This window comes from Cnephaeus nilssonii (assembly GCF_951640355.1).
Source record: "Cnephaeus nilssonii genome assembly, chromosome: 13".
NCBI lineage: Eukaryota > Metazoa > Chordata > Mammalia > Chiroptera > Vespertilionidae > Cnephaeus > Cnephaeus nilssonii.
Window position 1 is genome coordinate 2,622,186 of NC_137084.1, and position 68,436 is coordinate 2,690,621.

The following is a 68,436-nucleotide window of genomic DNA, read 5'->3' on the forward strand; positions in this document are numbered from 1 at the left end:
GTGGGTGGAAGGAGGCGCTAGCCATCAGACTTCTCACTCCTGGGGCCACTTCCTTTCCTGAACTTGACATCAGGACACCTGAACAGGGAGGACATTCAATCTGGGAGTAAATCTCAGGAGTCTTGGTAAAGGATGACCTGGACTTCTTTACCAGACTGTTTAGGTGGCTAAGGAAAAAGGCCTGCATAGAGGCCTCCTGGGTGTACCACAGGCAACTACACGCCCTGCATGCGCGTCCAGCGAACTGGGCTTCACTACCATCCGCAGCCTCTACATCAGCCCACGCCCACGCCCGACACCTCAACAAATCTATTCAATGCAGAATCCATAAAACAGCTCACACCCCATTTATTATTTAAAAATACTTTGTTACAAAAGGAAAAAAATACAATGCAGTATAAAAGATTGACAGCGTCATCAAGTTTATTACACAATTTTCAACCTATCAGAAAGACAAACAAATCACCGACAACAGGGGGACGGGGCCTTGGCCTTCTGGAGGACGGGGTTGTTTTCCTCTTGCTATCAGGAAACAGAACTAAAAATGGTGTCACCGAATAAAAACAAAACAAACGGGGAGAAGCTCCCGGCGTCCTCTCCTCCCTGCCACCTGCTGGGTCTCTACGCTGCGACACCGGGGCCGCTCTCGAGGGTACGCCCAGTACCCAGCACTCGCCGGCGGGCAGGGTGCCACGTTCTGAGGTGGAGGTGGGGCTGGGACTTGGGACAGGAAAAAAGGGGCTACAAACCTGTCGCCTGTCCCAAGGGCATGTGCCTCTCCAGCCCCGGGGGCCGCCCTGGGGGACGGGAGGGCCAGGTCAGAAACGTGCAGGGAAGAGAGGGTTCAGTCCAACTCAGTCTCTCCCTGAGCCACAAGGGTCTCCAATGACCCTAACCTCACACGCCACGTCTCACGTCACGTCTCTTCTCGTGTTAGATGCCACGTGCCCTCTAGATGCGCAAACAGCGCCCCTCGCCCCCTGGGCACGGCAGGGCCCTGCTGCCTCCTCCCTCAGCAACAAGAACATCACAATTTAGATGTGACGGCAAAGCAATTCCATACGCCAATTCCATGCCGGTGCGGAAAGTGGCCCGAGCAGTGGTCCTCAGAACACGGAGCTCGTTCAAGTCAGGCTCCACTTGTCCCTGCTCCTCATCAGAGGCAGAGCCCGGGGAGACAGGAAGTCAATGGTCAAAAGGTGGAGACACCCCACCTGTGACTTTCCCTGGCTGCTAGCGTCAGGTTACCCCACGAGGAGTGAAACTGGTACCTGGGGGATGCAAGCCCACGCCTACACCAAACCCGCACAAAAAGGCAGGCCCACGGGAGCAGGCCCTGCGCTGCCCGCCGTGCCTCCCCCATCCGGGCACTGCACCAGGGCTTCGCTGCTGGGCCCGCCGTCCCACCTCCAACGGCGATACCTCCTCTAAAACAAGGAAGCAGCCCTGGGGGAGGCCTCCCGTGCGACATGGTGGAGCCCCGGGAAACGAACACCCGGTGGAGCTGGTTATTGCGAGAGGCAGCCGCGCCCGAAGCAGGGTGGGAACCGGCTCCGAGGCTCAGCCACAGCCTCACGGGCCTGCTCTGCACAGGAGGGCCGGTCCCCGAGGAGGCTGGGCAGCAGGAGCGGGAGGCTGCCCCGGCTGGGAGGCCAGGGAAACAAACCGTCAATACGTGAGAAGGAAAAGCAAGAGCAAGAGCAGCTTTCCATAAATTTCTGTTCTCATGGTCCCTCCTCCAAGGGCTGGAAGGAAAGGAGTTGAACGAAGTGGTGTTAGCAAGGGGTCTGGACCCTCGTGGCCCCATCAAACCTAGTGCTGAGGGCAGGACCCTGGGCATATCCTGGCACCCCCGTCGCTCTCCTAGATCCCACTCGAAGGATTCCTTTTCTTTGAGAAGGAAGTCTTCCCATCAACCTCACTACTGAACTGCTCCTGGAGAATCAGAAACTCACGTTTCCTTGAACAAAGCACCATTCTCTATGGAGACCAGGGGCTGGACCTGTTTCTTCCTGTCTGCCTCCCCTCCCAACCACAGTCTTTAGGTTCCTTCCCCCGCAAACAGGTGTGGGACTGGGAGCGGCAGTCTTCAATCCTGGAGGGCAGAGGGCATTCCCTGGGTTTCTGGAGGGGAGGGGCTTGGAGGGGAGGGAAGGGGTGGAGCGGCCTCCGTCCTTTAGTCCTGATCGAGGTGAGGAGATGCAAGTCCATTAAAAAACATTTGCTTCCGACCGACTCCTGCAACAAGAACATCCGAAGAGAACACACGTCAGAGTTACTCTCAGATTAGTGGGGGCTTAAGTGACTTACCAGGGCATTTCCTAAAGTTCCAACATGTGCAGCAGGGGGTGCAGACAGAGAATGCAAGCCTGGGAAAGCGAAAGAAAGAAGGGATGTCTGCGGCGTCTGGCACTGTGGATGGTGCGGGACTGGTTGGAGGAGAAGCTACGGGGTAGAGAGAAAAAAGTAGTGACATCTTACTTTAAGGTGTGTGGGGGGAAGGACAATGAAATGAAGTCTCAAAAAGACTTGGGCTGGAAAAATATGGAAATTACATTTCAAGCAAAGTTGTTACAAGGGAACATGGTGAATTTAAATTGTTTCAGGAAATCTAGTCTGAGCAAGTCACAGCTTACCTTAAGGGGAGGGGGGAATCTGGAAATGGGAGGGACATCGTGAGAACACACGTGTGCTTAACCAAACACATACGAGGCCCTGGCAGGGAGCATGTACTTACACAGGAAACTCAAACGCAAACTTTTTCTTCTCTTAAAGAAGCCCTGGTTCAAACAGCATTCTATGAGTGTGTGCGCACGCATACCCCCACTGCCAGAGGTGCTGTACATTGTACTAAAACTCAAGAAATGTTTAAGTCTTTTCCCAGATGACAGCTGCGGGGGAGGGGCCCAGAGCACAGGAGCACCCGGTGCAGGGACCCGGCCAGGCCGGACACGAGCGCAGAAGTTAAAGAAACAACCAGCGGTCGCCATCCAGGAAACGGGAGCGCAGTGACGAGCGTCGGCCGCACGTAAGACACTGTCTAGCCAGCGGCCACATCTCCACCTGCCTGCAGCTCCCTCGTCCACTCAGCCCTTGTTCTCACGGCACAAAGCTCATCTGCAGGGAGCTTGGTGAACCTGACCATCCAATATAATAAAATGCTAATACGCAAACTGACTGAACAGCGGAACCAGTCGCTATGACACGCAATGACCACCAGGGAGCAGACGCTCAACGCAGGGGGAGCGCCGCTCAGCCAGAAGCAGGGCTCATGGCTGGCAAGTGCAGCGGCAGTGGCGGGAGCCACTCTTGCCTCTGCGGCAGTGCTAAGGATGTCCACCTGCCGGCTTAGGCCCGTGGGAAGTGGGCCTAAGCCATCAGTTGGACATCCCCCGAGGGCTCCTGGACTGCAAGAGGGTGCAGGCCAAGGCTGAGGGACGACGCCCCCCACCAAGTGCATGAATTCCATGCACCGGGCCTCTAGTATATAAAATAGAAACAATAGCCAAACAAAAGAGGGGGGATTAAAGTCAGGCTTAGGATTTCACTAGTACACCAACGCCCACCCTTTCTGTATGCACTTCTGTATGCTGAGGAGCTACACAGAAAACAGACACCCACAAGCTGTGGATCCTTCTACTCTGAGGCCGCAGTGTCAGCCTCAGAGGCAGGTGTGGCCTCTCCCTCTGGCTTCTCTCAACACCCATGAGGCAGCTCTGTCCCCTTCTCTGTGGGGAAACTGAAGCCCTCAACGCTTCCTCAGTGTCACACCATTTGGGCTTCTGGATGTTTGCACTGGATCAAAAGTGAACAGAAAGCTCCGTTTTCACTGGACCAGGAGGACAGCAATGAAGTGAGAGTGACTATACATCAAACAGGAGAAGGTTCTAAGATAATGAGGCGAGAGCCAGGAACTACAACAGGTAAAAACCACTGACTGAAGAATACCCTCAAATCCCAAAGCGCACACACACACACACCCTGAAGGCAATGTGCTCTGGGAACTGTCCCTACAAAACGAGACGCAGAGGGTAACGAGTGCATCCACTGAAGTAACCCACAGCAGCCAGTTCTTAAGAGCCCGGCTACATGTTGGTGCTAATGTCTGAAGCAGACAGCAGCCAGAGCCCCGCAGCGGAGCCATCAGACGTCAGGCCCCAGGGCGGTGCCTGCCTGAGGAAGAAGGGTTGCTGATCTATTGCTGATGCTCGATGTAACACACTTTTTTGCTCTCAGAGAACACCTGTTTGCACAATATAAATACTATTATTTTCTTAAAAATAATAATAGCTACCATTATTAGGCACTTTTTTTTTTAATTGACTTCAGAGAGGGGAACGGGGAGGGAGAGAGGAATAGAAACTTCAATGATGAGAGAGAATCATTTATTGGCTGTCTCCTGCATGCCCCCTACTGGGGATCTGAACCCACAATCTGAAAATGTACCCCAACCAGGAATCGAACCCTAACCTCCTGGTTCATGGGTCAATGCTCAACCACTGAGCCATCCTGGCCGAGCACTATTATTTTCTAACTAAAATATACGTACGTAGAGTTTGCAAAGTTCTTGAGATAAATGAGGCCCATGCACCATGTCCCCAACGAGAAATCTCCTAAGTCACAACTTGGTAACTGCAGATGGAACTGAGCCATTAGGATGAGAATGTGAGAAACTGACACTGTGAGGGTGTCTGATTCAGTTCTCTTGGATTAAATTATTGTTTGGATGGAGTAACCAACATAAGAGAAATTGGGGGATTGGAAACCCGCCTCAGAGTTCACTTTCCTCATCTTGTCCAACAGGCCTGCACCAGCCAAATGACTGTTTTCTGGGACCCAGTGGGTCACAGGATTTTCCAGTTATTCCAATTGAATCATCCACGTACTGGGGAAAAACAGTCCAATTTTACAGGTGGAAGAAATGAAGCAAAATGACAGTTAAAGTCTCAGGTTCAGCCCTGGCCGGTTTGGCTCAGTGGATAGAGCATCAGCCTGCAGACTGAAGGGTCCCAGGTTTGATTCTGGTCAAGGGCACATGCCCGGGTTGCAGGCTCGATCCTCAGTGTGGGGCGTGCAGGAGGCAGCTGATCAAGGATTCTCTCTCATCACTGATGTTTCTCTCTCTCTCTCTCTCTCCCTCTCCCTTCCGCTCTGAAATCAGTAAGAATACATTTTAAAACATTAGCCTGCTATACGTGGTCATGTAATTAACTCCCCCTGATGCATGGCAGGGCCAGACCAAGTGATTTCGCAGGCCTGTGTGGTCTACAGGCTGGACGGTCCCCCTTGCCTTTAGACCAGCATGTCCAACTCGCAGCCCATCTCAAGATGAACACAGAGCTGAAGCCTAACTCAATTTTTCAATTACCCGAGTTCACGTGGTTCCCCCACCCCGACTCTCCTGCTTTTGTTTTGCTTTAAAAAAAAGAAAAAGTATTTGCTGTCAATAGGTCTTTCCCTAAACGAATATATCCTTCCATTGAAGTATCCTCCACAGTCTCCAAAGCTATTAACCTTTCTTCCAGGTCAGCTTTCTTCTCTTTGAAAAAAGTATCTTGATTTTCAAAATCTTTTTACTAGACATTGATTTTTAAAATCATTAATGTTGCACCTTGTAAACAATAAGTATTCTGTATTGGTCAACTTTCCCCATTATGCATAGCAATGCTGATAACATGGCTGTCACTCATTGAGAGCTTACTATGTAACAGGTATGGGGATTACCTCACTGAATACTCAGCAATCTAATGAGACAACTGTTTTTCTTACCTTCCTTCAAAAAGTGAGAAACTGTGGACCAGAAAGCACTGCGGCTGGAGGAGTGGGATTCACACTCTGGCACTGCCCGCAGACACTGCTCTGAGCCATTAGGCCTGCTGTGTCAGATACCGGCAAGGCAGCCAAGAAACAAACACAAAGTGTCTCAATCTCAGGCCCGTCTCAGAGTGAGACTCCTAACAAGCGGGAAATCCGCCCTCCTGAATGTTCACTTACTAAATCCAAAGTCCGCCCATTTCCTGTATTTGCTCTAAAAAAGAGAGCCCTGGCTGGGTATCAGGGCATCATCCCCACAGGCCACAATTGTAGGTTAGAGCCCTGGTCAGGGCACACACAAGAATCAATCAATGAATGCATAAGTAAGTGGAACAACAAACGATGTTTCTCTCTCCCCCTTCCTCTCTCTCAAATCAGTAAATATAAAAATAAAAGACAGAAAAATCTTTAGTTAGTAATTTACTCTCATAAAAGACCGCCCACCAGCCAGGAACGGGGCTTCGTCCCACCTTTCTCAGTGGTGCCGGTCCCGTTCTCTGTCCCGGTGTCTCTCGTGCTCTCGGTTCCTTTCTTGGAAGTAATCGTCATGCCGATCTTCATTGTGAAGCAGGTCCCGGTGCCTCCTGCTGCTCTCCCGGGACCGGCTAGGTGACCTCTCCCGGGACCGATGTCGTTTCCTATTAGAAAGATCCTTGAGCCTCGCGCAGAGGGCCTACCACATTCCTCCCCAAGTGCTGTGCTCTGGCGTCTTCCAGCCTTTATCTGCCCTGTCTTCCCCCGCCCTCTCATGGACCCACTGTCTGATGGTGTTGGTCCTTGGAGGACGAGTCTTTTGTTGGAAAATAACAACAGTTAAATTTGTTGAGATCTTACTAATGTATCAGGCACAGTGCTAAGAGCTGTACATGCACTCTCTCACCTGATCTTTACAAGTCTATAAGATTCGTACTAATGCCCCCCCCCTTTTTTTTATGAGAAAAATGAGACTTGGAAAGTTGAGTAATTCCATTCTCAGGGTCACACAGGTAGTTAGGAGCATAACTGGGATTCAAATCCAAGCACGGGCGGCTCCGAAGCCCGTGTTCTTGGCTATACCAGTCTCTTTTCCCCGAAATAAACCCACTGCCTCACCTAACCCGATAACATTGATTACTGTAAATGTGAGGTTAATTTCTTCCCCTGGAGATAAGAGGGCGTGGTCTGCTCTTTCAGCCAGGGCCTTGCCAGATCCCCTGGGCTCCTTCCCGCCCCGCCCATCCCTGGAAGAGTGCTGCGCAGGGCTGGCCGGCCACGGAGCAACCTTCAGCTCACCTGGACGAGCTCCCGCTGGCACCCACACTGTAGGACTTGGCTTCGATGCCGTGAAGACAGTCCTTGAGAGAGGAGATGAGGACACGGCAGCGCTCATCGTTGGCGACCCGGGACTGTTTGATGACAGCAATGGCTGTGAGCAGCGTCTCAATCGCGTCGCTGTAATCCCCTGACGGGATGGATGGGAAAGGCCAGGGTGAGCAGAGGCAGTAAACCAACTGGACCAAAAAGAGAACTCAGGAGGACACAAACCAAGAGTAACGAGCTGTCCCACAGAACCACAGTGAGAGAGAAGCGGCAGAGGTGGCAGGTATAAAACTACACGGTACCTATATTCCAATGGTCTGCAATCACAGATGTTCTCAGATACTGTTAGTGGATGGGCAAACTGGCGCATCACTGTCTGGGGGCTGTTTGACAACATCCATTGACATAAACAATGTACATACCTTTGACCCAGGAATTCTAAACATTTTCTACTTCTATTCACATTGTGTACTAGTGTAAGTTTAATCATGTTTGTTTCAGTGTTGTTTGCTCTGTTAAAGAATTAGAAACTTGAGAAGTTCCTTCAACAGGGTCTAGCCACATAATTATACATCATTGGTTCCACAGACTACTACATGGTTGTTAAAAAGCATGAGGTCAACTTGTATGTAAACAAAGGAAGCAATGTAAAGCGCTTAGCACAGTGCCAGGCACACAGTAAGGGCTTAGTAAATACTATTATTTCACATGATGTAACAGATGTGCAGAATATATTAACTTGAAGTTACAAGACAATATTTCATTTTTGTAAAAACAATAAAATTACATATATGTTGTTATATGCACAAAAAACATCTGGAGGATAGACATAAAACTGTAAGAGGTAGACTTGTAGGGGGCCTGTGCAGAGGACTTCATTAACACTGCATATTTTTTACTAAATTGTCTTAAATTTATAATCAGATGTGTGTAGATATACATACATGTAATGTATACATAAAACATGTATATAGCACATACACATGCATACATACACACATGCATATTTAACATTTTTCTTTGTTTATTTAAATTATGCTACCATTAAGAATTAGTCCCTTCATTCCCCAAATCTGAGCAATGCCTGGCAGGGACAGTGGTCACAGGGTGGGTACTTGCACAAAGCCTTTTTTTTAAAATGAGACTTTATTTTAGTTATTTATCCTATATAATAAGAGTAATATGCAAATTGACCGTCACTCAAGATGGCTGCCCCCATCTGGTCAAGGATGGCTGCCACAAGATCGCCAGCAGGGAAGAGCAGTTGGGAGGGACCAGGCCTGCAAGGGAGGGCAGTTGGGGCGATCAAGCCTGCAGGGGAGGGCAGTAGGGAGGGACCAGGCCTGCAGAGGAGGGAAGTTGGGGGTGACTGGGCCTGCAGGGAAGGGCAGTTGGGGGGGACCCAGGCCTGCAGGGGACAGCAGTTAGGGGCAATCAGGCTGGCAGGGGAGGGCAGTTAGGCATCAATCAGGCTGGCAGGGGAGTGGTTAGGAGGTGATCAGGCTGGCAGGCAGAAGTGGTTAGGGGCAATCAGGAAGGCAGGCAGGCGAGCTGTTGGGAGCCAGCAGTCCTGGATTGTGAGAGGGATGTCCGACTGCCCGTTTAGGCCCGATCCTAACGGGCAGTCGGACATCCCTTGAGGGGTCCCAGATTGGAGAGGGTGCAGACTGGTTGAGTGATACCGCCCCCCACCCCATGCATGAATTTCGTGCACCGGGCCTCTAGTTTTTAAATACTTTTTAAAATTGATTTCAGAGAGGAAGGGAGAGGGAGAGAGAGAGAGAGAAACATCAATGATGAGAGAGAATCATTGATCGGCTGCCTCCTGCACGCCTCCTACTGGGGATCAAGCCTACAACCTGGGCATGTGGCCTTGACTGGAATCGAACCTGGGACCTTTCAGTCTGCAGGCTGATGCCCTATCCACTGAGCCAAACCAGCTAGGGCCACAAAGCTTTTTTGAGCTACATTAGGAGCAGTAAGGACAGAAGATAATGCAAGGAAAGCAGGAGACCAGACAAGGTCCAGGGATAATGAGGCCTGGCAGCTCCTCCATACGAGGCGGTAAGAATAAAATAAAAGCTGGAGGAGTCCAGGACTCCAGGAGGTCAGCTCCACCAGGGAAGGGCATTTCTGCCATTTTACAGGCTTTCAGTAAGTATATGTGGTTTGAATGACTGGAATGAGAACAGAAATAGAGGGAGACAGAGCTTTGGTTTTTGATCATCTTGGTATGAAGGAACTGGTGGGGAACAATGACTTTCATTATAGTCCTCTGTATATCTGACTTGTCCCACTGAGCAGGTTACTTTTAATTTAAAAAGGTTTATTCAGATGCCAATGAAGATTGTCTGGAGGGAAAAATAAAAAGATAATATGTACACTTCCTGTCTTTAACCTACTCTGTGGATTTAAATTTTGCAGCCAAAGCGGAGAAATTATGGGAAATAGATGATAGAACTTAGGGTTAACTTGGAGACTGGATAGTCTACATTTACATTCACATGGCAAACTCACAGGAAGTTAAGTGAATATGGCTAATGTCATAGAGTGAAACTTGGACCAGAACCTTGAAACTTCCTGTATCATCTTCTTTTAGAAACCAAAGATGCTCATGAGTCACGGCTTCTGGTTATGCCCACTCAATACTGACATGGTTCCTGGGTCGGCGCTCAACCACTCAGCCATCCGGGCCACTCCTGAGACCCTAACAGTGCTCCACCTGGATCTGGCTGAATTCCTTGCCGATGGAAATGACAAGGCCTGGCAATGTGTGAAACGGAAGGCAGGGAGAAGGCCGCAAAGGGAAGCGTTCCTACCTGCACTGGCTCCAGCGACTGCTTTGGAGATGGCGCTGCTGGAAATTGCTCTGTTTCGCTTCATGATCTCTTCAAATTCTGCTTCACTCACTGCAGAGGGCGGAGGGCCCGAATCCCGGCTGCACAGAAGTGATACCAGCGTGACTGCCACACCCCTGCTCACCTTCACTACCCTCTGTAATACCACGCTAGGAATGATGCTCTCCTGTGACTTCTTATACGGTTTCTGCCTGGTCACGTGCTTTGTGTGCTCATGTTCTCCTCAACGACAAGGTTTATGTCATATACTTGGATAATTCTGGCATGACCCAACAACAGTGCTAGACATTCATAGCCTCCCTAACAGCCACCTACGTCCCTCTTTTTTTTTTTTTATAATATATTTTATTGATTTTTTACAGAGAGGAAGGGAGAGGGATAGAGTTAGAAACATCGATGGGAGAGAAACATCGATCAGCTGCCTCCTGCACACCTCCTACTGGGGATGTGCCCGCAACCAAGGTACATGCCCTTGACCGGAATGGAACCTGGGACCCTTGAGTCTGCAGGCTGACGCTCTATACACTGAGCCAAACCAGACAGGGCCTACGTCCCTCTTTTTAATCAAGCCCCTTAAAAAGGGGTACAAAGGACATGGTTTGGGTCAAGAGGTTAAGTAAGATGCAAACAAAACACCAAATAAAAACATTAGCTAATAGATAAGTATTTCCCAGGACTCAACACTATGACTACAGTTTCCCTCAAGGGAAAACACAGAATTCAGTGCTCACTTCCTTCCTCGGAGAGAGAAGATGCTTCCCTGTCTACCCCATTACACCTGGCTCAGCTGTGGAAGGAACAAGGTAGTTCTTACCTGCCGTGGTGGTTATAGGGGGCCGAGGCCTTCATGTATGTATCTGGTGGAGGCCCCACTGTAGCATTTGGTGGGGGGAAGAAGGCTGGGTTGAGGTGAAGGGCAGGTGGGATGGCCCCAGGGGGAGGTACAGCCAGATGAGGAGGTAATCGAGGAGGAGGGGGCATGAGATGCTGGTAGTGGATGCCAGGAGGAGGAGGAGGGACCCCAAAGCTTGAGGAGAGAGGTGGTGGGGGCGGAATCGAAGGTGGGGGCAGACCCATCAGGGGGAGGGCTGACGGAGGGCGGCTGAAGTAGGGCAGCACACTGGGGGGCTTATCCACGCGGGCAGATGAGGGCACAAGGTTCTCAGAGGGCGTGGCCCGTCCATCAGCAGAATCGCTCGAATCTCGGGAGTGAGCCCGTGGAGGGATTCCTATGAAGCAAAACAACGACTGTTACTGCCCAGGCTTTAGACACCCACAGGACCAGTTCCTCCTCCAGCAGGTCATCGGACACCTCCTGAGGAAGGACAGGTGGCTGAAAAGAAGGTAGAATCAGCTACTGCCTTTTCTTGGGCGTCAGAGAAAAAGCTGAGGCGACTTAGTTAAGACATAAACCCAGAAGGCAAAATACCACCTTAAATTCTTATGTCAAAAATATTCTTTATCTAGAACCATCCGTGCTTCACATTATTTATCCTTAGATCTGTTTTGTATTTTTAAGTGCAGAAGGATCCTAATACCCGTGAGAAAATGACAGTGTTGAGTATGTTCATCACTGTTCAGCTGGAGTCAATCGGATTTGAAATTCCACGTCCCCTGGTAAGAATGCAGGGCCCTCTCCTTAGACTGGCGCTGGTCAACCTTCTCTATCCTGCTGCACACTTGGGATTTCCTCCTTGCCCAGGCACTTGAACTAGGGGAATCTGGGGAAAGAGAAGGAAGGGCTGGGATGGGTGACACTTCATCCATATACCGGAAGTGGAAACTGGGATGAAAAAGAGACACACAGCCAGGAGAAGACTGGAGACAGGGAGGTAGAGAGACAATGGGAGGTAAGCCAAGAAGAGATCTACCCACAGAAGGAGCAGACGGCACACAGCTGAGAACAGAGACTCCTAGCAAACGCCTGGAATAAAACATGCCTCAAATGCGGGAACTCCCACTACATTTCAATGACCCCATGTTCTCCCCACAGGGCAGCATGCCAGGAACACATCAGAGCACGCTGTGTGGTGTGAAGCACAGCGGGCTCGGAGCATGTTGGCCCGCAGCTGACAGCATGGCCCTGGCACTGTCAAGCCCCTGCCTCCATCTGTTCCCTCACGCTAGCAGCCACGTTAGGCCTGGCCAACGCGGACTCCAACAGGAGAACGTGATCGCTTGGCCGTGGGAGTCTCCGAGGCAGAAAGACGCCGTCAGCAGACAGTGCGGAAGGAAGAGCGCTCCTTAGACTGGAACCTGTCAGTACACCCCACTCCGGTTCCGGCAGAAGGGGGTTCACCACCCTGCAGCATATCCCAGTGCCTATCAGAGCACCTCCTTTCTGTCTCAAACACCCGACACCTTGCTTATTCCCCAAGCTCTCCAAACTGAAGGAAGAACAAGTGTGAGTGAGTGTGAGCTCTGACAGTTAGCTACCTTCCCATCTCCTGTCCCCTCATCCACAAGGTTGTTTTGTATCTTTGACTACAAATCCCAACAGTAACAACCATTTTTCAGCAAAGGAAGTCCACCAACTGTACTCAGCGAATGAACAGAGGCCAAGTCCACAACAGAGAAAAACACCGCTCAGTCACCACCAACATTTCAGCAAAGAAAGGCAGCACCAAGGAACAAACAGCCACGTGAGGTAGGAATGTTACCCCTGACGCAGCTGGAAAGCAATGCACCTGAGGGAAGTCTGGAGAAGGCTGTTTTACAGGAAGACTAAAACAGAAGGGACTGGAAAACACACGTTGTCAAGGAGGAAGAGTGTGTGCCTTCTAGACCAGAGCAATGGACGCTCAGACCACATCCATCATACTCTCCACCTAGTAAAAGACCAGCTGTTCCTACGCAAGGAGAAGGGGCCAGGGCTCCACCTTCCATCAGTCAATCCACGGTCCCCGAGGACCACCCGATCAATGCAAGGCACCGTTTGGAGAGGACTCTGGCGCCACCCCCAGGCCTCCCCTGGAGGAGAAGAAGAGTGAAGGCAGCTGGCCGTTTCAGACAGGGCCTTGCAGGCGGCTGCACCGCGTGAGGTCAGGCCAATGCAAGGTCTGGTCCTCAGGTTTCCCAGTTCACCAGGGGTGACCAAACCCTAGGAGACTGATTCATACTAACCGAACTCACCAGAGACCGATTCATACACCAGAATGCCACTTTATTCATTTACAATGAGAAACAGAGCTGCCAAGCAGACCGAAGACTTGCAGCAGCTGTCAGTGCATTCCCTTCCCAGGGAGAGCCTCGCTGGGAAACCGAATCAGGATCAGAAGGTGCGCGGTGAGCAGTCGGAATAAAGGAGTAAGATGCACTTAAGAGAGGCTAGCGTGGAGCTAAGGTAGTATGACGCAACTTCCTTTTCTAATAAGAAACACTTGCCAAGCAGACTAAAATATCCGGCAACTGAAAGGGCGCCCCTAGAAAATGCTGGAGAAACACTGGTAAATGCACCTTCCCCAGCACATCTTTAGGTCAAGTCCTTACAGAGCACCCTTCCAATCTTGGTTTATGACAAACTAGAGGCCCGGTGTACGGATTCGTGCACTGGTGGGGTCCCTCGGCCTGGCCTGCGAGGATCAGGCTGAAACCAGCTCCCCGACATCCCCCGAGGGGTCCCGGACGTGAGAGGGCGGTTCTCAGGTGACGCACCCCGGAATCAGGCTCCCTCCTCTCTTCTCCCAATATTATGTCTCTTTCTCTCTGTATCTGTCTCGCTTCTTTCACCTCACTTTACCCTAAGTTTGGCAGGAACTGAAGCCTTGGGGGCATTTAGCTGCAATGCCATTATTTACTAGCAAACAGGATTTGCTTGGCCTGGAATCTAGTCGGCCTAGGGCAGGGCCCTGCTCAGTGTCAGGCTCCCGCCCAGGCTCCTCCTCCAGACGGAGTCCTGAGGCGGCGGGACCCTCCTTCTTCCCACCTGAGCTGCGCCTTTGCTGCCTTCCCTCCCTGGAGGTTGCCCACTGGCGCTACTGTCCGCCCAGAAGGAGGGAAGCCTCGGCCGGTTTCCCAGCCGAGAGTGGTCGCGGGAAAACTCGCTGCCTCCACTGGAAATCGGTGTTAAGCAGATGGGCTGGTGCGGGCGCCACACGTTGGGGCCGCAGCCAGTAGGTCCTGCACGTCTCACCATTTAGCTAACCGAGTCGAAAAGTTTCTGTAAGGGCCAGACCCACGACCTCTGCAAAGGGCTAGAGGCCTGGTGGGGAGCCAGACCCGAAGCGGGGAGCCAATGGGCTAGAGACCCGGTGCATGGATTCATGCACCAGTGGGGTCCCTCAGCCTGGCCTGCAGGGATGGGGCTGAAACCGGCTCTCCGACATCCCCCAAGGGGTCCTGGATTGCGCGAGGGCGGTTCTCGGGTGACGCACCTCAGAATCGGGCTCCCTCCTCTCTGGTTCTGGGTGCATCACCCAAGAACTGCAGCTCGGCAGCTCCTGTGTTGAGCATCTGCCCCCTGGTGGTCAGTGCGCATCATAGCTACTGGTCGGATGGTCGGCTGGTTGCTTAGGCTTTTATATATATAGATTACAGCCATCTTTATATACCTCACTTATATCTTAGGGTGGTTCCTTCTTAAAAATTTATAAAGATATGTCTTAAAATTAAGCCCATTCACTCACTATACACTGAGTTGGTTTTTTTAGACAGAAACACACAATTTAGAGTTGACAGAAACTTTATAAACATCATGTATCTAGTTCAGATGGGGAAATAAGCCCACAGTCACATGACTTAGTGGCAGAACCAAAGTAAAACCTGAACCTGACTCCCACACAGGCCTCATTTTGGGCCGACCTGACCATGCTGCCACCCACAACCACCGCCATCCCTCCCCCAAATCCCTTCACACTGTAGGCTGAGCCTACACCACAGAAAACAAATCCACAGCCTTCCCCCATTCGTACAGATGGTCTCCACGTACCCCCTCTTGGGACTCGGACGCACTCACGTTTCCGAGCCTGTGCCTCAAACTGTGACAGGTTCTGCCTGGTGGCTGGCCTCACGTCTACTTTCTCTCCATTAAGAACTTTTCCTGGCAGGAGTTCCAACAATTTGTGGACAGAGTTTTCAGAGGCTACCACCACCTCAGCATACCTGAGGAAGAAACATTAAAAATGAGTGAGATCTATAGACAACAGAAGAACAAAGACATTTTCTTCCACTTTTAGTGAAAACTGGCCAAGCAAAAGATACCTTGCTATTACTGAACACACACACACACACACACACACACACACACACACACACACTACCAACAACAAAAAGGTGTCAGTCTATAATCTTCCTACTTATTTGAAATTAGAAGTCATCTTTCTTTGCCTCTCAAGGGATAGATGTTCTACTACATTGCAGCCAGGTCCCCATTCTAAGGCAATTTGCCAAAACCAAGGCGGTGAACTGGGCCAGGGGTGGGAGGGGTTAAAATCCAGGGCCAAGATAGAGTGCAGACCTGTTATCCCAACGGTTACAAACTAGAAGGGGCTTCTCAAACCCAGACCTCACCCTTTGGACTGGCCATTTGCTCGATTCTCTGCAAATTTCAACTCCACCACGTCATAGACTCCGATAGAGCGAATAACCTGGATTAGCTGCTGGTCTGTGGTCCACTGGGCCGGCAAAATGGAAAAGGAAGAAATGTCAGGAGCTACACTGCCCCCCACCCCCAACCCAGAATGTCCCCAACCCTTTCCCCAAACCTAGGATTCTATTCACAGCCATGACCTCCCACAGGAAAACCCAAAGCCCATCAATACTTCAATTAGTGCAGGCTTTTCTTACTGTCCTCCCCCTACAGAATTCCAAACACCCACCCCCTCCAGAATCCCCACCTTTAGAGAGTAAGAGTCAAACTAGTTTAACTTTGACTGCCAGTTGGGCTCGCTGGTCATCAGCTCAAACGCTGATACTAGCAGCTTTTGATTACAGGTCTGATATGCAGAGTTGACCACGGAGGAGCTTCCCCCCCAGCATATACATTTCCTAATTTGGAAGAACAATCCCGCCCACCAGCCCAAAAACATGTCACACAGTAACTCGCAGAGTAACAATCACCACCTACCCCGAGTGTACTAGAGCTATCAAGGTCTTTGATCCCTGTCACCCATCATTATCACAGGACCATCTAATGACCACCAAGAGTTCAAGGTATTCACTCTGAAATCTCATCCCACAGATGACCCTGCTAGACATAAAGCCCCAGGGTCAGGGGTGGTAACAAGATGACAGAAAAAGCAACTACCCACTTAATCATTGCGTTCTTCGGCATCAGAACGTCCTCAGGATAGCTCTCTTTCAGAGATCAATCCAACCTGATCCCAGGAAAAAGAAATCCAACCCCATCAGAGCACAAAGCAGTGCAACATTGGTTTTTGAAAATGCCATCACCTCCCAGCGCTCTCCCTCCAGCCCCCCAGAGCCTTTTAGGTTACCCACGCTCACCCAGGAGAAGCTGCCCACATAAACAGCAGCCCGCCTGTTACGCAGGCCGCTGTAGGTGTACAGAATTGCAGGGGTCTTGTTATTGGGCTTGGGAGACGGCTCCTGGCGAACAGGAGGAGGTGGCTCAGTGCTGCTGCTTCTGTCATCTGAGGGCTGTGAGGTGGCTGTCAACACGTCATCATACAGATCAATCTGATCTGTATTGTTGAACTCTGGGTCCTAAGAGATGAGGGGTCGGCAAAGGTGGGTTTGCAAACCTTTCATTTTGTCCATTCTATTTCACTCTAGTTTACTTAGAATCCACAAATACTTTATAAAATGTACAAAACTTCCTTGTCCTATTCTAGGAAACTTCCTCATTTAAAACTATTTCACTTAATTATGCTCATGTAGGTTTTTCTTCTAAGACCCTGTGAGTTGTCTGCAATGTTTCTAGCTCCAGGCACTTGTGAGAATTAAAAGGTAAATGACGATTAAATAAGAATGCAAGGACACACTGACTATTGATATCAATGAGGTTAGCTTCTAAACACCGCGTCTAAGACACACTAATGAAATTTCAGTTTCTTATGCATTTTCAAAATCAAGAGTTACACAAACATTATTCTATTTAATAGGAAATAGAGAATATTATTTAGAAATAGAAAGCAGGAGAAAGGCATGTTAAAATGGGAACCAAAACAAAAAATAATGGAAATTACTGGTTTAAATTATTTGATTTACACAAATGATTTAGGGAAGCTCTAAAACTCAAGAGTACACAATCCCATTTTTCTAATAACCGTCAAAAAAACATTAAAAAATAAAGTAAAAAGCAAGTTAATAACTCTGGGGGAATTTTCCCTCACTAAGTTCTATTTCTCAAGTGACATGCAGATCCAATATATTTCCATGACGCCCACAGAAGAGATATCTTTGAACAATACCAGAGATGTTTAACGATACAGTGACAAGTTCTCTAAAACATAAGGCTCAGAAAAGAGATGTATCCATACCATGAGCTACGTCACAGTGAACATTACAATGTAAGTGTCTATTCTGGACGACAGCAGTCGCCAACCGGTGGTGTGAGGACCACTGGTGATCCGAGGTCCGCCAGGCTGGCGAGCGCTGCTGTAGATGCTTTTTGCCTGTGTGCCCCGCCCCCATGCATACGCTGAAACCCCACTCCCCAGTGGGATGGTATTCGGAGGGGGCCTTTGGGAGGTGATTAGGATGAGACGAGGGCGTGAGGGGGAAGCCCTCATGGATGAGATTAGGGCCCTTATAAGAGTCAAGTGAGAGACTGTTTGCTCTGCTCTCCGCAGGGTGAGAATGTCAGACACCTGCAGTCCACAGCCCGAGGCGGGGCCTCGCCAGAACCCAAACCTGATTCTGGCCTTCTAGCCCCCAGAACAGTGAGAAATAAATTTCACCCCGAAATAAACAGCACCCCGTTTTCATTATTTTGTTATGGAAGCCCAAGCTGGCTAACACTATACACCAAAAACCCTAAAACCACAAGAACGACTATCAAAGTATCTTAATTTCAGATTTTGCAATGTCATTATCTCAGATCTTTTTTTAAGGATCAGAGAAGTATTTTTCCAGCTAACACTCTAACATTCAAACAATGCTAAAGAGTAAGCTGCCAAAATGACAGAGACAGAAGTTCAAAGTGTTTTACGGAAGCCACAGCCCATTCATGCCATTGCTGCCTTTTAAAAAGGGAATAAAGGAAAAACCTCCATTAGGTAACTTGTCTAGTTCCGTGAAGCGTCATTTCCTGTCTGAAGGACTCAGGACAGGAAGCTCCACTGTCTCCCTTCAGTATTAACACAGGAACTGCTGATTCTCAAATGAGACCAGAGAGGTGAGACTCACCACAAAAATCATTGTTTAAAAAGTATGTTTTCATTGATTTAGATCGAGAGGAAGGGAGAGGTAAAGATGAAAGAAACGTCAATGAGAAATCATCGATTGGCTGCCTCCTGCATGCTCCCCACTAGGGATCGAGCCCACAACCCAGGCACTGACCAGGAACCCAACCGGTGACCTGCTGACACGCAGCCTGAGCCACACTGGCCTTGCGAATTCACTGAGGCCTGCACACCGTCACACCCTTTTGGCAGCGTCTTTTACTTCCTCAACTTATCTCAGGTACAATGGGAACACGCACACCAACGTCACAGTGTTCTGCTAAGGATGGGGAAAGGCTTCTTCTTCCCGAGGCATGTACATAATTTCAAAGGTCACAAACACTCTGAGACAGCGGTCGCCAACCTTTTGGACCTCACGGACCACCGGTTGGCGACCACAGGTTAAGAAACCCCACAGGGGAGGAGTTTAAACCTTGTAAAAATGTCAGAAAGAGAATGGCAAGAGAAACTTTTTAGGGGCGGCTTAAAAGCAAGAGAAGGAATCAGTCAGACAAGCACTGGAAGACTGTTCTAGGCAAACCAGGAAATAAGGATCTTGCATAAAAATGGGGGTGTGTGGAAAACAGAGAAGCTAACACTGCAGAGTGCAGGGTGGATAACAGGCTGAATGAGGTAGACAAAGCTAGGGCTAAGGTGACAAATACTCTGTGTGTAAATATTTTACAGACCTCATGTTTCGAACTATCCCAACTCTATATACATCACTTATTTGTTCATGTACCAGCTATGGCAATTTACCCTTGTGGTTAAAGACAGAGAAAGCACTTGATCCTCTCCAATGCTCTAATCCTTGGAGAGCACTACTTCATACTAGGTTGCTTTCTTTTTTGTAATCGAGAATTTTGAAATGGAACTTAAAACACACCATCTTGGAGAGTCAGTGGAATCAAGTTGGAATTCCTTCCATGTAAGGAAGGAATGTGTGTCTAAAAGCGGAAAGACAAAAATTACCACTGGTAATTGGGTAACAAACCAACATTCAGACTTGGGTAGCTCAGAGGGCAAACGTATGGCCAGGGTGTCCCCATATGATAAGCCTCGGCAAATCAGCTACGCGCTCAGGGTCCCTCAGAGAACCAGGCTCCGTCCCGGAGGCCCTGCTGCCCGGGTCACCTCACCACCGCACGAAACACAAAGGCTTCGGCAAGTGCAAAGCGGTCACGAGATGCACACGGTTCTCTGAGCCATAGAGCCTCCGCCCAGAGAGGGTGACGGGGGCTGTTCCCGGCACAGGAAGGCCTCCTGCGGGGTGTGCTGGGGTAAAATTTTACTGAAGAAACAAGGTATCAATTTGTATTTGGATTTAAATCTGCTAGTGACATCAATTCATTTTACTTCTGGTTGGTAAAACACAGAACAGATAATGACCTGAAGTTTTTTCTGGTTACCAAATAAGTGAATGATTTATGCAGTGATGCATTAGGTTAAGGCAAAACCTAACTCTACAAATTAACAATAAAATTTTTACTTAAAAAAACAAAAAAAAAAGATAAACAAGCCAGCCTGGCCAGTGTGCCTCAGTGGTTGAGCTATGAACCAGGAGGTTACGGTTTGATTCCCGGTCAGGGCACATGCCCAGGTTGTGGGCTCAATCTCCAGTGTGGGGCGTGCAGGAGGCAGCCGATCAATGATTCTTATCATTGATGTTTCTCTCTCTCTCTCTCCCTTCCTCTATGAAATCAATTAAAATATATATATATAAAAAAACACCAAAAATTTTTACTTAAAATGGCAGCATTTAATACTGAATGACTAGCTCACAAAGAACTTTGTGTTTGACAGCACAGAACTGTGATTGTCTCATGAAGCTTCTTGGTTACAAGAGAACTAGCAGAATTTTAAATGTAAATAACAATTCCTCATCTGCATGCTCACCTCCAGCCCCCTTTCCTTGATATCTGAGGGAAGTAATAAAGCCCAGGATTTATTTTTCTCAAAGCGATCTACTTGGTAGCATTGCTTCTTTTCATTGTAACCAAAGCTAAGAAATTCCGGTTTTATAGTCACCATCTCCACAGTCCTCACCTCACAGCCTCCGTCCTGTCACTCCCCATTACCCCCAACCACCAGAGACACCTCTTCTGAGCGCATGGACGCTCCTTCCCCTTTACCTCTCTAGTCCCAACACCGGCCTCGCAAACAGAAGGAGCTCAATAAACACCTGCTGGCGGAGTGAAGGAGGGAACCGGCCCGCCTGTCTTGCACAGGGACGGAGACAAAACACTCAGGAGAGGCTGCTCCGGAGCGCCGCTCCCCGGCCCCTGCTCCCCTGCCCCTGCCCCGGGAGGAGCTGTGGGTCGCAAGCCTCCCAGTGGACAGGAGGAAAGCGCTCTGTAAGAGGCTTTGGCAGCACACGGGAGATCAGGGAGTCAGCGCCGCAGGGTTCGTCTAGGAGATGCATTCCTTTTCCCTGGCGAACTAAGTCCATGTGATGGAGTGTTTGAGCCTGGGTCAGTTTGGGGTGAATCAAGAACATTCTTAAAACACTCTAAAGCACTATCTGTCCTAACTGCCTTCACTCTAAGCCTGCTTCTAACAATTCCAGCCAGACAGAGCTTTTCATTATTTCTTTAGCAGCCTCCAAATAACACTAAAACCATTTCTGCCAAAAATTAACTCCCTGATGGGGGCATAAGCACTCCTCCCCCAACCTTCCACAAAGCATTAAGAATCTACACTTTCTCCGACTTGCTGAGCATCAAACATTGTCTGTTTGGTATAAATGTCTACTAGATCCCACACACCATCTTTGGCTTATCTTAGACTCATAAAAAATCCCTTTTCGTAAGAGGTCAGAGGACACAAATTGTTGAGGCCAAGGACTTCTCCTCTGACAAAGCAGTGACCTGTGGACAAGGCCGGTGTCTTGTCTCTGACCTACAACTTACACTGTTCAGGAAATAATGAAATCTCGCCTTCTTAGGCCAACTGTGGCTAGGCCTACGGTCAGGACACCTTCCTGCCCCTTCCCCAAGCAGCGCTGTTCCCCACCCACAGAGGGAGCCAGCTCCACGCAGGGAGTCGTCTTCTTTTCCTCCTATCATGTGTTTAAAAACAAACCGTACCTTGTTAAAAGGTAGTAAAAGTCTGCCTCAAAGTAGCATGGAAAACTCAGGAAAGCAATGGTTTGTAACCTACTTATTATATTAAACCTTTCTTTCTATCTATAGTATTTGATTTGTTTGAAATTAACAAATTTTTTTTCATGTATTTAAGTCAATCAACACCCACATGTAGACGCATCCAGTTTACCTGAGGAGACACCAGAAAACGACTATTAAAAAAAAAAAAAAAGTATAAGTGGTGCCCGGCTGGCGTGGCTCAGTGGTTGAGCATCGACCTATGAACCAGGAGGTCATGGTCTGATTCCGTCAAGGCACATTCCCCGGGTTGGAGGCTTGATCTCCCATGGGGGTGTGCAGGAGGCAGCCAGTCAATGATTCTCTCTCTTCATTGATGTTTCTCTCTCTCTCCCTCTCTGAAATGAAATTATATTAAAAAAAAAAAGTGTAACTGGTGCCTGGCTTGTGTGGCTCAGTTGGTTGAACATCACCCCATGTACCAAAAGGTCAGTGGTTCAATTCCCGGTGAGGGCACATCTGGGTTGCGGCTCAATCACACGCGTGTGCACGTATGCGTGTGTGTGCGCGCGCGCGTACGTGTGTTGCAGGAGGCAGCTGATTGATGTTTCTCTCTCTCCCCCTCTCCCTTCCTTTTTCTCTAAAATCAATAAAAAACATTAAAAAAATGTATAACTGGTGAAGCTGTATAATGGGTACAAGGTCATTACATTCTTATTTTGTGTTTTAAAATCTCTATGTTAAAAAGGCATAATACTTTAAAAAGTTTTTTAAATGTAAAGTTATGCCAAGTGGAAAAAAAACCAGCATGTATTTCAACCTCTTCTGTGGCCTCATATCCAAGCCAGAGTCCAAGCAGCATACTTTCCTTCCTAGTTTGTTCTTTTACCCTTTCCCAAGCCCTAATGTGCACCCATTAAGCGATGCCAACGGGAAGAACCAGCTTACTCAAGTAGAATGGTGCTGAAAACAATCCAGGCAACATATGAAGTTTTAAATAGAGACTTTGCAACATTCTTGAGATGTGACTTCAAGAGCTCGGAATCAAATTTTAAATATGAGATGATTGTTTCGAGGAAAATCACTGTACAATGTTCTTTGAGGTAACATAAAAGCACCAACAAATCCAACTTAGGTATGTAAGTGGGCCTATACTTGCTTTTTAACTGTTTGTCCCAAGCCTTCGCCTCTCCCCTAATCTCCCAAACAATTACATTCATCAGTAAAAGGGACTCCACCAAAATGCCTTCTTAAGACTGAAGTCAAGCTAGTTAGAGGAGATCAAAGCAATCAGAATGGAGCTGAAATTAAATGTTCGGGTATCTTTATATTGTGCCTTTGCACTGCCTTATGGGAGAGAGGGGGACTAACAACTACTTCCCCGCTGCAGTCTGAGACAGCCACAAAGGAACAGGTGTCAACGTTGTCCTATGAATGCTAAGGACAGGATTCTGACCTGTAAGTGTGGTCAGCCTTGGAGACAGCCAGCCAACTCTGGCTCCTGGGGCAGCACATTCCACAGGTTGATGCACCATTCCATTAAACCTGACTTTTATTTGCTCTTAAATCAAAGCCTTTCTAATTAAGCCTGAGGATTACATTAACACACAGAATGGTCAGAAGACTTGGAAGTCTGTGCTACAGGGACCCGAAAGAGGCGTGTTCAGGCAGCAAAACCCCCAAGGGCTGGCACAACTTGGAGCCACCGCAAGTATGCTGGAGGTGGTTCCCGGCTGACCCAGGAGTCCCCAAGCTCTGCACGACCCCTCACCTGATTGAACTCCTCGTCGGCGTATATATCAATCAAGTCCACTCCTTCGGACATGGCTCCGGAAGGCAGATCGCGAGCCCGGAAAACGGACAAAGTAAGAAAGATGCCACTGCGATACCCAGAAAGAGGCAACAGTTAGACGGCGTATGGGTCCCGGGTTGGACGGAGGGCAATGGTTGCCAACCTCCCCGTCTCCAGAGACGCAGCCTCCGGGCACCCGAGCCCGGCCCCACCCGCCGCGCCCCGCCCCGCCCCCGGCCTCGCGCCGCCCCTCGCTCCCCCGGGCCGCCCAGGCTCGCGGGGCTCGCTGCCCATCACCCCCGGGCCCGGCCCGAGCCGCGCCGCAGCTGGCCATGGCGCCGCGGGCACGTCCAGGCCTCCGCTCCGAGGGGCCCGCGGGCGGCGCGGCGAAGAACGCCCGAGGCACAGCCCGCAGCCCCCGCCCGGCGCACCTGCCTAGGCCCCGGCGGCCCGGGTCCGAGTCCCCGCGGGTCTCGGAGCTCCCGCCGCCCCCGCTCCCCACCCAGGCCCAGTCCTCGCCCCCCGCTAGGCCCGCCCCGCTGCCGCCCGCAGCCCCGGCCCCGCGCCCGCAGCCCCCTCCCACAAAGGCCCGCGCCGCCCGCCCCCCGCCGGCCCCCACGGCCCCCAGCTCAACCGACCCCCTCCCCGCCTCGGCGCCGGCCCCGAGCCCTCTTCCGGCCCCGCCGGCCCCCGGCCGCGCGCCCCCGTTACCGGGAATATGGCGGCGGAGGCGGCGAGTCCGGACTAGGCCCGAAGCGCGCGAACCGCTCACGGCCCCCCAGATCCCGCCTCCCCCCTCCCCTCCGCCAGGGGCGTCAGACGCACGGCCACTTCCGTCACACGCAGGGAAGTGTCTTCCGGCTCCGGGCGCGTCTTCCGCGAGGCCGGCCTCCGGGAGTTCCCGGAAGTGGCCGGGGGGCGGCTTCCGGTCCAGGTCGGGGAAAATGGCCCTGGCCGCCGTGCTGCCGGCTCTGACGCGGGTGAGGAGCGTGTAGGTTCCGGGGCCCCAGGCGGCCGCCGCGGACCCCGAGGCTCATCTTCCTCCGCCGTCAAGCCGGGGCGCCCGGCTGCTGACGGTCCGGGGCGAGGACAGACCCGAGGGCAGACCCGAGGAGAGGTCCTTCTTGCAAAATGGGGAGCTTCGGGCCGCTCCCTCCTCTCCCGGGCCCGCCCGCAGGGCAGTTGAGCGAGGTCATAGATCAGCCTTCCCGCCAACCCCGTGCGATTTCTCCTCTTCCCCAGGGGGCCCGGCCCGCGGCCTCGGGGCGCCCCAATCTCTGTTCTTGTCTGGCCTGACACCTCCGTGATCTCACGTCGCGTCGTACGGCCTTTCTTCCCGTTGAATGTTTCCCTCCGAGGGCTCCCTTTCGCTGCGCCTGGTAACCGTTTGTATTTGTGTCTTTCCTCTCCGGACAGCCCCTCGCTTCCCTCCGATTCCTTCTCGGACGCCCTTGAACACTGGCTAAGGGTGTTGCTTTCGCACACTTACCAATGTGGCAGCTTTCCCCCGGCTCCGTCCAGTTTCCTGCCATGGCTGTCGGAAGAGGTGTCGTCTAATTTCACCCTCCTGAGGCGTGTTTTGTGACTTCGCAGGTGGTCTCACCTGGGGGAGGTTCCCCGCGTGCCTGAGAGGAACATGCTCGTGCTGCTGGTGGGGGGAGGTTGTGTGTCTGTCTGTCTGTCTGTCAGTTGGGTCTATGGTGTTGTTCAAGTTCTCCGTTTCCGTGTTGGTCTTCTGCCTGGATGCTCTGCGGGGTGGGGAACGCTCCTGTCATTGTGTTGCTGTTCCTCTATTTGGTCAACGTTTGCTTCATATATGGGGGTGCTCTGATGTTGATGGCGTGTGTATGTATCACGGTGGTATCTTCCTGATGAATTGCCCTTTTTATCATTACATAATGCCCCTCTTTAGCTCCTGACAGGTGTGTTTCTTTCCCTGACAGTGTTTTACTTAAAGTCTGTTTCGTCTGATATGAGTAGGGTCATTGTGCTCACTTTTGCATGAAATATCTTTTTTTCATCCTTTCACTTCAGCCCATGTGTATCCTTACATCTAAAATGAGTCTCTTGTAACAGCATATAGTTGGGTCTTATTTATTATTATTATTTTTTAAATCTTCACCCAAGGACATGCTTATTGACTTTAGAGAGAGGGGAAGGAGAGAGAGAGAGAGAGAGAGAGAGAGAGAGAGAGAGAGAGAGACGTCGATGGGTGAGAGAAACATTGATCGGTTGCCTTCTCATACGAGCCCTGACCAGGCATTGACCCTGCAACCTTTCCTTGTGCGGGACGATGCTCCAACCAGCCGAGCCACACTGGCCAGGGCCTTTGGATCTTACTGTTTTGTCCATTCAGCCGCTCCATGCATTTTGGCTGGGGAGTTGAATACATTTCCATTTAAAAAGCCAGGAGTTGGGGGCTTTCTCCTGCTTGTTCTAGGCTGAGCCCGGGGCAGGGGCCATGGTGGGTGAGTGTGGGCCAGTCCAAACCCTTGCCTGTGTTCTCAACAGCACCCATCTCCTGCCAGCACTGAGATTCAGAGAGAACAAACACTAGCCAATCAGGCAGCCCCCCCAGAAGTCGGCTTGCTGGGCGTGTCTCAGGCTCCCCTCTCTCCCCGGAGGGAGGCGCCAGCAGCTGAGGGTTTTCTTCAGCCGCCCCAGGCTGCGCGGGGGAGGGACGGAGATGAAGGATTGTCTTGGCTTCTCCTTCCAGCTTTGAGGCAGCTGCTTTGTGCTTGCCCGGGGTTAGGAGCCTCTTCGCTGGTTTCGGGGTTTCTCGTAAAGGGGACCGGAGTTGATGGTTTCTGGGAGAAGGAGGGGGGTGGGTGCCTGTCCTGCCGTCTTGCTGACATGAGCACCTTCTCCTGGCATCGTGATAGGCTTTGCCTGTCTCTCGATTGGGAGCCCGTGGAGGGTTAGGTCCGTGCCGTCACTGTAGGCTCAGACTTTAACAGTCAGGAGGCAGAATACCCACCGCACCGAAGGGAACGCGTCGGAGGGAGGGAGGGAGGGAGGCACACGTCGGCTGGAGAACTTCCGGAAGGGCACTGGTTAAGGACGGGTGCCGTCAGAGCCGGGTTGCGGGTCTCACTGCAGTTACTGTCGGAGTGGCCTTGGTCCGTGTCTTCACCGCCCTGAGCCTCGGCCTCTAAGCTGTAAAGTGGGGCCAGTCCGAAGCTTCTCGAGGACCCGGTGAAATCAAATGCGCTTCGCGCCTAGTGCGTGTGGGGGCGACAGTGATGGCCCTGGTGTTGAGAAGATGTCCGTGGTCTGTTTGTTTCAGAGGCTTGCTCTGTCCAGGCAACACCTCGGGTGTCCTTTGCCCAGCGTGACGTTCAGCCGCTCCTACAGAGGGGACAGCCCGTCAGATTCCCAGAAAGACATGATCGAAATCCCGCTGCCTCCGTGGCAGGAGCGAACCGATGAGCCCATCGCCACCAAAAGGGCCCGCCTGCTGTACGAGAGCCGGAAGAGGGGCATGCTGGAGAACTGCATCCTGCTCAGGTAGGGGGCTGGGCGCCATGGCTCTTCGGCCTGAGGTCACCGGCCTTTTAACTTCCTCCTCTCTCTCTCTTCCCCTTTAGCCTCTTTGCTAAAGAATATCTGCATCAAATGACGGAGAAACAGCTGAACCTGTACGATCGCCTGATTAACGAGCCCAGTAATGACTGGGATATTTACCACTGGGCCACAGGTACTGGGGGGGGGGGGGCAAGCGGAATGTGAAAAGGAGGATGACTTGGGCTGACTGAGTCTGGAATTATCTCCTGGGCAGTGTCCCCCCCCCCCCCCTTTATTCATGCAAATGGACCTTCCACCCAGACACTGTTCATTTTCCCGAAGTGTGTGCCATCTGTTGGATCAGCTAGGGTTCTTTGTGTGCCAACAGCCGACACCTATTCTGTGTGACTTAGGCCAAAAGGGAGTTTGGTGAGATTGTACAGGTCTCCGAGGCAGGGCCTGGCGTGGAGCCAGAAGTGGGCTCTCACCGGTCCCCACCCTCTGGGTCTCCTGTGCTTCTGTCCCCACTCAGTGCGGGCCACGAGGTAGGAGCCGTGCTGCGGGGTCTGTCTCCTCCGTGCTGACAGATTCCTCGGTACTTGTTCTGGCTGTCAGTGAGCGGGGACTGGAATCTCCATCTGTAATTGCGGATTTATTACTCCTTTCCGTTCTCTCGGTTTTTCGTCATACATTTTGAAGCTCTGTTGTTATGTGGAGACATATTAGGATTGTTGTATCTTCTTGATGAATTGACCCCTTCACCATTATACCAGAGGCCTGATGCACGAAATTCGTGCAAGAGTAGGCCTTCCTTCCCCCAGCTGCCAGCACCGGCTTCCCTCTGGCACCCGGGACCCGGGCTTCCCTTGCAGCCCCGGCTTCGTCAGGAAGGTTGCCCGGAAGGACGTCCGGTCTAATTAGCATATTACGCTTTTATTATTATTGATAATGCCTGTCTTTATTGCTGATGGTGTTCCTTGTCCCCAAGTACCTGATGGTAATTTAGTCACTCCAGCGTTCTTTTGATGAGTGTTTGCATGGTATGTGTTTTTCCATCTATATTACTTTTCTGTTGCTATGGAGTAAATCAACAAAAATTAGTGACTTTATTTTTTAAATTTATCTTTATTGTTCAAAGTATTAGAGATGCCCGCCGCCCCCCCCATAGGCCCCCTCTACCCCACAAACTTAGTGACTTGTTTATTAGCTCAGGAGCTGTGCCCAGATCTCACAGTCCGGAAACTCATTCAGGTTGTAGGACTGAAGTCCCAGTGGTCTGTTAGCTGTTGATCTCCTTCGGCTCCTGGAAGCCGCTCTCAGATCTGTGCCCTGGGGCCCCGCCACTCAGCAGTGGCCTCCCTCACATGGAATCCCTCTCCTGCTTCAGAGCTACCCGAGTGCCCCTGCTGTCACCTCCTGGAGAAAACCCTGCCTTTAATCGAGCTCATGTGATGAGGTCCAAACCACGTGGATAACTTCCCTGTCCTGAGGCCAACTGTGCCGCAGTGACATGAGCGGTCGTGTTCACGGGCCGGGATGTCACAAGGCTTGCGCACCGTTCTTTTACTTTAAATGGAGCCTCCTGCAGACAACATACTTAGTCTTTATTTTTTTTGTCCAATCTTATCATCTCTATCTGTTCGTTGCTATGTTTTGGTCATTTACATATAATTATCAATGTGATTGCATTAAAACTAACCATCATTTTGTTTTCTAGTTCTTCCATCTGTTCTTTGTTCCTTTTCCCCTCTATTTCCATGGGGTTTTTTCAACGAGTATGTTAAATGTTACTCCACTTCCGGTTTATTATTTATACCTCCCTTTATAATTTTTTTAGCGATTGCCCTAGGGCTTGCAGTCTACATCTTTAATTAATCACAGTCGACCTTCAAGTAGTATTATAGTACTTCATGTATAATGTAAGACCTTAAGTAGCACACTCCAGCTCCTCCCTCCCATCTTATGTGCTGTTGTTGTCATACTTTCTATTCTTACTTACGCTGTAAGCCTACACTGCATTTCTGTTGTTTTACTTCAGACAATTATCTATAGAGCAATTTAAAATAAGGAAAAGGATAGAATATATATAAAAAGTATAACATATAGTATCTTATATGTAAATATATGGATAACATAATATATAACATTTATATAATATAGAAATTACATTATCCTATATAATAAAAGGCTAATATGCAAATAGACCGAATGGCGGAATGACCGGTCGCTATGACACTCACTGACCACCAGGGGGCAGATGCTCAATGCAGGAGCTGCCCCCTGGTGGTCAGTGTGCTCCCACAGAAGCCAGGCTCACCAGCGGGCTCACTGCTAGTGAGCGCAGCAGCGGTGGCGGGAGCCTCTTCCACCTCCATGGCAGAGCTAAGGACCCCTTGGGGGATGTCCGCCTGCCGGCTTAGGCCTGCTCCCCTAAGCTGACAGTTGGACATCCCCCGAGGGGTCCTGGACTGCAAGAGGGTGCAGGCCAGGCCGAGGGACCCCACCCAGTACACAAATGTCGTGCACCGGGCCTCTGGTATTTTATATTTCCCTTATTTTAGTCGCCTCTGAGTTCTTTGTTTCTTTATGTAGATCCATGTTTCTATCTGGTATCCTATTCCTGAAGAACTTCCTTTACTATTTCTTGTAGGTCTGCTGTTATGCATTCTCTCAGCTTTTGGCAGTTTTGAAAGATATTTTCACTGGCTATAGAATTATAGGTCCACCATATTTCAGCACATTATAGGCACACTTTTTGCGAGGCTGAAGGATGAGCTGTTCTGTTGAGCTGGATCTGGTTATTGTTGCTTTGGTTACCTTGTACCGCCAGCTTCAAGTCCGTTAGTGTTACCATGTGCCGTTGTCTGGTCTGCCTAGTTTTGGGCGTGGGCTCTGCTGTGTCTTTGTTGCTTTGTATATAATGTATCTTTTCTTCCTGAATGTTTCCAGCACTTTATCTTTGGCTTCTAGCAGTTTGTATATGACATGCTAGATGCTTGTGTTGGGTATTTACCCTGCTTTGGGTTCTCTGGGCATGTTGGGTCCAGTTACACTTCGGTTAGACTGTCCATCTGATGTCATAGTTTTGGGATTCTGTTCTGTGTCTCTTACTCTTTTCCTTGATGCGTCCGTTTGGGTAATTTGTGTTCGGTGATATCTGTTGACCTGTCCTCAGTTCACTGATTCGTTCTCAACTGTCAGGTCTCAGGATGGACCTGTTGAGGTCATTCTGCGTATTTGCTTATTTTTATTTATTTATTAAATGTGTTTTTATTGATTTCAGAGAGAGAGGAAGGTAGAGGGGGAGAGAGAGAAACAGCGACGTGAGAGAGAAACATGGGTTGCCTCTCACACTCACCCCAGCACCCTGACCAGGGACCGGACCCACAACCCGCCCATGTGCCTTGACCAGTGACCCTCGGTGCCTGGGACGACCCTCCAACTGAGCCATTCGGTCCGGTCAGGAGTGAAGCTCACGTCGGACCTGTTCCTGCTCAGGCTCCCTCCGGTGCACCAGCCTCCTGTCACCCTGTGCTGGGAGGGGCGGGACTTCCCGAGGGCCTTTCTCCCATGTTCTGTTCACCCTCAGCCTCCAGCCTTCCTTGCTTTTCTGTGCCTCAGAGGGAGTCTCTCTCCTGCTTCTCCCTCCCCCGGTTAGAGCCTTGTTGCTCTCTACTTGGTGCTTGCTAGTGTGGGGAGGGCAGGGGGGTCTCTGTGAGCCCCTCCCAGCTTCAGTCCCCGTGGCCTGGGTCTGAGGGGCGGCCTTCTCAGCGACCTGCTCATCCCACGGAGAGGGCCTGCTTTTCCCCTCCCCTCCCCTCAGCCCGATGGGCCTCTGTGCTCTGGGAGAGACGGGGTTGCTCGCCTTCTCCTGGAGGCTTTGTCTGCCGGCGGGGGCTGGGCCGGGCTTCCTGCTGCCTCTTCTCCTGGGCGGGGCGCCGGCGAGCACGTGCTCAGTCCCGTTCCTCCTGGGGGGCTCTCAGCTTTCACTCTGCTCCGTGTCTGTGACCTCAGCTCTCTGATGACCTCAGGAGGACTCGGGTTTGCAGGCTGCCTGGCTTCTTGTTGGGATGGGAGCAGTGTTCTTTGCCACCGCCAGCACCCTGGGGGGCCCCGAGTCCCTCGATCTTGGCCCCTGGGTGCTGGGCCCTGTGCTGAGTGGGGGGCCAGGCTTGGTGTTGAGGATGCCCTCCTGGCGTCATGTCAGCCTGGATGGGGGGTTGATTCCAGTGCACGCTGCCTCAGCTTCCCCGCGGGGGCGTGGCTTGTCATTTGAATCTTGAGGGTCTCGGGGTGGAGGTGAGCAGCGCCCCGCCTACCGCCCCCCAGACTGAGGCTGGCCTCCTCGTCTCTGCTTCCCATGCCTTCGTCCCTTCAGATCCGCTTCCGCGGGTTCACGTCAGCTGTGTGAGCCTCCCATCGCATTCCCATGAGTCCCTTTCCGCTTAAGTGACTTGAGTTACTACTTCTGTCACCCACAACCGAGGACACTTGCAGACTAGAAAGAGAAACACAATAACCAGAAAGCAACAGAAACACCCCTGCAGGGCAGGGCAGTGCGGTGGAGACAGGACCGGCGAGGGGGCGGCGGTAAACTTGTTCATAAAGGACCAGACAGTAAAGGTTTCAGCCTCGTGGCCGGGCGGTGCCCGCTGCACCGGCTGCACCGGCTCTGCCGTCCTAGCCCAAGAGCAGCCAGGACGGCACATGAGCCAGCAGGAGCCGCCGTCCCAGTCCAACCTGTCGCAGGTCCAGGCGCCGCGCCGGCCGCCGGGTGCACTTAGCACTGAGGGAGAAAGGAGCCGCTACACCCACCGAGCCTCTGCCTCGGCCGAGTCTCCAGGCTCAAGATCCTTTTGCCTGACTGCTCACTGACTGACAGTTCGTTCTGCCCGCTCTTCTCTTGCAGAAGCAAAACCAGCCCCCGAAATATTCGAAAACGAAATCCTGGCGCTGCTGAGAGACTTCGCTAAGAACAAGAACAAGGAGCAGCGGCTGCGCGCCCCGGACCTCGAGTACCTCTTCGAAAAGCCCCAGTGAGCGCCCGCGTGGTGCTCCGCCCGCGCCTCCCTGCTGCGGACGGTGCTGGCTTCGCTGCTCCTCCTCCCAGTGATGGCGAACCTCTGACACGCGTGTCAGCACTAAATATTTAGTTTTGGGTTTATTAAATACAATTATATATAACAATTATACATTTATGTTATTTAAACTATAAATATCGTGAAATAATGTTTTTTCCTCAAAGTGACACACTACCCGAGTTATGCTCAGTTTTTTGGCGAAGTTTGACACACTAAGCTCAAAAGGTTGCCCATCACTGTCTAGGCCCTCAGCTCACGCACCGTCCTGCCCCGGGGAGAGGGGGAGGGGCCCACCCTCTCCCAGGACGTTAAATGTTCAGCGTCTCCTTCTAGCGCTGCTTGTTGAGTCCTAGGCCTCGAGCGTGGGTTAGAGTGTGATATACATGAATTGCCTTTCAAATCGCGATTTGCCTCCCACCAGCCACGCTGAACTTCCTTTCCCTGGTTTTTGGGGAATCGGGTATTTAAAAAGCAGCGGATTTTGTGTTATCACATAGATGTGTATCCATTTTACCTGCAGCAGACAGTGATTAAAGAAAAACAACATTAATAGTTCTGTGATTACTCCTTCTTCTTAAACATTACTCATGCCCAATAACTGGTTTGAGAATTAGCTAATTAATTAAATATATATTTTTTAAAGAAAAAAAAAGCCCTAGCTGGTTTGGCTCAGGGGATAGCGTGTCGGGCTGTGGACTGCAGGGTCCCGGGTTCAATTCCAGTCAAGGGTGCATGCCCAGGTGGCGGGCTCAATCCCCAGGAGGGGGCATGCAGGAGGCCGCTGATTGTTGATTCTCATTATTGATGTTTCAATCTCTCTCCCTTTCCCTTCCTCTCTGGAATCAATAAAAATAGTTTTTTAAAAGTGGTTTGTCAGTGTTGCTGGCAGGCAGGCCTGTGGGCTCTGGCCGGCCTCTGCCACAGGAGGGCGCTGCAGGGAAGCAAATGTGCCCGCCCAGTGCTTCAGCCGCAGGTGCTGGCAGCCGCTGCGGACGGCCCCGGCGATCCTCCCCTTCCAGCCCAGCGGGCTTCCTGCCCAGGGAAACGGATCCAGGACCCCTGCCCCGCGGGAGGAGGGGCTGTGCGTGCTGCGTCACAGCCAACTTCCTCCTCCTTGGGTTTCCTTCTCTAAAATGTCACTTTGTGAACAACGGTAATCGGATATTGGAGAATGTCTTAAGACGGAAAACCACAATTCCCAGTCCGTGCACAATTACTTCATATAATCCATAGACATGTGCATAGAGTTTACAAGGTCACAGTCAGCTTTCATTTCCGGGTCACACATAGCCAATTTTTCTCTATTTCTACAGTCTTCACATTATTGTAGTTGACAAAATGACATCAATAGTGTCTTAAGAATGAATTACGTATTTGGAAGTGTTTGGCTCTAGGGCCAGAACACTTTGGTGTTGCTAGGGGCGGCCTCTAGGGGACTCGTGCCCTTGGAGCTGTGATTCTATCGGGATGGTGATCCTATCAGGACGGCGATGTTAGAGCCCGGGCCTGCCCCGGCCAGAGCTGATAAGCAGATGCCTGGTGATCACGAGCTGTGGGCGGGGAGGAGGGACGAGCTGTGGGCGGGGAGGAAGGACGAGCTGTGGGCGGGGAGGAGGGACGAGCTGTGGGCGGGGAGGAGGGACGAGCTGTGGGCGGGGAGGAAGGACGAGCTGTGGGCGGGGAGGAGGGACGAGCTGTGGGCGGGGAGGAAGGACGAGCTGTGGGCGGGGAGGAGGGACGAGCTGTGGGCGGGGAGGAGGGACGAGCTGTGGGCGGGGAGGAGGGACGAGCTGTGGGCGGGGAGGAAGGACGAGCTGTGGGCGGGGAGGAGGGACGAGCTGTGGGCGGGGAGGAAGGACGAGCTGTGGGCGGGGAGGAGGGACGGGCTGTGAGTGGGGAGGAGGGACGAGCTGTGGGCGGGGAGGAGGGACGAGCTGTGGGTGAGGAGGAGGGACGAGCTGTGGGCGGGGAGGAGGTAGCGTTCCCAGCACTGTCGGGCTGCGGGTCCCCTTGGAGCCTCCTCATGGCCCTGCCCACTCAGCTCCTCAGCGCCCTGGCGCAGAAGGCGAACCAGCCTGTACTACGTGATGTCGTTCCTCCAGGCCAGTGGCTTGTGCCCGTCTTGTACAGAAGGGGCCTCAGAGAGAGGAGTCTGTTCAAGGTCAAAAAGCCAGCGTCTTGCCTGACCGGTGTGGCTCAGTGGATAGAGCGTCGGCCTGCAGACTGAAAGGTCCCGGGTTCATTTCCGGTCAAGGGCACGTACCTCGGTTGCAGGCCCCTCCCCAGCCCAGGCCCTGGTTGCGGCATGTGCAGGAGGCAACCAATCGATGTGTCTCTCTCACGTCGATGTTTCTCTCTGTCTTTCTCTTCCACTCTCCCTAAAAATCAATGGAAATATATCCTCGGGTGAGAATTAACAACAACAACAAACAAACTCCCGAGTCTGGTTTAGTCCAGCCTGCCTCCGAGGCTGGTGAACTTGCTCCCGGCACACACTGACTGCCTCGCCGGTGGACACAGAAATCTACACTTGGACGAACTGTAGCAAAGGAACGTGCCGGCTCTGAGGCGTGACCGGGCGTCACGTGGGGCGGGGGCAGGACGCGGCCAGGACCTTTCCGGGCGAGCACTCCGTCACCGGGTGGCTCGGAACGCGGAAGCAGAGCCGCACGGGTGACAAGTTCACGCCCTGGCTCCGCCGCTTCCTTGCTGGATGAGAGGTTGGCCTGGGCCTCAGTTTCCTCATCTACCAGGTGGGACGGTGACGCTCCCTCTGTCTCTCTTTTTTTAATATCTTTGATGTTTTACCGAGAGGAAGGGAGAGGGAGAGAGAGTTAGAAACACCGATGAGAGAGCAACATCGATCAGCTGCCTCCTGCACACCTCCTACCGGGGATGTGCCCACAACCAAGGTACATGCCCTTGACCGGAACCAAACCTGGGACCCTTCAGTCCGCAGGCCGACGCTCTATCCACTGAGCCAAACCGGCCAGGACGACGCTCCCTCTTAACCAGTGGTCACCATAGGTGAGAGGGGGGTGCAGCACGCCCCGTTCCTGCGGGACCCCAGCACACAGCAAGCCCTCGGTAGGTTTCAGGGGTCACCTGTGTCCTAACCGCCGGGCGGGTCGGAAAGGTCACCGAGCTCTGCACAGGGCAGTCTCACCCGCAGGTGGAGGCTGGAGAGAACACAGACCCTGGTCACGGGACCTTGGGTGGAAAAACCCGTAGCACTCACCTCAGCGGGCAGCAGGCGTGAGAGAAGGCAGAGCAGGGCAGGCGCGAAGACGGATGTCGCCCTGGAACGCACCGCCGACCCTGGCCATTGTCTCAGCCCTGCTGACCGGGGAGAAGGGGGCGCAGGCAGGTTAGAGAGTCTGGGCTACCGGCCCATCTCCCCGGGCGCTGAGCCATCGCCCTGGTAGCCCGCTCTGCACTTGGAGCCGTTTCCCGGGGCGCTGACCTCCCCTTGTCCCGGCTTTGTCTCACGCATCACCATCCAGCCGCCGCACGGCCACCTGTTTGCCTCCCGGGCTGCTGGCGTGTGTCAGCGCCGAGAGGGCAGGCCTGCTAACCTCAGCCGCTCGGTGTCAGGCGCAGGCTGCTATGTAAACAGCTTTTCCCTTTCTTAGGCATGAAGTAAAACCAGGCCGGCCACGGTGCATTAAAAATAAAACAACAATTAATAAACAGGCAGCCAGGGCCAGCAGCCCCCAAGGGCCCTGGCGAAGAGAAGCTGCATCATTCCTCTCGGTTTGACACACCGCCACTCGCTGACCTCATTCCCGCCCGCCCGGGCCCCTGAGCGCCTGGCCCTGCCCTGGCCCGTCGGACGTGGCCTCTCGAGTCCTGTCTCCAGGCTCATCAAACTGGGTCAGTCGAGACTGTTCCTTTCCATCGTTTTCTCACTGAGTCATTTGAAGTCGTCAGACTCCACAGCCAAACACCGTTCGCCTGAGCTGTGCGCCTTGGAGGGAGCGTGTCCGTCCCGGCCACGGCGGGGCCTCTCTGGCTGGCTCCGGGCACTGCCTGCAGGTCACCTGGTCTGTGTCTTCGCCTCCGGACAGGGCGGCACCGGCACAAACCTGGCTCCTATTCCAAATCTCACCAGGGAGCCCTGGCTGCTTGGGCTCAGTGGATAGAGCATCGGCCTGTGGACTGAAGGGTCCCAGGTTCGATTCCTATCAAGGGCACATGCCTGGGTTGTGGGCTCGATCCCCAGTAGGGGGGGTGGCGTGCAGGAGGCAGCCGATCAAGGATTCTCTCTCATCATTGATGTTTCCATCTCTCTCTTCCTCTCCCTTCCTCTCTGAAATCAATAAAAATATATTTAAAAAAATACACTGAGTGGCCAGATTATTATGATCTCTGAACGCATAATAATCTGGCCACTCCGTGTCTATCCTAGATAATAAAAGGCTAATATGCAAATTGTCCCCTCGACCAGGAGTTCAACCAGCAGGCAGGCCAGCCAACCGCCCATGTCCCCTCCCCCTGGCCAGGCTGGCCGGACCCTACCCATGCACGAATTCATGTACCAGGCCTCTAATATATATATATATATATATATATATATATATATATATATATATATATGCATTGAGTGGCCATATTATTATGTGTTCAGAGATCATAATAATCTGGCCACTCAGTGTATATCAGCAGGGAGAGAGATTCCTCTGGGAGAGCGGAGAGCCTCACGTTTACCCTTCAGTCCATCTGCTGCCACGGTGGCTGGGCAGGAAAGTGCCGGGGCACAGAGCTGGCGCGGCCTTACACGGCAGCAGGTCTCGGGGCTGAGCTGACAGCCCCTACGCGTCCAGCCCGTCGTGCCTGGGGACGGCGGACCTGCCATCCGTGGCTGTCAAATTGGTGCTGATCAGCTTCTAGTTACGCTGCCCGGGGACACCCGTTTCCCAGGAACCCTCTGCACGGTTAGACTCTTCCCCAGGCAGGTAAGGTGACATGGCGGGAGGGAGGGGCAGCAAGGGGGGCTTCCACCAGGTCCCCCAGAACTGTGCACCCCCACACCCCGGCCCAGACCGAGCCTGTTCACGCCTGGCCAGCCTGAGCTTGACCGAATCCGTGCACCATCTGCACTAATATTCACCGAATAGCTTTCTTCAATAAAAAAAGTCCCTTTTTATTTAAACAAATTAGTTTTATAAGGAAACTGTTGATCCTCACTGTAAATGGAAGAATTATGTCAATAGCGGCCACTCGCCAAAATTAAAAAGGTAACTATAAGAAAAAATGCATAAACTGTTACCAAGTTTTTCTAGCATTTTGTTATTAAAAATTTCAAACGATGTTGAGTTCTGCAGTAAACACCCCTACATCCAGCACTTCGATTCTGCCATTAACTTTTAAAAATATATATATATATTTTCATTGATTTCAGAGATAAAGGGAGAGGAGGAGAGAGATAGAAACATCAATAATAAGAATCACTGATCGGCTGCCTCCTGCACACCCCCTGCTGGGGATCCAGCCCGCAACCCGGGCATGTGCCCTGACTGGGAATCGAACCAGCAACTTTTCAATGCATGGGATGCCCAACCTACTGAGCCACACCGGACAGTGCCTGCCATTAACTTTTCAACGCTGTTTGATTGATCACACATCTGTCTGTCTTTCCATCCCTCTCTCCACCCATAAAAGCATCTACTTTTTTATGTATTTCAGAGAAAATTACTGACGTCAGAACACCTCCCCTAAATACTTCAGAATGCAAATTATTAGACTTTAATATTTATGTCAAGTTTTTTGTCTCTTGCCATAAAATATACATGCAATAAAATGCACAAATCTTTTTGTTGTTGTTAATTCTCAAAATGTTTTCCATTAAATTTTAGGGGGAGGGGGAGAGGGAGTGAGCGAGAGAGAGAAACATTGATGTGAGGGAGACACATTGATGGCTTGCCTTCTGCACATGCCCTGACCGGGGCTGGGATTGCCCCACAACCCAGGTATGTGCCCTTGATCAAAAATTGAACCTGCAACCCTTCGGTGGTTGGGCCGACATGCTAACCACCAGGAAACACGGGCCAGGGCTAAAATGCACAAATCTTCAGAACACATTTGCTGAATCTATAATAATAAAAGCATAACATGCTAATTAGATGGGACAGCCAAACGACCTTCTGAATGTCATTGCAGACAAAGCTGCTGCAGTGGGGGCCGAGGCAGAGATGGTTAGGGGCGATCAGGCAGGCAGGAGAGTGATTAGGGGCAATCAGGCAGGCAGGCAGAGTGGTTAGGGGTGATCAGGCAGGGAGGCAGAGGGGTAAGGGGTGATCAGGCAGGCAGGCAGAAGGGTAAGGGGTGATCAGGCAGGCAGGCAGGTGAGTGGTTAGGAGGCAGTGGTCCTGAATTGCAAGAGGGTGCAGGCTGGGCTGAGGGACACCCCCCCACACACACCTTGTGCACGAATTTTGTACACCGGGCCTCTACTTTTGATATAAAAAAAGCGCATTTTTAACAACCACACTCCTATCAAGATATAGAAATTACCATCATCCTAGAAAGGTCCCTCGTGCTCATCCCAGCAGCCCCCACGGCACCCCCCAGGCCTCCCTATCTCCGATCCCCCACGGAAGAGCCTGCTCTGCTCGAGGATTGCATGCAGCTGGACTCGCTCCGGGCGCGCTGTTCTGCGAGCGCCTGCTTCCACTCAGCGAGATGTTTTTGAGATTCCTCTGTGTCATCGCACCACCGGCGTTCATCGTTTATTCCACGGCTGACTCTACCACGGCCAGTCCGTCCCCCCTCCCACCCATGGACGCCTCAGCATTTCCCCGCGTTGGGCTATTATGAATGAAGATGCTACAGACAAGTCTTTCTGTGTGAACAAACGTTTTTCTTTCTCTCGGTAGGTATCTAGGCAAGGCATTGCTGGGCCGCAGGTAGGTATATGTCTAGTTTAAAAGCAGCTGCCCAGCCCTGGCCGGTGTGGCTCACTGGATAGAGCGTCGGCCTGCGGGACTGAAGGGTCCCCGGTTCGATTCCAGTCAAGGGCACGTACCTTGGCTGCGGGTCCTGGTCTCCCATCGATGTCTCTCTCTGTCTTTCCCTCTCTTCCACGCTCTCTAAAAAATCAATGGAAAAATATCCTTGGACGAGGATTAACAAATGAACAAAAAGGCAACTGCCAGAACTTTTCCAAAGCAGATGTTCTATTTCACACACCCCCCACCCCCACCCCTGCATGGAGAGCCAGTCACCCCCGGATCTTGTCAGGGCGTTGACAGTCCTTCAAACTTCAGCCAATCCGGCGGGCCGGGCCTGGCGCCTCGCTGCTGTTTTAACGTGCGTTTCCCTGACGATTAACGATGTTAAGCACTTTGCTCACGTGCTTACTGGCCATTCGCGTATCTTCTTTTGCGGAGTGTCTGTTCCAGTCTTCCATCCATTTTGAAGTTCGGTTGTCGTCATCTTATTGTTGAGTTGTACGTGCGCTTCATTTATCCTGCACACCCGTCCGTGGCCAGAGCAACGTTGGCCAATATTCCCACCCGGCCCGTGCCTTGCGTCTTCATTTTCCCAGCCGTGTCTTCGATGAAGTTCAAGGTGTCAGGCCCGACTGGGCATCTCATCGTGACCTCCTGGTTCCCGGGTCAGGGCTCAGCCACGGAGCCACGCTGGCTGGGCCGGTGAAACATCTGGAGGGGCCCCGTGCTCTGCCAGCAGCGCACGAGGGCCCCGTTTCTCCACGGGCGGCCAGCCCCGAGCGCGTGTCTTTTTAAAAAAATATATATATTTTATTGATTTTTTACAGAGAGGAAGGGAGAGGGATAGTCAGAAACATCGATGAGAGAGAAACATCGATCAGCTGCCTCCCGTACACTCCCTACTGGGGATGTGCCCGCAACCAAGGTACATGCCCTTGGCCGGAATCGAACCCGGGACCCCTGAGTCCACAGGCCGACGCTCTATCCACTGAGCCACACCGGTCAGGGCGCGCGTGTCTTTTTGATAACAGACGTGCTGCCGGGGGAGAGTGGCCTCTCGTGGTGGTTTTGTTTGCATTCCCTGACGGTCAGTGCCTGGGAGACCTTCCCTGGGCCCGTTGGCCGTGTGTACACGCTCTTTGGGAAACGGTCTATGAATGTCCTTGGCCCGTTTTCAAACCGGGTCATGTGCCTTTGGCTGGTGAGACGTACGAGTTCCTTCCACACTTGGGATAGCAACCCCTCCTCCGACACGGGATTCGCAAACATTTTCCTCCTCATTCCACAGCTCACCTTCCCGCTCTGGGGTTTCCTTCGCGGGCAGCGCTGTGGCGTCCGAGGCGTCTCCTTTGGTTAGAGCTGCTTCTGTTGCTTGTGCAGTTTTTGGGGTCATATTCACAGAACCATCGCCCAGGTCCACATCGCCCAGGTCTTCCCCATGTTTTCTTCCAGGAACGCTGCGCTTTAGGTCTTCCATCTGCAGCTCAGCGACAGGCGACGTAAGGTCCAGGCCGCGGCTGCCTTGCCACGACCGTCCTCTTAACCCCTCACCAACCCGCTTCCCCCGTGACGCAACGGGGTGCGGGATTTCTCGTGTCCACCTGACAGCCACCACGCACTCAGATGTGTGGCCCAGCACGCCTCCGCGTGTTTGAACTGTGAGGGCACGTTTGGGGGAGATGAACAGCGGGTCCTGCAGTGGGTGGGCCGCCTCCCGTCAGCTGAGGGCCTGGAGGACCGGTCCTCCCCAGCGTCGGGAGCACCCTGCCTGCCGCCTGGCTTCCCGCGGGGACGTCAGCTCATCGCCTGCCTCCGGGTTCAAATAGCAACAGCGGCTCTTCCCCGTCTCAAGCCTGTTTATCTTCAGCGGGGACCCCCCCTCCCCCACCTCCTGGTTCTCAGGCCCTCACACGCAGACGGGAACCCAACCACCGGCTCTCTGGGGCCTCGGCCTGCTGACTCACCCCACAGATCTTGGGAGTTGCCCGCCTCCATCATCGCATGAGCTCATTTCTTATCATAAATCTATTTCTATCTCTCCCTCTGTAAACATCTGAGTGGTCCTGTTTCTCTGGGGAACCCTGACGAACACAGATCACAGCCAAACCTCTCTCCCCGAGGTCCCCCCACCCCTCAGGCAGCAGAAGCAGGAGCCCGGCCTCAGGGCGTGAAGCGGTGAGGCGGCGGCCACCTCCCCGAATGGCCTCCATGTGGTGCCGCAGGGATCCAGGCTGCATCCGGCTCTCAGCTCTCGGTCCTTCCATCCCAGCGCGGGGTCCCCACCCACAGAGAGTGGGAAACTCATGGCCACGCCTTGTGATCTCAGACTGGGAGTGGCACCCCTCAATCCCTCCCACAGCACGGGGCGGGGGGCAGAACTGGCCGCATGGCCCTCATCTAACTGCGAGTGCGTCTGGGAATGGAAATGATCATAAACACTTAGGAGTGCCTTCTCTAGGCAGGCTGTGTGCTAAGCACTGAAATATCATTTCTTCCCCGGTGTGCTAAGCACTGAAATATCATTTCTTCCCCGAATCCGCGGCCCGAGTGCGTGAGAGCTACCGTGACCTCGAGGCACGGTGAAGGGAACGGCTGTGGGAAGTGAAGGAAGCCAGACAGCCGGCCCCACGGAGGCCGCAGCTCCGACCCCAGGTCTCTGTGCGCCCAGAACCCACCCTCTGAGCCCCCCCAGGCCCCCCCCCCCCCCCCCCCGCATCGCTGCCCAGCAACCTCCATCCCGTCGGAGGGCCCGGATCGGGCTCATTTTCTGCTTCATCTTATTCCGTCTTCCCCAGGAGTCATGAATTTTTAAACCTCGTGCAAGATCAACCAGTTCCCTCAGAGGAGACAGTCAGAGAACAGAACAGGCAGGAACAGAACAGCCATCACGTAAACACGTTCTTCCAGGAAACGCCCACGAGGGGGAATGCAGGGGAAGCAGTGAGCCAGCGGCGGGCGGCGGGGGAGAGCGCTCAGCCGCCGGGCGCGGATCCTTTTAGGAAAGGCAGAGCGATGGGCCCTTAGACTGGGGCTCCTCAGTTCCCGGGGGTGATGCGCAGTGAGCAGGGGTGCCGGGGGGTGGGGGTCCACCTGGCAGATCTCCCGGCTCCTGAGGCAGCGGACCTTCCCACCGGCCCAGGTCGTCCGGCGGAGAAGCCGGGAAGGGGGACCCGCGGTGGAGCCCAAGTCCTCTGGCCCGTCCGTCCGCAGGCTCCTCCCGGGACCCAGTCCTTTAAACATAAACATTATTTTCACTGATTTCAGAGAAGAAGGGAGAGGGAGAGAAACATCCATGATGAGAGAGTCATGGATCGGCTGCCTGCTGCAGGCCCCCCACTGGGGATCGAGCCCGCAACCCGGGCATGTGCCCTTGACCGGGAAGCGAACCGTGACCGCCTGGTTCATAGGCTGATGCTCAACCGCTGAGCCACACCGGCCGGGCTGGACCCAGTCTTTACACCCAGCATAACCACCCCCGTCACTCGGCAGTGCGCTTGTACGCCGTGTCCCACCTTCAAGTTGCTCCACCGCAGGGGCGCACCAGGCCGCTGGGACCCGGGCGTCACACAGCGGGGCACCTGCTCGGGGGAGGTGTGCAGTGGCCTCAGAAGAATCGGGGCTCAGAAACAGTGTCCCTGCTGGCAGAATGCGGGGTTTGGCGAGCTCTGTCTCATGGACCCCGTGGCCTCTGAGGGTCTGGGCTGGGAGAGACTGCCCGTGGGGGTCCAGAGGCCCTGGAGGGCCAGGCCACACTCCCCTGTAACAAGGCAGAGGGGAAGGGGCTGGGGGGAGGGTGGGCTGGGGATCCTGCTGCCTCACTGATGAGGTGGGGGGAGGAGGAGATGGGGGACAGCCAGCATTTCAATATCTGCTTGAAGAGAGTTTCAAGGCCTGAGCCCAAACAAGCAACGCATCTCCCACCACCAACACAAAAACCGAACCTCCTGTTCCGGACCAGCCCCTTCCTTTCACGGGCAGCAGGACCAGAGAGGGGCGGTTACTAAAGGAACGTCACACAGCACTGTCTGTGGCAGAGCCAGACCTCAGACCCAGGTTTTAGAAGAGGCGCAGAAAGAAGCAGGGGTGTGACCTGGGCTGACCCAGGACATCAGTACCTCCGCCTTTTCCTCTCCCGGCTAAAGGCTAAAGGGGCTCAGCCCAGGCCTTCCCCGAGGCCACACCTGATCCCGTCCCTCCTCCCTGATCCCCAGCACCTCTTGTCTCAGGGCCCAGAAAACATCACCCTTTGGGCCCGCCCTGGCCTCCAGCACAGGGACTTCAACCTTATCGTGGGACCCAGCAACGCCACTTGTGGATACAGCCCCGGAAGAACGGAAAGCAGGGACTCAAAGAGATACTTGTACCCCATGTTCAGCCCCGGAAGCGCTGCCTTCTCAATCTTACTGCGCAGGCCTCGACAGAGGTCACCCATCTAGCCAGGGCAGTCTGTCCCTTCGGAGCCACGTGGTGTGGAGCGCCCCGCTACAGCCCCAGCACTTGGGGTGCAATCCCAGCGCCAACGCTGCCTCCACCAGCCCGCTCTGGGGCAACCGCGTCGCTTGCTCCCTCCGCCTGCCTCCCCCAGCCTCACGCAGGCAGCGCCTGCTGCAGTTCCAAGTCCAGCCGCTGGGTGTCGCCACCCAGCAGCAAACCACAGCTGCTGGCCCTGGTGGGAGTTGGGGCTGGGAGGGCCTCCCCGCTTCTGGAATTCCTGCCAGAGTCCTTCTGGGCTCCCGCCCAGGGGGTCCCCAGCAGCTCACAGCTTCCCTCGAGGCGCTAGGGGAGCATTGCAAACTTTTCACCACCCTGCCAACAGGCAACCTGGGCACCGGCCCCTGGAGGCCGCCTTCCCCAGCGGAGCCTCTCCACACGGTGCCCAGCCTCAGGCGACAGCCACCCCGGCTCCGCGCAGGCCGGGCACTCCCCACCTTCGTCCTGCGGGGTGCAGGCTGCTGCAGGGGCGGTTCAGACCCACAGCCCTGCGGCGGGCGCTGTGTTTCTCCCTTCCCCGTGCGACACAGGCTCAGGGAGGCGGAGGAGGAGCCCAGCTGTGGAGGCAAGGGCTTTCTTTGGCTCCATCCCCTCCTGGGCCTGAGGCCCTGGCTGCCCGCGGGGCAGAGCCATGTGGGATTCCTGCTGTGACTTCTGGGCCCAAACCTTTGCCAAGGCTTTCTCCTAACTCTAAGGTGGCACCTGCCATTGACGTGTGCCAGGTACTGGGTAAGGGCTGTAGGTGTGCCACAGCCCCCTGGGTGGCTACCATCAGTGCCCCCACTTTCCAGAAGGGGAAACTGAGGCTCGCCGCACAGGCACCAAGTCTTACAGCTGTAAGTGGCGGGGGCAGGGCTCAGGCCAGCTGGCGTCAGTCTGAGCTCTTGCTTGTGGTCATCACTTCTCCACAGACACTTTGAGGAACCCATTCCTTCCCTTCGCCCAGGCGAGCCCCTCCCCCCACCACCACCCATGGCACCCTATCTCGCTGGAGGGCAGGGCTGTGTGCCTTCGCTTCTGCCTGCCCCACCTCCCGGGGCCCTGGGCCCCACTGAGTCCAGGGTCCCTCGGTGGAGTCAGATGCAGGCACAGGCACCCTCCCTGGCAGGCCCAGTCGCCTGGGGTGAGTACAGCAAGGGTGACCCCCCCCCCCCCCCCGCATTCACACCTCACTCTCTCCTGAGGGCAGGGTGCTCACCGAGCAGGAGAGCAGGTGAAACCTCCAGGGAGTTGACAAGCTGAGTGTGGAACGAAGCCTCTGTTAACAAGGAAAACCTGGCCACAGAACAGTGAAGGGGCGGGGCCAGTTTGCTCCGTGGCTAGAGCGTAGGCCTTCGGATTCTGGTCCGGGCACAGGCCTGGGTTTCAGGCTCGATCCCCAGGAGGGAGCGTGCAGGAGGCAGCCGATCCATGATTCTCTCTCATCATTGATGTTTCTCTCTCTCCCTTTCCCTTCCTCTCTGAAATCAATAAAAATATATATTTTTTAAAATGAAGGCAGTAAGCACTTCAGAGTCATTGCCTGCTGATGCAACTGATGTTCTGCCATCCGTGACTCACCCTGAGACGACTCCGGCCATGGATCTGTGTGCGGGAGACCCTGTAGCGCGGTGGGCTCGTCCTCCCAGCTCCCAGCTCGTGACGCTGCCTTGGAGTTGGAAAGCAGCCACGACAGGAATCTTTACACCCCGGAAATTGGCAAATGTTACAGACCAGGACTCCCACGCCCACCTCCCCAGAGATCCAGCTGTTACACATTTACAAGCCCTAAAGCAGCCGGTGCCAGCGGCCGGAGTGGGGCAAGTGGGCCCTCCAGCGGGGCAGGGGCCTCGGAGTTGGCTCACTCCCGTTTCGGTCCAGGCTCCGCCTCCGCCAGCTGCGAGGCTCGGGCCATTTGTCCTTGGGCCTCAGTTTTCCCATCTGCAAAATGAGGCTGAGAAGAGCAGCTTTAAAAACGGAGCCCGGCCGGCGTGGCTCAGGGGTTGACCATCGACCTATGTAGGAACCAGGAGGTCACGGTTCGATTCCCGGTCAGGGCACATGCCGGGGTTGAGGGCTCGGTCCCCAGTGGGGGGCGTGCAGGAGGCAGCCGATCGATGATTCTCTCTCATCATTGATGTTTCTGTCTGTCTGTCCCTCTCCCTGCCTCTCTGAAAACAATAAAAATATATTAAAGAATAAAATAAGCAAATAAAAACTGAGCCTCAGTTATCACTCAGGTGCCGAGCCCGGGCTCTCATCAATCTGCCAGCAGCCCTACTCGGCAGGCAGCGACAGCCCTCGGGGAAGAGGAGGAAGTGGGGGCGGGAGGGGCTCAGAACCTCATCCGAGGCCACAGATCCGGCGGGAACCACACCCGCGGCTGCTGCGGTTTCTTGGGGACGATTATGAATGTGTGTCGAGGAGCTGGGCACCGATTTGGCGCTGGCAAAACACAGCCAACGTTCATTAACCCAGAGGCTGAGAGTGGAGCCTGGACCCACCCACATCTGAGTGTCAGCCCTGTCTTCTGATTGCAAGCTCTCCAGCCACTTTGCTTGCCTAACCTCATTGTCCCCGTGGGACAAGAGGCATAATGACAGCGGCCTGGAAGAGCTGCTGTAGATAAAGGGTGGCGAGTGTCTGCTGAGAAGTGGGTCCTCAATAAATGGAAGTGATTGTTCCGGATTATCTTTTATTTCGTGTCACTCAGGGAACTGCTCTGCTGGGCCCCGGCAGGGGAGGCTGGCGAGGGGGGAGGCCGAGGAGGCAGGCCCTGGCCCGCACAACTCCCGGCACCCCGCCCCCTCGGCCGGGTCAGCCCCTCACAGGGCCCTGGCCTTAGAACCGCTTCAGAGGCGTGGGACGCTGTTGCTACGCGCCGGTTGCTAGGCAACCACTGTTACTCCCGGCCAGGCCACCTCCCTGAGGGCCCAGGATTCTCTGGAGTCGCTCCTGCCTCCTCCTGCCTCCTCCTGCCTCTCGCAGACCTCACAGCCATTGCGGAGGGCAGGTGAGGGCGGGGCCGGCTGCGGTGGGGCAGAGCCACCGTCTGGTGGGAGGTGGGCAAGGCCCCGGGGGCTGGGAGGGGGCGTCCCGCTGGAGTGGCCGGAGTTCCCACTGGCCAGAGGTTGGCCGTCGGTCCCAGAGGACGGCGTGTGGGGTTAGCATGAGGACGTGGGGCAGTCATGTGCCCGGGTCCTGGCTCTACATCGAGGATGAGCCAACCCTTCATCGCTGGGAACCTGTTTCCCGGCTGTAAAACAGGAGTTCACACCAAGGTGTGGGCAAGTGAACGAGACCCACGCCTGAGACACACACTGACCATGACGAGTCCTTTCTTCAGTGGGAGGTGTGGGTGGGGAGAGAGGTGTGGGTGGGGAGAGAGGTGTGGGTGGGGAGAGAGGTGTGGGTGGGGGAGAGGTGTGGGTGGGGGGAGAGGTGTGGGTGGGGAGAGAGGTGTGGGTGGGGAGAGAGGTGTGGGTGGGGAGAGAGGTGTGGGTGGGGGGAGAGGTGTGGGTGGGGGGAGAGGTGTGGGTGGGGGGAGAGGTGTGGGTGGGGGGAGAGGTGTGGGTGGGGAGAGAGGTGTGGGTGGGGAGAGAGGTGTGGGTGGGGGGAGGGGTGTGGGTGGGGGGAGAGGTGTGGGTGGGGGGAGAGGTGTGGGTGGGGGGAGAGGTGTGGGTGGGGGAGAGGTGTGAGTGGGGGGAGAGGTGTGGGTGGGGGGAGAGGTGTGGGTGGGGAGAGAGGTGTGGGTGGGGGGAGAGGTGTGGGTGGGGGGAGAGGCCGGCCTGGGGAGGGGCCCTCGGGCTGTGGGACCCCAGGCTCTTGGTGTTCCCTCCCAGGCCCCCGGGGGCTCTGCCCCACAGCACGATGACGGGGAAGATCCCCCTGGGGGTTGCCTCCCCTTACGTGAAGACGAGTTCAGGGGGCTGCACGGACCCCATGAAATTCTACGCCACCACCTACTGCACGGCCTATGGTGAGGGCACCTTTGGGCAGCAGCCCCAGGACCCAGGAGGACGGGGGAGGCCTCCATGGGAGAGAGGTTGCGCCCCCCCCCACCGGCCTGTCACACAGTGACCGCAGCCCCCCGCGCCCCGCAGAGGCTGTGTTCACACCTGAGCTGCCCGCAGGCCCGCCCCGTAGTCCCTGCCCGTGAGCCAGCCTGATGCTGCCACACTGACCTTGGCCCGACCTGCCGACCCCGGGCCCTCAGCCAGAGTCCCAGAGCCAGGCTTTTCTCTCTCACACCTGCTCCTGCCCTGGCGCTGTGCCTTCTCCATTGGGGGGGGGGGGGAAGGGGAGCCTGGGGCCTGCGGGGAGCTGGCCCTGCCTGGGAAGCCCCGCCCTCTGCGCTCCCACTCTGCTGACCTTGGGCCCTGCCTCCCTGCCCCCCTCTGGCAGGCCGGGAGGAGTTCAAGCCCCGCATGGGCAGTCATAGAGGCACCGGCTACAAATCGAACTACCGGCCTGTGGTCTCGTTCCAAGCCGGTCTCCATGCTCCGGACCACCCAGCCATGGGGTACGGTCTGTCTGGCCCCCTCGGCTCTCACAGACATCCACGCATGGGGACCCTGAGCCTTGCCTGGCCAGGCCTGGGGCTCTGGGGGACTCAGGGCCCGGCTCCGAGCCTGGGGCCCCAAGGACTTGCGAGGCATCCTGGGGGTCTGAGGGAGGCGGAGAGCTGCTGGAGAGAAGCACCCAGGCCCCGGGTGCGAGCTCCTGCTGCACCCTCAGGGAACAAGTCCGGGACAGCTTCCAGACGGTAACCGGCCAGAGCTACCGCCCCCTGGAGGTGCCTGATGGCAAGTGCCCGCTGCCCGGGAACTTGTACCAGACCAGCTCCGGCTACTCTCTGGAGAAGGCCGGCACGGCACCCACCATCAAGGAGGTGGGTGCTGGGCCAGGGCCCGGTGGGGGGGGGGGGGCTGAGATGGGGTGGAAGGAGGGCCGGGCCGGAAAGAGTGGGGACTCCTCCAGCGGGTAGGGCTGCCCTGCTAGGGATCCACTCACCTTTATCACCTTTCCCCTCATCCGCACCCCCCTCCCCTCCCCCTCCCCTTTCACTCCCCATGCCCTTCTCCAGTCCCGTCGCCTCCCAACCCCACGCCCAGCCCCACTCCCACGGTCTCCAGCATCCCTACCACGGCTCCAGGCCCACACCACCACGCGCACCATCACGGTCACTTCCACGTTGTCATCATCACCCCCATCTTCCTTCTGTCTTTGCTGTGGCCATCATCCTTATCACCACCATCACCCCGGTGCCCACCCACTCCCTCCTGCGTCTATCCCACCCGTGTCCTGAGCATCCTCCGTGGCTGAAGGAGATAAGTGCGGGGGAACTACCACAGGAAGAGGCAGGGGTGGAGCAGACAGGGAGGGGCTGCACCCGCAAAGCAGGTCAGGAAAGGTTGCTATGGAGACGTTAGACCAAGACGTGAGGGAGGAGCGTCCCAGGCCCTGCGGACAGCAAGTGCAAAGGCCCTGGGGCCCGGGTGGGGGGTGTCTGGGTGAGGAGGGACAGCAAGGAGGCAGGGACTGGAGAGGAGTAGGGGGCCGAGGGCCTCGTGGGCTGCTGTCAGGACGTGGCCTTCTATTCCCAGTGCGCGCCGAGCACTGCAGGGCTCTGAGCAGAGGGCTAGGACCCGACCTCATTGGAGGGGGACCCCGGAGGCTGCTGCCGAGACCCTAGGAGTCCAGGGCCGAATTGGGGTCAGGCAGTGACTGCCACGCCCTCACCAGGCGGGCGATGGGTTGCTCCCCCCCCCCAGGTCCGGAAGGTGCACTTTGACACCCAGGACTACGGGCCGCAGGCCATCACCGGGCTGGAGCCCAAGCAGGTGCCCCTGCTCCAGCAGCAGCAGAGCAAGGGCTCGGTGGAGTGGGAGAACGCCCGGCACGTGAGTGGTGACCCCAAGGCGGCTGGGCTGGGCAGAGGGCCGCCCTCCTCCTCCGCCTTCCTCTGCGCTGACACCGGGAAGCCCACTGTGCGGGCTCGGGGCACCGGAAAGCAGCAACCGCGGGCGAGCGGAGGGTGTGGCATCCAAGACGGCGTCCACGCGGGCCTCCTGCGGGCCTCGGGTTTACCCCGGGCTCCCTGCCCCGCCTCCTCCAGACGCCTGAACCGGGCCCTGAATTGCACAGGGAACTCCCATTCCCTCCCTCCGTCTCTCCTCTCTGTGGGCCCCTCCCCCCGGCCGGGGCCCCTCCGGGGCGCCAGGCCCCGCTGCTCATCACTAGGAGTCCCGTGTGGGTGGGACTCAGCGTTCATGGTCGCCGGGAACCGTCTCTGGTGAATTCTGGCGCGGGGAGGCTGGTTGGAGAGGAGTTCGTGCCCGGGTGTCGGACTGGCCCTCACGGCTCAGGACGCAGCACACGGGGCTGCTCAGAGCCGATTCCGAGAGCTACCAGCGCCCCAGCCGCCCCGGGCCTGGCCCCGTGTCCCACGCCCCGCTCTCTGTCCCAGGGCCCGCGCTTCATGACTTCCGAGTACAATTCCAAGTACCTCAGGGAGCCCTCAAGCCAGCCAGGTGGGCACTTGTGTGAGCTCAGACCCCCTTCCACTGCGCCCCCCGCCCCCCGGAGAGACCCAGGAGCCACCCGGGGGGACGGGAGCTGGCGCGGCACCAGGAAGGCGCGGGGGAAGAAGGAAGGACATTCAGGCAGTTGGGGGAACCGTCTCCCGGGGTGACCTCAGTGCCTAGGCTCGCCAAACCCCAAAGGACAGCTGTCACCTTGCAGGGCTGGTTGAGCACCCCCAGACACCCCGGCCTGTGGGCCTGCCCTTCCTCCGCTCCCCTCTCCTCCTCTGCCCTGGATTCTGGGTTCCTCCTGGTGCCCAGGATCCTGGGGTTCAGGCCTCCAGATCCTCGGAGCAGCTCCCTGCCCCCCGGCCTCTGAGCCTGGAGGCCACGTGGTGGGCAGGGGCCCGGCCTCTGAGCCTGGAGGCCACGTGGCGGGCAGGGGCCCGGCCTCTGAGCCTGGAGGCCACGTGGTGGGCAGGGGCCGGGCCTCTGAGCCTGGAGGCCACGGGGCGGGCAGGGGCCGGGCCTCTGAGCCTGGAGGCCACGTGGTGGGCAGGGGCCGGGCCTCTGAGCCTGGAGGCCACGGGGCGGGCAGGGGCCGGGCCTCTGAGCCTGGAGGCCACGGGGCGGGCAGGGGCCGGGGCACAGACGCTGCCTCTTGCAGATCTCTTGCAGAAGAAATCCATCGGGGCCAAGGAGGAGAGCGGCTTCACCGAGGCGTCCGCCAAGAACCCCATCGCCTCCCAGGCGCTCCCCGGGGACCCGGTGAGCCAGGCTGGGCCCCCCGGAGTCTCAGGGAGACGGAAGCCCTCCGGTCTGGGAATCCCTAGCTTTTTTTTATTTTTATTTTTTTAAATGTGAGCTGCAGAACCTTTTGTCCAAACGGCAGCTGAAAGAGCATTTGTAAAAACTACTCCTGCGGCCTCAGACCCCCACTTTATGGATGAGAAGACTGAGGCCTAAAGAGGAGAAGCGTGTAGCCAACCGAGGTCACTCGGCACCAGACAGGCCCCTGCCTGCTGGTGTCACTCCGCGCCGCGGCCCCCTCAGATCTCCCACACCCGTCCCTTTCCCGTTACCCCGGCGACCCCGTTTGTGCTGAGCCCCCTCGGGGGGCCGCTGCCTCTGGTGGGCTGACTGCCCCGCTCTGCCGGCCCCGTTCCAGGCCCTGCTTCCCGGCCGGAGCACCAGCAAGGCGGACTTCCTCCCCATGGCCCCCCTCCACGTAAGCGGGCGGGGAGGGCTGCCGTCCCCCGCGGGCTGGGGCACCTGGGGGCAGCTCGGACAGTGTGCTGGGGCCCGCTCTGTCGCCGCAGGGGGACGAGCTCCTGCCCCAGATGTCCAGGGACGCCGAGCGGGAGACTGGCTTCAGCCGAGTGAATGAGAGGATTCTGGGCTCCAGAGTAAGCGGCCGGGCTCCCTGGGAGAAGGCACGGGGCCGGGGGGTGAGGGGGTGGGGGCGGGCGCGGAGACAGGTTCTGGGGCCTGGGCTGGCCCTGAGGGTGGGGAGAACCAGGGCATTTGAGCCCCTGGGGAGGTGAAGGCCTAGGGGCTGGGAAGGGAGGGTGTGTTGGAAACTGAATAGTGTGGCTGTACGGGACGGACGGACGGACGGACGGACGGACGGCAGGTTGTGGCTGCCGGCCTCTGCCTGACCTCCCTCCATCCTGGCTGCCTCCGCCTGTGCCTCTGCCCCTGCAGGGGCCCCCTCCCGGCCCGGAGCGCAGCAGCGTGACCCACTGGCAGTTCCAGCACCCCCAGCGAGTGCAACAGACAAATGTCTCCCTGCTTGGCCGGGAGATGGTGGGGAACAAGGTGAGGCCTGGGGTACCCCACCCCCACCGCCAAGCCCTCCGCCGCCTGACCTGACAGCCCCTCTCTGCCCCTTCGGCAGGAGCCCACAGGGTACAGCCTTAACAACGCCGGCTATGTGCGCAGCCCCTACGACCCCGGCCTGGACAACCCCTACCTGACCTCCTACAACCAGGGGTGAGCCCCTCCCGCCCACATCTGGCTGGGAGCCGGCCCGCCAGGCCGGGCCAGTGTGAGCTCAGCCTGGGAGGAGGCCCAACGCTGGGGCAGCGTGGGCTGTGGGAGCCAGGACTCCTGTTGGGGGGCGCTGCACAGGTGGGTGGAGGGGCTGCAGAGGTGGGGGGCTGAGAGGTGGGGGGCTGCAGAGGTGGGGGCTGAGAGGTGGGGGGCTGAGAGGTGGGGGCTGCAGAGGTGGGGGCTGCAGAGGTGGGGGGGCTGAGAGGTGGGGGGCTGAGAGGTGGGGGGCTGAGAGGTGGGGGCTGCAGAGGTGGGGGCTGCAGAGGTGGGGGGGCTGAGAGGTGGGGGGCTGAGAGGTGGGGGCTGCAGAGGTGGGGGGCTGCAGAGGTGGGGGCTGAGAGGTGGGGGGCTGAGAGGTGGGGGCTGCAGAGGTGGGGGCTGCAGAGGTGGGGGGCTGCAGAGGTGGGGGGCTGCAGAGGTGGGGGCTGCAGAGGTGGGCGGAGAGGCTGCGGCCACAGCCCCTTCTGTGCCGCAGGTACTTCGAGAACATCCCGAAGGGTCTAGACCGGGAAGGCTGGACTCGAGGGGGCCTCCAGCCACAGAAACCTGGAGGCTATGCCCTCAACCAGCCAGTCACCCGCATGGAGGCCATCCCCACCCCCGCGGAGAGCCTGAGGCACCTGCACCCCCACGTGGGAAGGTAGCCCTCCCTCCCTCCCTTCCTCCCGCTCCGCCCCTCCTGGCTGTCCCGGCCTCTCCTCTCTCCTTCCATCTGTCCTTCTGAGGCCCGGCTCCTCTCTGGCTCGCTCATCGCTCTCCTGCCCACATGCTCCCCTCCCCCCCCCTCCCCAGTGACCAGAGGCCGCCCGCCCCTGCTGCCTCCGGGCTGCGGGGGGGGGGGGGGGGAGGGGACACACACCTGAACGGGCTGTGGTTAAGCCTCACTCTGACACCTTTCGGCTCAGTTCCTCACAAATGGCATTCATGCCAACCCCGGCCCGAGCTGGCAGCAAGGCCGCCTGTGGCCTGGCCGCTCAGGGGAGTGCTGGCCCCCGGGAGGCGCAGGCGGAAGCCAAGGCCGGCCCGCTGCCCACCCCCTCCTCTGGCCCCTTCTCCCCGCAGAACCCTGATCTCAACGGACCCCTTCTACCGTCCCCCACCTCACAGCGGCCGCTTCAACGCCCCCCACTGAGCCGAGGCCTGGGTAAGGGTTGGGGGACCCTCCTGCAGCTGCTCCCCATTTGGGGGTTGCTGTTGAGGGCCAGCGCACCTCCCAAGCCCTGAGTGGAGGAAATCCCGCCTGGGGGACCCCAGCCCCAGAGTAGGGGGTGGGCGAGTGCCCAGAACCACCCAGAGCCCCTCAGGCCTCGTCTTCGTTCCCCCAGCACAGGTTCGCCAGGCCAATGGGACAGGAGCCGGCTGCTGTCCCTGTCCCCCGCAGAGCCCCTGGGACGCCCCCCCCCCCCCCCGCCCAGTTACTTTCCTCATGAAATAAAGAGCAGCAAAGCAGAGCATGTCCGTCACTGGGGGGCGGGCTGGGAAAAGGAGGGGGCAGGGGGGCCGGGGGGCCGGGTGGGGGCGAGGGCCAGATGAGGGTCAGGCAGGCCCCGTGGGACTCACGTGGCACTGAGGACGGGGCACTTCCCTCTTGAGACTCGGTCTCCCCTCCTGTCGGGGTCTCCTCTGTGCTAAGTGCTCGGGCAGGTGAGGGAGGGGGAGGCCAGGAGAGGGCAGGGGTGCGGGCGGGGAGGCAGAGCTGGGTGGCTGGAGGCCTCGGATACCTGGTCTATTGCGGGGCGGGAGGGCTTCTGGACTCTTCCGGGTCCCACACTGGAGGAACGGAAGGAGGGGGAGGACGGGGTGGGGGCAGGAGGAGCCCCGAAGGTCTCTCCAGAGACAGAGGGTGGAGGGCGCAGACAGACAGACACGTGGGCGCCGGCACCGGAGGACGGGGCGGCAGGAAGGGAGGGCGCCTCGGGGCAGCCCTTGGTGAGGAGGGGAGGGAGCAAGGCGCCCCTGCGGCTGCCTGGCGCCAGGACCCCAGCCCGCAAGGCCGAGTCTGGGCCGCCACTCAGCGCCCCGCCCGCCTCTCAGGTGCGCGTGTGCGGCGAGCTGGGCCGCTGGCACCTGCGCCTGGTTCTGTAAACGGGGAGGCCGGCCCGGAGAGGGGCAGGAGCTGCTCAAGGCCACACAGGACAGGAGGCAGCCGCAGCCCAGCCTCGGCTGAGCGCGTCCCGCACCCCGCAGCCGGCCCAGCGTGCAGAGGGCTGACCCAGTGGCCCGGCACCGGCTCCCCCTCCCGGCCCTGTGGGGGGTCTGGGAGCAGCTCTGCTGACCGGGGTCGGCGTCCCCATAGTCTTCGGCAGCAGGCCCGGGAGCTGCTGTGGCCGGGCTGGGGCTCCCTGTGGCATGTGGGTGCTCCAGCTGCTCCAGCACGGGGGGGGGGGGGGGGGGGGGGGAGGGAGGAGGGGGAGGGGACACAGCCTCTCAGCTACAGACCCAGCCGGACTCAGGCCCCGCAACAGCCCCACGCACCATGGCTGGGCCTGCTGGTCCATGGCCCCAACATTGGGGGTGAGTCACCAAACTAGAGATTTGCCCCCTGGGCTGATCCCAACCCAGGCCTGGCCACCGTGAGGTGGGGAGAGGTGAGGTCAGCAAGCCCACCACCCCCAGCCACACCCCAACACACACAGACCCCTGGAGACACACAGGCAAACACAGATGGATACAAACATCCCAGCAGAGAAGTGTGCACAGACTAACAACCGCACACAGAAACATGGAAACACAAAGCAAGCATGTACATGACCACGGGTTTTCACATGAGCACCTGAGGTGCTTCTGCATGCAGACACACACACACAAGCACATCAACACGCATAGACACAGACACACATATCAACACGCATAGACACAGACATACACAGGCACATCAACACGCATAGACACAGACACACATCAACACACATAGACACAGGCACACACAGCACATCAACACGCACAGACACACACATCAACACGCATAGACACAGACACACACAGGCACATCAACACGCATAGACACAGACACACATCAACACACATAGACACAGACACACACACCAACACGCATAGACACAGGCACACACATCAACACACATAGACACAGGCACACACAGCACATCAACACGCACAGACACAGACACACAAAACAGCGGGACAGACTCCGGACAGACACCCCCCATCCACTTCTCATCCCCCCATCGGTGTCTCCTTACAGCTCGTGTTCCCTGCTCACCCTCCTCTCTGGCCCAGGAGGAGATAGGGTGTCGGGGACACTGGAGCCTGATTACACCCTCTCTCTGCCCCCCCCGCCCCCCCCATGGTCCTGCACCCAGTTTCCAGGCCCGGGAGCTGGGGCTGCCTCGTGGTTTCCTGGGCTGGAGGTGTGGACCCCACCAAGGGGCGGGGGCTGAGCAGCCCCGGTGATCCCTTAGGGCAGTGGTCGGCAAACTCATTGGTCAACAGAGCCAAACATCAACAGGACAACTATTGACATTTCTTTGGAGAGCCACATTTTTTAAACTTAAACTTCTTCTAACGCCACTTCTTCAAAATAGACTCGCTCAGGCCGTGGTATTTTGTGGAAGAGCCACACTCAAGGGGCCAAAGAGCCGCATGTGGCTCGAGAGCCGCCGTTTGCCGACCACGGCCTTAGCCGGTCTCCTCCCCTGCAGCCTCTCTCCAGGCAGCTCATCCTGGGCCCGCAGCTCATCAGGCAGCCCAGGGCGTGGGGTGGCAGGAAGGGGGTCTGGGAGGGGCCAATGCCGAGCCTGGGTGGCTCTGCCCTCCACAGGGTGAGAGCCTGGATTTCCCATCTCCCAGAGGAGCGTGTGGGCGTGGGGAGGTGCAGGGACTCTCCCAGTGCAGCCGGGAGGGCAGCGGGCGGGGCCTGCCGGAGGGGCCACTGCTCTCCCCTCACACGGTGCCCAGCTTCGGACCAGTCCCCACCAAGCTGCCCCGCAGTGGCCCGGCGGCCTCACATTTCAACCTTGACCCCAGGTTGGCCCAAAGCCGGGGTTGGGTCAGTGCTGCGTGGGTCACGGGTGTCGCCAGGCAGGAGGGGTGAGCGCCCCCCCTGTGGTGCTCAGGTCACTGAGACAGTTAAAGGGACAGGCCTTCGCCACGTCCCCCCCCACCCTGTGCTGCCAGGTGAGTGGGCACTGACAGTGCGGCTTCATCTGGGGACACCCGTCCCCTCGCCCCTCTGAGACGGGAGCCTCTGGTCCATTTCCTCCCCCGGCCCAGGCTGCAGGCTGGAGCTGGCCAGGCCAGGGCTCTGGAGTCAGACGTCCTGGGTTCGCATCCCAGCTCCTCACCCTGCAGCTGCTTCCTGCCGGCAGCTGTGGCGGCCGCCCGGGCGTCTGGTCTGAGCTGCCGCGAACAGCAGTGCCCACCCGCTGGGCTACACGAGCCGACGTGGAAAGTGCTGAGCTCGCTCACGAGCAGGAGCTGCCTTGCCGCGGGGGCGGAGGGAGCAGACCGAGGTGGGGTGGGGACTTGAGCGAGGCCACACGCCGGCGCAGGGTCTGGCCTTCACCGCCTCCTGCTTGGCCCTGGACAGGGCCCTCAGCACCTTCCTGGGGAGCAGGCCCCCTCCTGCCTGGGAGAGCCTGGGGTGACCCCAGGAGGCCTAGGCTGCCCCCCGAGGGCACCTCTGCCGGGCCTCCGGGACGCTGCCTGCCCCTCCCTCCACCTGCAAACCGGGCGAGTCCCTCCTTCCCGCGGGTGCCATTTGTGCCAATTGTGCCAACGGTGCCAACTGCAGCTGCTGCCAAGGCGCCAGGACGTTCTGGAGGCCACTCCGAGGCACAATGACGATGATTAGCCTTCATTACGCCCACAGCGTCCGGGGCGGGGATTTTCCGTGGGCCTCGTCTTTTCAGTGAACACAGAGGGGCCTCCCTCTGGGGGGAGTCTGGGGACACAGGTGGGTGCTGCGCGGATGGCTCGCTGTGGGGTGTGGAGCCCCGAGGGCTGACGGGACGGCAGGATCGGGACAGACGCTGGGTGCCACTTCTGACGCACACGGACACGCGTGAGGCTGCCCCTCGTCGTGGCACGGTGGCCGCGGAAGCTGACAGGCACCATCTGGCCTGGGTCACCCGGTGACAGGCAGGGCCCCCGGCTCCCGGGCTGGCCAGCTGGCCCGCTGGGAAAAGGGACGGTCCGTGGGAACTGGAGGCCGGGTGGCGGGAGGCCCTGGCGGGAGGCGGCAGGAGGGTGGGTACGCGCACGCACAGATGGAGGGCCCGAACTCGAAATCCCACCCCCGATTTCCTCTCTGCCGTCTGGAGGGCCCCCCATTCCCGCGGAGATGTTCCCCGAACAGCCAAATATGCAAGGACGGCCAGACGCCCCCCCGCCCCCCACGTCCTCTGCTAGGCTTGGAGGGGTCTGTGGGGGTCTCCAGGGCTGCCGCCGATCCGTCTTGCTTTTCCAGATGCTGCCACACACAGGGCTCCGCCAGGAAGGCTCTGGAGCCATAAAACTTCACCCCGGAAGGAGCGCGGTGAGAACCAGGTCCAGCTGAGTCAGACACGGAGCGCACTCCCCTAGCCCCCCCCCCCCCCACACACACACACTTAGTGTGCGCTCAGGCCTCTGCTCCCAGCACAGGCCTTTCCCATCACATCACAGAACCGGGCGGGGGGGGGGGGTGCGGGGGGGCAGGGGAGGGGTGATGAGAAGTGGGCCTGAAGCTTCCTGGGAGAGCCAGGCATCACGCTCGCAGCCCGTGGTGAGCATGGGGTGTTGCTTTCTTCTGCTGAAGCAAAGGGGCGAGTGTGCGTGTGTGTGCGCGTGCAGGTCTCCTTGCCCTGGGGTCCCCCAGATATACCTGGGGCTTTCGCATGCCCCTCAGGCTCAGCCCAAAGCAGGCAGGGCCGGGACTCCTTTGCCAGCGGCATCTGCCTTCAGGGGTGCCGCTCGGCCCCTCTCTCCCACCCGCCGAGGAGCTGTCATCGCCTGCTGGGTGGGATTGCGGCTTCTGTGAGGACGCACGCTTCCCCGCGCCGGGCGTGCAGCAGCAGCTCCCTGCTCGCCAAGTTCAAAGCCGGGCGCTTGGACCCACACCGAAGGCGCCTCTCCCCAAACCAGCTCTTGCTCGGCCATAGTCTCAGCGCGGGCTGCAGAGCCTCCGTGCGACTCAAAGCCACGGGTCTGACTTTGTCCCGAGTTTCCCTTGGAGAGCTGAGCGCAGGGAGAACGGAGGGGGCCAGTGGGGGCCAGGACACTGTCTGGGGTGGAGCGGGCGGCCTACCTCACAGTGGTGACCCCGGGTCCCGATCGCCTTCATCATAACCCTTCAGGAGAGCGTGACCGCCCGTTCCCGGGCCAGGACTACGGTGGGGTGAGCCGGGCACTTCCCCAGGCGTGAAATTTAGTGTCAAAAACGAGTAATCCAGATTTTCTTTAAAAAAAAAAGCTTAATGCAACCATTAAAAAAATTGAAAAAAAATCTATGATGAACAAAATATAAAAACTTTTTCTCCCCCAAATTTTATTGACTTCAGAGAGGAAGGGAGAGGGAGAGGGAGAGAGAGAAGGAAGCATCAATAATGAGAATCAGGGATCGGCTGCCTCCTGCACGCCCCCCACTGGGGATGGAGCCCACAACCTGGGCATGTGCCCTGACCCGGAATCGAACCATGACCTCCTGGTTCCTAGGTTGATGCTCAACCCCTGAGCCACGCCGGCTGGGCCAAAGCATAAACACTTTAAATACAGACAGAACTAGTACTACTGCTCTCTCCTTTTGCCACGGACTCCACTATGGCCCAGCACAGCACCGGCACTGATCCATCTTTATTACATGAAACTATTCTTTATCTTGATGGCTGGGTTTTTTGCCGCCCCTTAAATTCTGTGCCTGGGGCAAGGGCCCTGCTCACCTCACCCTAGTCCCACTTCAGACTCACTCCTTAGCTGTGAGAATCGAGGTTCGGAGAGGGTGTGTGAGTAGCTCAGGTGGACCAGACGCCCCAGAGAACCTGTGGGACGGAGGGTTCCTGCTCACTCCCTCAGCACATGCTGGCTAAGGAGGTGCCAGGCAGCAGGCACCCGGCCGAGTACATAGAACATCACCGAACACTGTTCCTACCCTCATGGAGCTTGTATCTCAGTACAGAGGAAACAGACTTCAAATAACAGGAAGTTAGCTAGTTATGCAATTATAATTGGAATAAGTACTTTGAAGGAGAAATGTGGGAATTCAAGAATGTATAACACGGGAGCTTGGTGTGCTGGAAGAGATCTGGAAGGATTCTCTGAGAGAGGGAGGTTTCCACTGAAACGGTAAGGGATAAGCAATGGGAGCCAAGCAGAGCGGGGAGAAGAGGGACCAGCATGTGCAAAGGTCCTGGGGTGGAATGCAGCTGGTGCATTTGAGAAAGTGAGAGGAAATGTCTTGGTCAGTCTGGGATGATTCTGTAACAAACAACCCTAAGTCTAAACGGCTGAATATGTTCATTAACAAATCAACAAACGACAAGTGCTGGCGAGGATGCGGAGAAAAAGGAACCCTCTTGTACTGCTGGTGGGAATGCAGACTGGCGCAGCCACTGTGGAGAACAGTATGGAGTTTCCTCAAAAAGTTAAAAATGGAACTCCCATTTGACCCAGTGATCCCACTTCTAGGAATATATCCCAAGAAAACAGAAACACCAATCAGAAAGGATATATGCTCCCCTATGTTCATAGCAGCACAATTCACCATAGTTAAGATTTGGAAACAGCCTAGGTGCCCATCAGTGGATGAGTGGATTAGAAAATTGTGGTACATCTACACAATGGAATACTACGCTGCTGTAAAAAAGGAGTTCCTACCATTTGCAGCAGCATGGATGGAACTAGAGAGCATTATGCTAAGCGAAATAAGCCAGTCAGAGAGAGATAAATATCACATGATCTCACTCACTTATGGATAATAAAGAACATTAAAACCGGATGAACAAAAAGATAGATACAGAGGCAGAGAAGCATCGAACAGACTGTCCAACCTATGAGGGGAGGTGGAAGGGGTGAGGGGGTAAGAGATCAACCAAAGGACTTGTATGCATGCATATGAGCATAACCAATGGACACAAGAGAATAGGGTAGTGAGGGCGTGTGCTGGGGGGTGGGAGTGGCCAGGGGAGGTCAATGGGGGGCAAAAGGAGACTCATGTAATACGTTAAACAATAAAGAATTTAAAATTTAAAAAAATGGCTGAATGTGTTAACATTTATTTCTCATTTGCTTCACAGTCTAATGTGGGTCAGAGAGCTCATCTCCACGTGGTGACTCAGGGATCCAGTTCCTGCTCACCTTTGACACAGCAGAAAATAGAGGTGGAAGATTGTGCATGAATGTGGCATGTGTTACTTCTGCCCACATCTGTTGGCCCAGGGCTCCCCCCAGGGTCCAACCCCATCAGCATGCTAGTGCCCAGGAAGACATCAATTGGTGACTCTTGGCTGCCCCCTGCCACAGGGAGGGGGACCAGGCCAGGTCAGTCCCTGGCCGTCATGGCAGGACCTGGGTCTGTGGTCTTGGAGCAGAAGATCCAGCTTGAACTTGGCCACAGGCCTAGGAAGGTGTGAGGGCAGCTGCCAGCCGTGCCCACTGTGGTCTCTTCCAAGAGGAAGGAGCCAGCGTGTCAGAACGCATTTTGGAACATGGAGGCCTCCCAGAACCCATTAGGACGGTCAAGTGTCTGTCCTCGGCGTGGAGGTGTGTCCCGGCATGGAGGCGTGTCGGGCACCACGTCAGCTTCCCTCCCTGGCCTCTGCTGCTCCAGCTCTTGTGTCCCTGGGAGGGCTGGGGAGGACTCTTAGCTTTCAGCACACCAGCCAGGTCGCTCTCAAGAGCTCTGGTTTCGGGGAACGTGATCCCCAGGGTGTTTGTGGCCTCCAGTTTCTCGGGGGTCTGGGGCGCAGGGTGGCAGCGGCCGAGCCAGCCTCGTGAGCTTGGCTGTCTAGGAAGGGCTCTGGGCCAGTGGTGGCCCGGGCAGTGCCTGCAACTTGCTAATGGGCAAACCCTGAGCCCAGAGCCCAGCCCTAGACTGACCCTGGCCTTGGCGGCCTCTTTGCTCTGCCTTCCTGCGTCTGCTTTGGGGTTCTGAGGCTTGCTTTGTGGGGTCTAGGATGCTCTCAGTTGGGCAAACACGCTGAGTCCTGGGGCTTGGGGTCAAAGTGTCCAAGCAGGGCAGTTCTGGAAATCTTTGCAGGATGAGGGCGAGCACGGGGCATCCGGGGTGGTTTCTGTAATTTCCCCCAGCTGAGCGAGGCTATGTGCCATGGGGGTCCAGGCTTTGCAATATGATGGACTGGGTTTGCATCCTGGCCTTGCCCTTGCCAGCTGTGTGGCCTTGACCAAGCTACTTACCTTCTTCTTTTTTAAAAAAATTTTTTTTATTGATTTCAGAGAGGAAGAGAGAGAGAGAGAGAGAGAGAGAGAGAGAGAGAGAGAGAGAGAGGGAGAAAGAGAGAGAGAGGGAGAAAGAGAGAGAGAGAGAGAGATCAATGATGAGAATCATTGATCAGCTGCCTCCTGCACACCCCATACGGGGGGTTGAGCCTGCAATCCAGGCCTGTGCTCTTGACCAGAATCGAACCTGGGACCCCTCAGTCTGCAGGCCAATGCTCTATCCACTGAGCCACACCGGCTAGGGCAAGCTATTTGAATTGGTTGAACTGGTTTTCTCATCTGTGGAGCAGGGGAACTTAGCACCTGCTTGGCCACGGTGGGCAGGAAATGAAGTTCCTTTATCCCACACATACACACGGAGCGTCCTTACTGAGTGGGAGAGGACCAAGATTCCTGTGTGGCGAGGGGTATGAGTTGGACAAACGCCTTTCGCAACACCCCCCCACACACACACACATGTACACACACACACACACACACACACACACACACACCCCTTTCTTGCAGCAGCAGCCACAGGGATCCTGTGAAGATGTATGTCGGCTCATGCCATTCCTCTGCTCAAAGTGCCCCAGTGATCTCTCACCAAAGGTCAAAGTCAGAGCCTTCACGAAGACCCCCACCCCCGAGACGTCCTCTCTCTGCCATCTCCCTGCTGCCTGGGCTCCTTGCGGCTCCAGGGCACCCGGCACACTCCTGCCGGGGTCTCGGCACTGCCACCCCGTCCTGGAACACATGTGCCCCGGACATCTGCCTGCACGGCCTCTCCCTCTCCTCCCTCCCGGCCTTGCTCCAGTGCCGTCCCGGCCACGCCTGCTCCTGCCGGGCCTCCATCCGCTCTCTGTCTTGCGTTCCCTCCTCCACAGCCTGATCGATGCCTGGCACAGTGGGAAATGCCTCTTGTCGATTATCTCCACTGGCAGGAATGTAAGTCCCGCAGAGGCAGGGTTTCGGGGTCTATTAACATGCTCACATTCATAGTCACCGCCCTGGTCCAGCCACACGAGCAGGGCCGTACTGTTTGGTGAGTGAGTACCGGCATGCAGGCGAGGACTCGCATTCTGGGGGTGCAGGTACGAGGGGGCGTGGCATGAAGGCACTTTGCTTTTTTTGCCAAATGAGGGACTGGGGCGAGGTCCCCAGGAGCCCATGAACCCGTGGGAGCTGTGGCATCACGGGGGGTCCTGCCTCCTGTGCTTTCCGGGGACGAGCGCCCCAGCTCCCTGCAGACAGTTAGCAGAGCCTGTGATCTCCTCGGAGCTGAGCTCCCGCCCTCGCTGACCTTTCCCGGTCGGCTCTAACAGGCTCACATCCCTGCCTGCTAAGGACCCGGGATGCGAACACTCCATGACCTTGCTCAGCTCTCAGCAGCCACCAGGGTCAGCGGGTGAGGGTGGGGGGCGTGTGGGGACGCGGGAGGGAAGACAAAGGGGACTTCTATATTACATGTGCTGTTTCCTTCCTGCTCCTAAAAGAGAAAGTGGATTTAAAGCGAGGGTGACAAAATGTGTGGGCCCTCACAGGCACGGGGGGGTGTCTGTCACAGAGAGCTTCGTCCTTTTCTGCGGGTCAAATTTCTGCAACAAAATACGGACTCGGAGGTGGGCAGGCGTGACAGCTTATGATCAGGGATGGCGAGGCCGTTTCTGGGGACCCGAGGGACCCGGACTCCGGGCAGTGCAGTGGGGGAACGGGCAGAGGGTGGCGGAGTCTGGGCCCACTCCTATCGCTGTGGGAGCCCCCTCTCCTCCCCTGCTCCCCGCCCCGGCTCTCAGTTTCCTGCCGTCCCGGGGAGTGGGAAAAGGCTGAGAGGCCCCGTGCTGGGGATGGAGCTAATTCATTAGTGACGCCTCAACAAGAACTGGGCGCCCGCGGTGCCAGCGTGATTCATCAGCGTGATTGCCCGCTGCCAGCCTGCGTGGGCCGGGATGCCAGCACATTTTACCTGTACCCACCGAGGAGGACCTGGTGGGAGGCGGAGGTACAGCACCGAGCGAGAGCACGAAAAGGCTGGAGAAAGGAGAGGGCTGGTCCCCGCGCCCCGGAACCAGGACGCTCTGCGGGGGGTGCTGGAGAGGAGGGCATGTGGCGCCTGCCCGCGCAGGCAGAGCCCGGGAGGGCCGCCTGGTGCTGGGGTGCCAGCTCCAAGCATGTGGTGAGGGGGGCTGCTGGGCTCCCTCCTCCACAGCGGATGTTCCCTCAGGGGGCATCTGTTTGCGGGGCAGCAGGGGGTGGGGGGGCACTCAGCCTCACCCATCAGCTTGGCTGGGTTTTCCTCCGGGAAGATCTCCCCAAGGAGCAGAAGGGAGAGCTGCCTGGGGGCTTGGGTGAGGCCTGGAAGGAGTGAGAAGGCCCTCTGGCTAAGGCCAGGCCCTCCCACCCCCCAGCTCTGGAGTCGGGGCTGCGCTGACTCTCTGCCTGGGTCCCCTCCCTGCCTCTGAGGTCCTGTGTGCGTCTCACCCGTTTCCATCCCAAGACAGGGGTCCCGGGCTGGTTCCTGGCTGCAGCAATGCCTGCCTCCGTGTCCCCGCCACCCCTAGCCGTTACCACTGCTCCTGCTCCTTTATCCCACACGCACATGGCGTGTCTGAGCAAACCGAGTCAGGAGCGACAGGAGTGCACACTGCATGACTCCCTCTACGTGGAACTCGAGAACAGGCCCCGCTGACCCGTGACGAGCGAGGTCAGGGTCACGGCTGTCCCCGGGCGGTGGGAGTGGACGGTAAGAGGCACCAGGGGACTCTGAGTGATGGCAATACTACACGGCTGTTCACATCTGTCAAAGCTCAAACGGCATCCCTGGCCGGTGTGGCTCAGTGGATAGAGCCTGCGGACTGAAGGGTCCCAGGTTCGATCCCATTCAAAGGCATGTGCCCGGGTTGTGGGCTCCATCCCCCTGCTAGGGGGCGTGCAGGAGGCAGCGGATCAATGTTTCTCTTTCATCATTCTTCCTCCCTCTCCCTTCCTCTCTGAAATCAATAAAAATACATTTAAGAAAAAACTGTACACATATGTGGCCCACGCATGTCACTGTATGCAAAAGATACCTGCCATGTGCCAGGCCCCAGGCCAGCAGGGCACACTCCTCTTGTGAGCGCCTAGGAGAGGGGGTGTGGCTCTTGTCCTGGAGGCCCCCCCCCTCCGTCTCAGCCTGCAGTGGGGGTGGGGTGGGGTGGGTCCAAGGGCAGGGTGCTGCCAGTCCCAAGGTCACACGGAGGACAGAGGAGGCCAGGCCTGCTCCCTGGGGCCGCTTCCCTCTTACTCGTTAGGGATGAATAAGGCCAAGGCACCAGGGGAGCGGCTCCCTGCGGGAACGTCCCTCGCCCGCCCGCCCGAGGCGCAGTGACTGCTCCACTTCCTGGCGGGGTCCGCGGCCAGGAGCACAGGCCGAGACCACACGCCACCTGGCCTCAAGCCCCAGCCACTCCCCCGCCGGTGGGGTGACCTTGGGCAAGTCACTCCGCTCATCCAGCCTCTCAGAGCCTCCTCCCTTCACCTTTAAAATGGGGGTAAAGAAGGTACCTGCCCCATAGGACGTCGCCAGGGTCCCGTGCAAGGAGTGCTGGGCACGCGCCGGCTCGCCACCCCGGGGAGCGAGCCTTCCAGCCGGAGCTTTGGCTCCGAAGGGGCGGGAGAGGCGGAGGCGGGAGCATGCGCAACAGGCCGTCCGGAGTGGAAGTGGTCCTGGCGGGTGGCGCTCAGGCGCTCAGGTGCCGGGTCCTGCGGCCACACACGGCCCGAGCGTCGCAGGAGGGACCGGCGGGAGGCGGTGCGCGCGCACCGAGGAGGAACCTGCTGGGCGAGGCGGGTGTCCCGGCGCGGACGGGGCGGGGCCAGGCTCCGAGTCCCCGAAAGTCCTCCGATGGGGCCCGCCGTGAGAAGGGCCCGGCGGCGGCACTGCTCCGGGTCACCGCCCTGAAGTGACCCTCGCGGGGAAGCTGGTCGCGTGCGGCGGGAGCGAAGGGGCCGGCGGTGACCGCCATCCTCAGCCCCCTCTCCAGAACCACGTGTCCGGAGTCCGGTTGGCGCGCCGGCGTTTCCTGGCCTTCGCTCCCTTCTTCTCGGACTTGCCGGTCTGGGCGCCAATGACCGCCAACCGAGCGGCTCGCTGCGACGGGCGAGCGTCGGAGGGCGGGTCCGTGCCCGCATGACGCCGGGCTCGGGGGGCGCGGCCCCGGGGTTCCCTCGGCCCGCGCTGGCCGGCGCCCGGACCCCGGCACTGGTAGCTCCTTGGCCCCGCCCCGCCCCGCCCTCCCTCCGCCTCATTGGCAGCCGCGTCGGGGGTTGCCAGGGCGACGGGTCGCTTAGCTGCGAGTCAGAGCTAACCCGAGCCAGTCCGCCGGCGTCGGGAGCCGGGGAGGCCAGAGGGCGAGCCTCCGAGCGCAGCGCCCCGAGGCTGGGCCCCAAGCGGGTGCCTCCTTTCGGCCGCGCACGGCCCCCCTCCCGGCGCAGGGGCAGGCCGGGGCGGGGGGCCCCCGGAGCCGAGGCGGCCTCGGCCCCGTCGGGGAGACCAGGGGGCGACCAGGGCGGAGCGATGCCGAGCGGCGGCGGCGGCGGCGGCGGCAGCGGCCCCGGTCGGGGCCCGTGACCATGGGCATCGCCGAGTCCACCCTGGACGAGCTGCCGTCGGATGCGGAGGAGCAGCTGCGCCACGGCGAGCAGCAGCTGGAGCTGAGCGGGCGGCGGCTGCGGCGGCTGCCCAGCGCCGTGTGCACGCTGAGCCGCCTGGAGAAGCTGTACGTGAGCGGCACGGGGCTGCGCGAGCTGCCGGAGGAGATCGAGGAGCTGCGCGAGCTGCGCATCCTGGCGCTGGACTTCAACAAGCTGGAGCGCCTGCCCGACGGCCTGTGCCGCCTGCCGCGCCTCGCGCGCCTCTACCTGGGCGGCAACCGGCTGCTGGCGCTGCCCGGCGACTTCGCCCAGCTGCAGAGCCTGCGCTGCCTCTGGATCGAGGGCAACTTCCTGCGGCGCTTCCCGCGGCCGCTGCTGCGCCTGGGGGCGCTCCAGTCGCTGCAGATGGGCGACAACCGGCTGCGCGCGCTGCCCGCCGACCTGCCGCGCATGACGGGCCTGCGTGGCCTCTGGCTCTACGGCAACCGCTTCGAGGAGTTCCCTCCCCCGCTGCTGCGCATGGGCCGCCTGCACATCCTCGACCTGGACCGCAACCGCCTGGGCGGCTTCCCGGACCTGCGCCCGCTGCGCTCCCTGCGCGTCTTCTCCTACGACCACAACCCGGTCACCGGGCCGCCGCGCGTCGCCGACACCGTCTTCCTCGTGGGCGAGGGCGCCGTGGAGCGCATGGCCGAGCGCGACGAGCCCGTCCCCCGGCGGCCACCCCGGCGGCCGGCGCGGGCCTTCGAGGATGACGAGGAAGAGGACCTGCTCATCGGGGGCGGGGGCTCCCGGGCCCTGGGGCCCCCGGGGGGCAGCCTGCGCACCCTGGACGCCGCTCCAGGACTGGGCACCTGAGCCTGTACTCTGGGTGATGGACTTCGGCCGCCCTGGGAGGAGGGCCTCCGGGGAGCTCCGTGGGAGCGGTGGGCAGAGCAGGGGCCACTTTGGGGGAGATGCCGGGAACAGGCAGGCCTGGGGGCCATCTTCAGACAGTCCTGGGCAGTCGTCTGACCAGGAAGCACCGGCTCCAGCCAGCCCCCCCGTATCTGTGTGGGGCCCCCGCCAGCGGCACTGACAACACAACAGAGAGGCCAGCTTCCTCCGGAAACGGGGCCACTGCTGTCGGTGGAGCCAGCACCCGGCGGAGTGTGGACGCCCAGGTGCCCACCGCCTCCCGCCTCCTGGAGGTTGGCTCTCCCAGGCCCGCCGTCTGGCGCAGCAGCCCCTGCCTCTGGAAGGGTTACTGCTGCGAGGCAGGCCTGCCCTGGGAGGAGGGCCTGGCCGGGGCCGAGGCCTGCAGGGACCGGTGCCCAGGACAGAAGTGGGAAACCGGGATTGGGGCCCCCACACCGCAGCTGCCCTCGCCCCTCCACCGGGGCGCATTGGACATCCCTCCCTCCCCACCCCTCCCCCCAATTTGTTTGGGGAAGGGGGCTCAGGAGGCAGGGTCTGCTCCTCGCCTTGTATCCAGTTCTCTCCTCCCAGCTCGTGCCTGGAATCTGGCAGCGAAAGAAGCCTGTCCTCCCTCCCCCGCCCGAGCCTCCCAGCTGTCAAGGTTGACAAGCAGCCACTCTGCCTGCAGGCCTCCTGCACAGAGAGCGTGCGCGGGGCTGGGGAGGCGGCCCAGGCCTTTCCCACTGCCTGCACTCTCCATTCCCTTAAATGGGCACAGCCAGGGCGGCTGGCACGGCGGGCGCGGGGCACGGGACGAGCTGTGTGCCTCTACTCCGTCACCAGGGACAGCCTCAAGTGGGTGAGGAGGGGCCCTCACTCCCATTCCCGGGCCAGATCTTTCCCATCCGAGCAATAATGGGCGGGCGGGCGGGCGGGGCCGGGGACACTCAGGGACACGGTCGGGGCCGGGGCCCCACGTGGTGGTGGTTTCTTTAGGAAGAGGAAGAAAAACTGGCTGCAAGCAAATTACATTTCTTGGAGAAAGAATGTGCATTGCCCCACGCCTGTTTATTTATAAGCCCTGGGGGCACCGGCTCCCACTGCCGCGGGGCCCTGGCTCCCTCTGGCACTGCCCTCTGTCCCTGTGCCTCAGCTCCGAGGGAGACGTCTGGCCAACTGCCGCCTTCTGTCGGGGAACAAGCCCCAAGGCTTTGGCTGCTCAAGGCTGCTCCCATCGGTGCTGCGGCTCACCCTCTGCCGCCCAGCCCCAGCTCCGCCCCCTTCCTTGGTCTCCTCCAGGTTAACGCTCAGGTTCCCGACACCTAAGATGCTCCTGAGTCTTCCCCAAGCTGGCCTGGCCTTTCCCCACTCCTTCCCTGGTACTGAGTCACCGGGGGCTCCCCCCCCCCCCCGCCCCACCCCCCGTGACTCTGTTCTTCCCTCTTCCTCTCTTTCCCTCTTAGTTTCTTTTTATTCGGTTATGGTTTGACTTTCTCCCCTCATTGTCCTGAAAAAAAAAAAAAGTTAAAACTTTAAAGAAAGGAAGAAAATGGTAAAGCTCCAAGCCTAGAGGCCCATCTCCCATGAGATGCTGCTAGGCCACCATCACCATGGAGACAGGGCTGATGTCATACAAGGCCCAAAGGTCAGGCCTGGCCCAGCAGTTCTGCTGGCCACTGGGCTGGGCCTAGGTTGGGAGGCGGCTGGGGAGGGTCTGGAGCAGTCAGCTTGCCAGTGAGAGTGACGAACAG

At 57.0% G+C, this 68,436-nt stretch overlaps 4 protein-coding genes across 7 annotated transcripts; 3 read left to right on the forward strand and 1 right to left on the reverse strand.

The window, feature by feature from the left end:
- Positions 1 to 328: 328 nt before the first annotated feature.
- On the reverse strand, positions 329 to 23,996 carry CPSF7 (cleavage and polyadenylation specific factor 7). Of its 3 annotated transcripts, none has more exons than XM_079788861.1 (10): positions 23,918 to 23,996; positions 23,186 to 23,294; positions 16,416 to 16,634; positions 15,480 to 15,583; positions 14,899 to 15,071; positions 10,786 to 11,200; positions 9,933 to 10,051; positions 7,087 to 7,255; positions 6,285 to 6,452; positions 329 to 2,238 (listed from the first exon to the last, which is right to left on the reverse strand). In XM_079788861.1, exons 2-9 carry the CDS (start codon positions 23,237 to 23,239, stop codon positions 6,290 to 6,292), a joined length of 1,416 nt encoding a protein of 471 aa, XP_079644987.1. In that variant the 5' UTR covers positions 23,240 to 23,294; positions 23,918 to 23,996; the 3' UTR covers positions 329 to 2,238; positions 6,285 to 6,289. The 3 variants fall into 3 exon arrangements, with proteins under 3 accessions (XP_079644987.1, XP_079644989.1, XP_079644988.1); XM_079788863.1 differs by having other exon boundaries at positions 14,926 to 15,071; positions 23,918 to 23,995; XM_079788862.1 differs by lacking the exon at positions 23,918 to 23,996 and adding an exon at positions 23,845 to 23,862.
- A 45-nt stretch (positions 23,997 to 24,041) lies between these two features.
- On the forward strand, positions 24,042 to 31,958 carry SDHAF2 (succinate dehydrogenase complex assembly factor 2). 2 transcript variants are annotated; one of them, XM_079788864.1, is made up of 4 exons: positions 24,042 to 24,186; positions 26,493 to 26,713; positions 26,794 to 26,903; positions 31,620 to 31,958. In XM_079788864.1, the coding sequence occupies exons 1-4, from the start codon at positions 24,151 to 24,153 to the stop codon at positions 31,748 to 31,750; spliced, it is 498 nt and encodes a 165-aa protein (XP_079644990.1). In that variant the 5' UTR covers positions 24,042 to 24,150; the 3' UTR covers positions 31,751 to 31,958. The 2 variants fall into 2 exon arrangements, with proteins under 2 accessions (XP_079644990.1, XP_079644991.1); XM_079788865.1 differs by lacking the exon at positions 24,042 to 24,186 and adding an exon at positions 24,194 to 24,585.
- A 15,123-nt stretch (positions 31,959 to 47,081) lies between these two features.
- Positions 47,082 to 52,919, forward strand: SAXO4 (stabilizer of axonemal microtubules 4; the record flags this gene model as incomplete). The annotated part of the gene is made up of 12 exons (XM_079787985.1): positions 47,082 to 47,190; positions 47,616 to 47,733; positions 47,949 to 48,102; positions 48,986 to 49,114; positions 49,681 to 49,744; positions 50,403 to 50,503; positions 50,904 to 50,963; positions 51,055 to 51,141; positions 51,440 to 51,553; positions 51,633 to 51,727; positions 52,263 to 52,427; positions 52,850 to 52,919. The coding sequence occupies 12 exons, from the start codon at positions 47,082 to 47,084 to the stop codon at positions 52,917 to 52,919; spliced, it is 1,266 nt and encodes a 421-aa protein (XP_079644111.1).
- Positions 52,920 to 65,536: 12,617 nt separating this feature from the next.
- On the forward strand, positions 65,537 to 67,590 carry LRRC10B (leucine rich repeat containing 10B). The gene has a single exon (XM_079789510.1). It carries the CDS (start codon positions 65,768 to 65,770, stop codon positions 66,644 to 66,646), a length of 879 nt encoding a protein of 292 aa, XP_079645636.1. The 5' UTR covers positions 65,537 to 65,767; the 3' UTR covers positions 66,647 to 67,590.
- Positions 67,591 to 68,436: the final 846 nt, after the last annotated feature.

Excerpts from the sequence above, each read along its gene's own strand:
- CPSF7 (XM_079788861.1), bottom strand. The coding sequence starts at position 23,239 with ATGTCCGAAGGAGTGGACTTGATTGATATATACGCCGACGAGGAGTTC. Across the intron at positions 15,584-16,415 it reads ATGTGGGCAGCTTCTCCTGG|TGGACCACAGACCAGCAGCT; the intron begins GTGAGCGTGGGT and ends TTGCCGGCCCAG. Across the intron at positions 11,201-14,898 it reads CGTCCGAGTCCCAAGAGGGG|GAATCCCTCCACGGGCTCAC; the intron begins GTACGTGGAGAC and ends TTTGCTTCATAG.
- SDHAF2 (XM_079788864.1), top strand. The coding sequence starts at position 24,151 with ATGGCCCTGGCCGCCGTGCTGCCGGCTCTGACGCGG. Across the intron at positions 24,187-26,492 it reads TGCTGCCGGCTCTGACGCGG|AGGCTTGCTCTGTCCAGGCA; the intron begins GTGAGGAGCGTG and ends TGTTTGTTTCAG. Across the intron at positions 26,714-26,793 it reads GAGAACTGCATCCTGCTCAG|CCTCTTTGCTAAAGAATATC; the intron begins GTAGGGGGCTGG and ends CTTCCCCTTTAG.
- LRRC10B (XM_079789510.1), top strand. The coding sequence starts at position 65,768 with ATGGGCATCGCCGAGTCCACCCTGGACGAGCTGCCGTCGGATGCGGAG.